Source organism: Vicia villosa, linkage group LG7 (genome assembly GCF_029867415.1).
Source record: "Vicia villosa cultivar HV-30 ecotype Madison, WI linkage group LG7, Vvil1.0, whole genome shotgun sequence".
In the NCBI taxonomy this organism is placed as follows: domain Eukaryota; kingdom Viridiplantae; phylum Streptophyta; class Magnoliopsida; order Fabales; family Fabaceae; genus Vicia; species Vicia villosa.
The window spans coordinates 62388995-62461083 of NC_081186.1; the positions used below are offsets into that span (position 1 = coordinate 62388995).

The following is a 72089-nucleotide window of genomic DNA, read 5'->3' on the forward strand; positions in this document are numbered from 1 at the left end:
GTTTTGGTGTGGGAGATAATTTTTTTAAATTGTTATAGAAGATGAAATGAAAGGAATCTTTGATTCTCTCTTGGATCTTTATGGATGTAAGGGAAAATGGACAAATTTCATTTCAGTCCAAAAGAAATTATATTACTGTAATTATTTTTGGATTGCATATCATTATATTATTTTAATATTTAGTTTTTAAATTTCTTATAATATAATTAGGAGATTCTCAAAAAATATATTAATATTAAAAAAAATTAATGTATACTAAATTTAAAAAAATTAAGATAGAATTAAACATTAAAAAATAATTAAAAATGTATTTTTAAAGTTAATGTAGTAAAATGTGGAAAGTATTTTATTTTTGGAAAGTTTAAAACAATTTCTTTTTATTTCTAAAAATTATTGAAATATTTAACTTTTTAAAAAATATATAATTATGAGATTCTCAAAATATTTTTCTTATAATATAATTATGAGATTCTCAAAATATATATTAATATTAAATAAAATTAATGTATACTAAATCTAAAAAGAATTAAGATAGAATTAAACATTTAAAAATAATTAAAAAAATATTTTTAAATTTAATGTAGTAAAATGTGGGAAACTTAAAACAAAACAAAAAATTATTTCTAAAAATTATTGAAATATTTAACTTTTTTATAAAAATATAATTTAAATTTAAAAATAATTATTTTTTAATATATACATTTTTTTAAATTTGTATTTATTTTTTTTTAAAATGTATCCTACAGAATATCTGCAACAAATGCTATAAATAAATCAATAATATTTGCAAATTTTTTTAATAATTTTAATTTTTTTTTAAAAAGCATACATGTTCACTGGAGTTTATTATAACTTATGTGAAATGCTTATTTTTCCAACTGGTCAATAAACATATCAATTTCAATCTGATTAAAAATTATTAGTATGACAAATTGAGTTATGTAAGAAGAAAAACTTACACTAATCACTATTTTTCGAGCTTTCTATAATATATTATCCATATCTCGCTCTTTGACTGTTAGAATTTAGTTTAATATTTGTAATTTTTCAATCAACACTTCAATTTTTACTAGTTCACTGCGCAAAGTATTAATAACTTTGCAGAATGAACTAGTAAAAAAGGAAGTGTTGATTGAAGAACTACATGCATTAAACCAAATTCTAACAGTCAAAGAGCGAGATGCGGATAACAGGATGAAGAAAGCTCATAAAACATTGATTAATGTAATTTATTTTCTAACATGCATAACTTAATTTTTCATATTTTAATTTTTTTAATTCAATTCCAAAGGTTATATATTCAATGAGGGGTTGGTAAAACACTCAAACCACATAGAATATAACAAACTCATGTTGTAGAACATGTTAGCTGAACAAAATGATAGTTGCAATGTACAAGTAATAACATTAATAATATCATTAATAATAATATAATTTAAACACTTAACTTATCTAAAAAAACAACAACTTAAACCTATAATCTCATTTTAACAACAAGAAAAGAATAAACCTATGTTGGACGAAATGTTTGACATAGCTTTTGAATAAGAAAAACAAGAAAATACGATGAAAATTTTGAACAACAACATGATATCATAACTCTTAAAATATTACACGTACATACCTTTCCTTGAAAAGATTCGTGGAAAATGGAAACAAAGATATGAGCTAGCTACTTGTTTCGTGACACCTTTCCTTGATTCATAATAGTTTGAGAAGTTATGTTGGAGTTTTGTAAAGTTAGGATGAAGTTTTGAGAGATTGTGATAAGGCGAGAAAAGTTAGGGTTTCACTTACAACACAATATGTTCTAAAGTGAATTAATTTAGCTTATATAGATAATATATTTCACAATGGTTGTTAAAAACAACTGTGGTGATTTGTCCTGATATTTCACCATGGTTGTTAATTTGGATTGTGATTTAAAGTCTTTAATTTTCATTTAAAAATAGAAATTAAGGGAACACAACCTTTTACTAATGAAAGAAACATGAAATTGCAAGTGTTGGGTTTCGAAACGTGTCATTTTCAACATATCACAACGGTTGTTAATTTTAACCATGGCGAAAAATGTTTAATTTTTTATTTAAAAATAAAAAATGAAAGGTGTCTAATATATATATATATATATATATATATATATATATATATATATATATTACCTCGATTGGTTATGTGGCCATAGTAAGAAATGGTTACAAAATATGTTTTTTTTGTAATAGTGATAATTTTTTTTAGATAACAATTTACACGTGTTGCATAAAAAAAATGTTGTCAGAAACATACACACATAATTATGTATCATAATTAAGCATTAATTTAATATTCACAGCATACCCACATACATCTAGCATACACATATAATTGTACACTATAATTTGACATACATTGAACATTTAACACACACACACATATATTTATCATACATACGTAATTTTACACCAAAATTTGCATTGAAAATACATACTGTCAGTGTCATCGATTTAACGCCGAATAAATTTCCAAATTAAACACAACAATAGATCTTATTTCTATTTTATCATTTCAGTAAATATCTTTTTGTGGAAAGATTTGACAAAATGGAACTTAATTGATAGTGACTGAACTAGATATTCATTAATTCATTCATAAGGGTTTAAATCAAAATTACGGAAATAGAAATCTAGATAGGCAAAAAACATTTGAGATCATATGGGGCTATGTAAGAGTTAGAATTATAGAAAACTTATCGTTAAAAATGAACGTCATTGTCTATTTGATTCACTTGAGCTTATAACAAAGCTAAACAAAACAAAGTAAGATATTTTCAGAGAGATGGAAGAGACATAACATTTGTCCTATGTAATAGACGAATGAAAATACGCATATGTTTTTACCATTCAAAATAATTCAAAAGAAAAAAATAGTTGATTTGTAGTATGATATATATAACAAAAGGATTGTAAACAAAACAAAACAGTCAAATAATAAATTAATTATTCACTTACCTTCGAATGAACTGTTGTAGCTTCAATGGATGATCATTGTAGCTTCTTCAATGGACGTCACTTCTTCAGTTTTGTGAACGAGAGGTGCTTTTTCAATTTTTCATTCTCTTCACTTGAGTTAGGGTTTCTAATTTTTTTTAGGGGCTCAGATTTTGAAACAAGTCCCTCTAATTTTCAAGGATACTTTATTGATTCAATTTTTATTTTTGTTTTACATGAATAATTTTGAATAATATAAATAAATCACTCCAACTTCTAAAAAATTTAATTATAAATTTTTACAATGAATTAATATTTGATTTTTTAAAGATTTTATAGTATAATTATAGTATTTCTGCTAAATCTAAATATAATATCTCTATTGTACCAAAATTGATATAGTAATATACATTGTACAATCATACAATACATTAATTTGAATGAACTTAGTTCACAAAAATAAAACCTTAGTTTCGGTCTAATCAAATATTTATTTTAACTTATTTTAATCATACAATTCTTAGTTCATAATAAAAACTAAATGAATATAGAGTCCGTTCATATTAAAACAGTATACAAATTTGATTTAATATCAAAATTTTTAAAATAAATTATTTTAACTTTTTTATAATTTAAATTATAATAAATAATGTAAAATTAGATTATATTGTGATTTATATAAAATTGTGATTATTTATATTATTGTTTGAAGTATTCTGAATTAAAAAATAATCTAATAAAAAATGTGATTTATTTTAAAATCGAATTATTCAACAAAAATGTGATTTATTTTATAATTTAAAAAATAAAAAAATGCTATTGTTCCAATTACTCCAAATTAAATGATAGATTAACGTTTATATCAATCTATATCAAATTATCTCATTCAATTTAATATTAGTATTCATATATGAATTATGCGCAAACTAGTATTCATATATTATTCACATGCAAACATCATGGGTGACAATACATGTCAGATTCGTAGAGTATGTTGTTGAAGTGGTAAAGCGGCAAGCAATAAAAGTTTTGAAAATATTTATCCGAAAAATTTACCATCTCCACAGGGATCAGTGCATTGAACTACTGTTCAACAGTTTCCAAAGTTATGAGTTTGGATTGAGTTGTTTAAAGCATAAAAACAGAAAAGTAAATATTAACACAAAAATAACTTATTTTTCAGAGAGAAGAGACTTATCAAACATTACATATAATCTACTTCTCACAAACTTAAACTTATCGACCAGTTATACTCAACCTACAATACTCGTCAATGTCATCACGTATCAACCAAAATACCTACACTATAATCTCAACGACGATCTCTCAACCAACCTCAACAACACAGAAGACAACTATGTCGTTCGCATCAACGATCTCTCAGCTGACACAAACAACACAAAGGCATTAAGCATAGATACCCCAAATGAATGTCAAATCTAAATCTATCTCTAGAATCCAGAAATTAACAGATAATCATTCTAGATAAGGATTCAAGTAGTATATGTCTATAGCAACCCAAAGCCAAAGACCATAGCAAAAATCTAAGACAACAATCAACATAGATTTATAAAGCAGATTTTATATAACGCCATGGGCGACAAATATACACGAGTTCAAAGTAAATACTTATACAAAATCCAACTAAGAGAGAATACACAAAGAGGAAGACAAATGAACAAAAAATCTCTCAATTTGTCAGTTCCGATCGATGATCAATCTACCCCGGATCATCCGTATGCAAGTTGCGAAGTTGTTTTCTAAGCTAATCTAACTAAAAAAAATACTTGGCGATGGAGTGGGAGCAAAAAATCCTCAAACTATAACCTAAAGAAAATGTCTTTTTACCCACCTTTAAATGTATTTCTGTCAGAACCAATTCGCTTGGTGACTCAAAACAACATATTTTTCACACTTCATGGTCCTTCTGGCTCGCCCGGAGAGCCCATATTTGCTCGGCGAATCACACCAGAAGCCAACATCCAAAACTCAACATTTTTCGGTCATAACTTGAGAACTGTATCTCCGATTTGCGCCCAGTTCGAAGCGTTGGAAAGCTTATTCAATGCTCTTTCTAAAAATGACAAAATATCAACGAAATTGATAATTTTTTACTCTTTGATTTTGAGCCTTATTCATTGATGAGTTGCTCAAAATCGCGCGTTTGAAGCGATGTCTTCGACACTTTATTGCTCATGCTCCAAATATGCATCAATGCCTACAAAATGAATATAAAACTATCAAACAATACATAAATGAATCAAAAACTCGATTAAACACAAAGTATACATATTTAAGTAATATACACTAAAACGCGTATAAATTAAGGAAAAAGAGAAGATAAGTGCCGCAAAATTATATACAAAAAGTAACTACAATTTGGCACTTATCAAACTCTACCCAACTTAAACTTGTTTGTCCCTAAACAAGAATCAACTAACTCAAGGAAAAAAACACAAAAATCCAAAAATCATGAATCAACAAGTCTTGAAAAACGAACAAATGTATGACTCAAATGGAAAATAGTACACACAAAGAAATATACTTACCACTAACTACGACGATAACATACACATGACACAAATACTAAATACAAAGAATATACCAAACATTCTAAAACAACACTAGTTCAGACATGAATCACACCTAGCACACATTCATCAATAGATGAAAAACACACAAAAGTGGGGTAATTTTCACTCATCCAACAATCTTACAAACAAAAGACTAAATTATACCGTCATCCAAAAATCGTATTGGAAATACAAAAGAAAGAATCACAATGGCTTTTCAAGGTTGTAGCGTGGTCGGGTGAATGAACAAGGGATAATTCCTAAGGCTAATCAAAACAAAAACTTGTCTAAACCTAAGGGAGCGATCAATTCACCAAAGGTTCAAACACCAAATTTCAATCAAACTTCTTTCGAATCCCAAATTTCACACCAAAGCACATACTTATTCGCACAATTATTTGAACTCTTTTTTGTTTTTGTTTTTCAAAGCATTTTTCTTTTTTTCCCTTTCTCTTTTTCTTTTCTTTTCTTTTTCTTTTCTCTTTCAACATAGCAAACCACAAGTGCACTATCATTTTTCTCCCCAACTTGAATTCAACTGTATCATTATGTGAATACTCCCTACTTTCTAAGGCAAGGTAAAAATTCATACAAAAACACAAAGTTAAGGGTTAAAGAAAAAATCAACAATCAAAATCCATAAAAAGTGAAATAAATACTTATAGACAAGTATCAAATTCAAAGAATATGGACAATGACAAAAGGCTCAAAGGGGTTACGAATGATCACACATTCACGAGGCGAAATAACTATTTGGATAGGTAGTTGTGCTCAAAATGAAACAAAAATGCCTTCATCCTTTTCATGCTTTCATATAGTCAACACAAACAAAATATTAGCATAATAAAATCCAATTAGAACAAGAATTTTGGTCTCTAGCATATGTCAACCATGGAAGCTACCTCACAAAAAGGGTAAGAACTAAAGTGATTCACAAACGAACAAGTATATGAAAGAATGAATGGCATAGAAATTGTAAAAAGCCTAAGTATCATGAATATGCTAAAGTCAAGAAAGCGATAAACACATACCTTGAACGTGTACAAAATTTTAACAAAATCATTACCATTAACTCGCAAGTTGAAACGATCATACTCGGAAAATCATCTCCAATTCCATATGTTACTCAAAACGAGCTTATTGACAAACTCACAAAGTATTAATATAAACAAATTAAAAGACCGGATGAAATTGTCTAAAAAAATTTAAAAGTGAAGATTTGAAGTTTAAGAATTGGTCTAATCTAAATGTGTTTAGACAATTGCATCACACTACCTAAACTAAAAAAAACTAAAAAGAATAGATATGTTTGTTTAACGTCGTAAGCTCGACACCTCTTATTTAAGAGTGTTTCTCCGAGTTACTTCCGCCCGATTATTCCTAACCACACATAAGCAAACATGAAAAGAAACAAACAATGATATAACAAATACGCATCAATGCTCCAAATACGCATCAATGCCTCCAAAATAAATAGAAAACTATCAAATGATACATAAATGAATAAAAAACTCGATTAAACACAAAGCATACATTATTATGTAATATACATTAAAACACGTATAAATTGAGGAAAAAGAGAAGATAAGTGTCGTAAAACTATATACAAAATAGCTACGATTTGGCATTTATCATCTATTCATTTTTTTTGTTGAATAGACTAAAGTTTTAAAGCTGCACTCTCTAACTTGCCCGCTCCGCTCCATTTTTTCAGGCTTTTGTGGCCGCATGCATTACCATAAAGTTTTGAAATTTTTAGGTTAAAAATGTGCATTATCCGCAAACCCTTCCAACCTCGCCGTCATTTTTTTATTGGACAGACCAAAGTTTTAGGCTTGCTCCCTCAACAATGTTCATCCCACCTTGTCCTATTTTTTGCGGGCTTTTACAGGTGTGGGTATTAATAAAATATTTTAAAATTTTAAGGCTAAAATAAGTGCAGTATCCGCAAGCCCGTCCCCCGCCTTCATTTTTTCGTAGGACGGACTAAAATTTTAGACCGTTCCCCTAACCATGCCTGCCCTGTCTGACTCTATTTTTTTGCGAACTTTTACAAGACAAGATTAATTAAAGTGAACATACCCCGTTACCATTCATTAAAAAAAAACTCATTAATATAATTCAATTTGATATAGATACATTCTTAGTTTCAGTCAAATCAAACCTTTATTTTTTTTACCTTTTTTTAATCACACAATACATCAAATGAAATGAACTTAGTTCATAAGAATATAATCTTAGTTTTAGTCAATTCAAACGTTTATTTTAACATTTTCTTAACCATACAATACATCAAATTGAGTGAACTTAGTAAATCATAAAAAAAATTAAATGAATGTAGTCTATTACGGATGTTCATGGACACTCATCCAACTCAACCCAACCCTTATTTTCACCTAACCCAATTATGTACGGGTCCAACCCGAACATACCCCTTTAAACCCATTAATATTTAGTTTGGGTAAGGGGTTTAAAATTTTAAAACCGTGAATCCAACTCGTTGACATGTCATATTATTTTTATTTCATTTTATTTTATAAACTATCTAGGATAAACCTTACAATGCATATATATTATTTAATATAATTACAATTTTTATTAATCATAAAAACTTAAATTTGAGAGATCAAATTCCTTTATTCAAAGAGAGAGATATCTCACCCTTTAAATTATAATTTTGCACCATTTTTATTTGCTTTTGGGCTTGATTTAAATTGTGAAAGAGTTATTAAGTATTAAACGATTATTTGATTCAAATTAAATACTAAATTTTATGATATTTTTAATGTTTTTTTAAAATATATGTGTTAATTGAATTGATATTTTGTTTAGAATTTAAAAATTATATTTAGTGGATGATCCGTGAACTTAACCCAATTCAATTCATTGATAAGCGAGTTAGTTTGTTTCGAGTTTAGTCTAAACGGATTGAACACACAATTCAAACCAAATACTAATGGGTTTAGTCTGAAATAGAAAACAAAATAAAAACTTGATCAATTCGGTAAATAATGATAGTGGAGTAATGCAGACCAGCACACATTGCAATCTAAAATTCAAAAACTTATATTAATGTCCGCGTCCATAAAAATCTAAAAAAAACGAAGCAGGAAGAAATAAAAATAAATATATTAAAGAATGCAACACTAAAAACTTTAATCTACTTTGTAAAAAAATTAAGGTAAAATTGACATGTTCAATGATTTTAAACCCATTTTGTTACCATTGGTCAAACCATTCCATTCCATTTTATTATTATATTGATTTATTAAACCCAAAAAATATTTATTAATATAGTAATTCTTCTTTATTGTTAAAAAAAATTAGCTGTGGCTCAATTCCATTTCCAAGCCTTCGGTGCGGCTCATCTAAGCCAAATACTGACAACTAGCAAGCAAGTAGGTGAAGTACACCAAATCAAATTTTAATTTTTGTAGTACTAAAATAACACCCAACACATTCAACGTAATAAATAAATATAATCAATGAATCTACTAATTCAAAATTAAAAAAACAATGAATTTGACTTACTTACCATATATAAGCCACACACACTCCCCAAAATACCCTCACAAAAATCATTCATATTTACCAAAACACCCTCCTCCAACTACCACCACCACAACAACCCAAAACCTTTCACAAACATAACCTTCATTTTCTTCCTATAAAACCCTCTTCATTCTCCTCCACCTTCTTCAGTTCACGCCTCTCTCTCAAAAGCGTGACATTCAAATCCAAAACAAAAACAAAAAAACATCATAACATTAACAAAAACAAAATGTCTCTCTCTTCAACTTCCAACTCTCTCATTCCCACCAAATCACTAATCCCCCACACATCCGCCGCTTCCTCATTTCCCATCGGGCTCAAGCCCAAGCCCACTCTCAAGCCCAACCACTCTCTCTCAATCCTCGCCGTCCACGCCGCCGAGCCTGCCAAAAACCCCGTCGTAACCGAAAAACAACCCAAACCCCAAGCAACCACCATTCCCCGGAACGTGAACTCCGGGAAATGGACAATCGAGAGCTGGAAATCCAAGAAGGCTCTTCAGCTTCCTGATTACCCTAACCAGGAAGAGCTTCAAGCGGTGCTCAAGACTCTCGATGATTTCCCTCCGATTGTGTTTGCTGGTGAAGCGAGAACTTTGGAGGAGCATTTGGGAGAAGCTGCTATGGGGAACGCGTTTCTTCTTCAAGGTGGTGATTGTGCTGAGAGCTTCAAGGAGTTTAATGCTAACAACATTCGGGATACTTTTAGGATCATTCTTCAGATGAGCGTTGTTATGATGTTCGGTGGCCAAGTTCCGGTCATTAAGGTAAATGTTTTGATTCAATCAGAATCAATCATATGAAATGAATGAAATGAATGAAATGAATTTAGAAGTAACTATGATTAAAGTTCAACATTTTAGTTATATGATTATTATATGATTATTATGATTATTATGATTATTATTATTATTATTATTATTATTATTATTGATGATGATGAAAAATTGACTCATATGCTATAGTTTGGTGGATTCAGATTCTAATGTGGATCTGAGACTGATGTTGTAACCTTTGGTGATGGTTTTTTTAGGTGGGGAGAATGGCGGGGCAATTTGCGAAGCCGAGATCGGATTCGTTTGAGGAGAAGGATGGAGTGAAGCTGCCTAGTTACAGAGGGGATAACATCAATGGTGATGCGTTTGATTTGAAATCGAGGACACCGGATCCACAGAGGATGATTCGGGCTTATTGTCAAGCTGCGGCTACTTTGAATCTGCTTCGTGCTTTTGCTACTGGAGGTTATGCTGCTATGCAGAGGGTTACTCAATGGAACTTGGATTTCACTGAACAAAGTGAACAAGGAGACAGGTATATTGAGATTATGAGATTTTGTCTTTTTTTAAAGCTTTTTTTCTTTCATGGAATTTGTGATCTATTTCTCAGTTTCTGGTTATGTAATTCAAGTTAGTTTTCTATTTGTTGTTGTGGGCTTGAATTTGCGAAGATTTTTCTGCTCTCATTTGTTCATAAATTGACTTTTTGAAATTATACATGCATGGTAAACTATGTAGCACGGACACTTTTGAAAAAAGGCGCACCCGCGTTAGTGCCGGACAATGACACCAACATTTGTGATTATATTCAATTTATTTATTTTTTCAAATTATTATCGGTGTCGACGTGTCAATGTCGGTGGTGTTGTATCTGGTGTCCATATTTATTGTGTCCGTGTTTCATAGATGGTAAATGATAAAGTTATTTTTTCAATTCAGTCTAAAGGAGATTAATTTGATTCTTGAATTATTATCTATTATTTAGGTTTGTTGAATAGCTAAGATTTTTTTTTTTTGGTTTCTGGTCAGTATCTCAAAGCATCAAATCACTTTTTTTTGAGAATATACCACCCAAAATATTTTTTATGGAATGGAAGAAAATAATGCTATTTTGTTTTTAAGTGGTTATTTTTTTTTGGTTTCACACATGAATGAATTAAAATTGTAAAGTGATGATTGATATAATAAATGGGGGCACATGTTTAATGGGGTTGTTGTTTTTTTCTTTCCAATGATGATGTTGACCTGTGAGTGTCAAAATTTCCTTAAAAAAGTATGTTAAATCAACTTGAGTTTCATGAAGCCGCTACTTTTTCACACTTTTTTAAAGAGTCTAGTCATGTTAATGTTGGATATATATGCGAATTGGGGTAAGCTAAACATGTTATTGGCGTTGCAGGTACCGAGAGCTTGCTAACCGTGTTGACGAGGCCCTTGGATTCATGGCTGCTGCTGGTCTCACTGTCGACCATCCAATAATGAAAACAACTGATTTCTGGACATCACACGAATGCTTGTTGTTGCCATATGAACAATCACTCACTAGGTTGGATTCAACTTCTGGGCTCCATTATGATTGCTCAGCCCATATGATTTGGGTCGGTGAAAGGACCCGACAGCTAGATGGTGCTCATGTTGAGTTTCTCAGAGGAGTTGCTAATCCCTTGGGAATTAAGGTACGGGCATTATTCTTATCATGCAACCTTGCTTTCATTTTATAATAAGAAAAAGTTAATTATGTGCTAATGTTTCACTTTATAAAAGTTTGCATTGTCACATTACTATTGGTTTATCACCTCATTATTCGGCGCGACACTTTAAAATATGTCCAAAATTTAGTGGTGGGAAATCATAAGCTTGAGCAAGAAAATTGAATCCCTTAGCCTAATCTCTTGTTAATTTTGAATTTTTGATACATTTGCAGGTAAGTGACAAGATGGATCCAAATGAGCTTGTGAAGCTGATCGAGATCTTGAACCCCCAAAACAAACCAGGGAGAATCACTGTAATCACTAGGATGGGAGCTGAAAACATGAGGGTGAAGCTTCCACATCTGATCCGGGCCGTGCGCAGAGCAGGGCAAATTGTCACATGGGTCAGCGATCCTATGCATGGAAACACCATAAAGGCTCCATGTGGTCTCAAAACTCGTCCCTTCGATGCCATCAGGGTATGTAATTCTTCTGACTCTTTCTTTTGTAGTTGGTTACATGTCGCCGTCAGCTGAAAATGAAATTGTTTTGTTCTTGTGGCCATAATCTTTGGTGGAAATAAATATCATGCCTTGTATTAAAAGTTGTACTAAAATTAAGAAATATCATTGAAAAAGATTAGTGGGGAGCAAGTAATTCTTGTTTAAATTGACAAGTATATATGAGCTGGTCCTTGATGGTGGGCTACCAAACTTGAAAGCTTATGTATAATATTTAGAACTTGGAGTGGTAGGTGAGTAAAGGGCCACTTGTTGAAGTAGGTGAAATAGTTAGGTATTCAAGAAATTATTCGTGTTATTTTGAATCTTTTACTATGTTTTCTTAAAAAGTATATTATTTTTATATGCTTTAGGACTAAATTTGAGGTATATTCAGATACTAAATTGAAGGTATATTCCTGAATTTTTTGGTGCTAAGTTGCAATTCTTGTGGGTAGGTGAGAATGGACTTTGGGGGCCCATATGGGTGTGAATGCTCATTCTTTTACCAACTTGTGGAAAGAGATATCATTTCATTGTGTTAATTTCATCACTAGATTTGAATTTTAGATTGTGATTACCAATAATGTCACTAACTTTTGTTTCACTGAATTAATCGGACAGGCTGAAGTGAGGGCATTCTTCGATGTGCACGAGCAAGAAGGAAGCCACCCAGGAGGAGTTCATCTAGAGATGACTGGTCAAAACGTGACAGAGTGCATTGGTGGGTCGAGGACAGTCACATTCGACGACCTTAGCTCACGCTACCACACACACTGCGATCCAAGACTCAATGCTTCACAATCTCTTGAGCTTGCTTTCATCATTGCGGAAAGGCTAAGAAAGAGCAGGATCAGATCACAGCCTCCTCTTATCTCTCCTCTTTCCTCTGGTGCACTCTGAAAAAGTTTGAAGAAAAACTCAAGAAAATGATACCTTTGTTCTTTTTCTTTTTTATTCTATTTTTCTATATAATTATCAAGGAGTTCTACTTTATTGTTGGGCATGATGTGGTGGACATGAAATTGGTAGCTAGTAGTTAGCTTTGTGTTGTGTATTGTGTTGTATTTGTATACTGCCTAGCAATGCTTTTGAACTTGGGAACGATTAAGAGTGCTTTTATTAATAAAGGAAACTAACAGTTTCTATTCTATTGCATTTGGCAAATTGAGTCTGATTTATTCCATTCTATTCTGAATACAAGTATTTTTTTTTTTTTGGTGGTTCATTAAAACTAATGTAAATCTTGACCAGGGCCAACCAGCTTTGGTGGTGTTTTGAGAAACTTTTTTTTGAGGTTGAATTTGTGGTTTTACCTCTAATATTAATGCCGCGCTTCAAGCCATTTCTCATGGTCTTGAAATGTTTGGAATCATGGTTTCAGAAATGTAATTTGTGAGTCTGATTCTCAAACGACTCTAAAATTTATTCAAGAGAGTGTGTCTTCTATTCATTTTTAAGCGCATGCAGTGAATTATATTCAATCTCTCATGGTTTCAGAAATGTGATTTGACTTTCATCTTCAAGCGTATACGATGAATTATATTCGATCTCTCATGGTTTCAGAAATGTGATTTGACTTTCATCTTTAAGCGTATACGGTGAATTATATTCAATCTCTCATGATTTCAGAAATGTGATTTGTGAGTCTGATTCTCAAATGACTCTAAAGTTTATTTAAGAGGGTGTGCTTTCTATTCATCTTATTCATAAAGAGGGACAGCTTGTCTTTGTTTACACCTTGCATGAAGGGAGTGCTAGTTTGAGAGTGTTTTCTATTGATCTCTTTCTTTTAATTAACATCTATTCTTTTAATTTACATCTATGTAGCAAACTCTATGAGAATTCAATTTCGAAGAGCTTGATTTTCTGTTGTTTCCCTTTTTTTTCACTGATAAAAAAGGGATTAATAAGTTCCTTGCTTGATCATTATCGAGCACAAATGTAATGAACAAGTTTCAGACTGATTGAAGAATTTTTTGTAGTTAGAAAGTATTGGTGAAAATGATATGCTACAAGAATTTTTGATAAAATTGATGATGCGAAGTTATATTTTGACTTATGAGAAGAAGTCAGTTATACTTTTTGTTGATAAATAGGAGAAGTTATTAGTTAGAATTATTAATTGAGTTTTCATTATACGTTTCTCTCTACTTATTTAATTTGAGTGAATTCCCTCTACTTATTCAATTTGAGTGAATTCCTTTAATAAAATAGATGAACCAATTTGGGTGAATTCCTTTAATAAAATAGAAGAACCAATTTGAGTGAATTAATAATTGATTAGGAAAAAGAATCGGAGAAAATTAAAATAAGTGAACCAATTTGAGTGAAATAATCTTTGATCAGGAAAAAAACCCAGAGAAAACTAGACCACGTTCTTTCCCTCTTTATATACATTTTTTTGTGTAGTTTTTCATAATGACTAATTAGTTTAAATTGACATATCTTGTAAAGTTTGACTTTGATTCTAATACTTTAAAAATAACATTAAAGCTTGCATTTCATAATCTTCAACCAAAAATTAGAGGCTTGCACTAATTTACCAGCTTAATCATTGGAGCTGGAGGAAAATGACATTTAACAAGAGAGTTTCAATTTTTAAATTTTTTTTAAATTTCTTTATGATGATTTACAAGGTTGACATATCCACCATTCTAATTAAATATGCAATTCCTTGGTTCAACAACCAAACGTTTCTAACTTAGGTATTCTTTATCCCATTTCTTCCTTCATATCTTATGCTATTCCAGTACAAAAAAAAATGATGTTTAGCTAGGTGGATTACCCTGTCACAAACCTCAAATCCAAAAACAAAATAGGTGTGTCCCTCGCGATTTTTTTACTTCTATGTCACACAAACCAAAATTATATACCACATTGCCATATTTTATGAAAAAAAATCACCATAATGCTACACTTTCTCTTAAGGTTCGTTCACCTATCGGACGAGAAAGAGAAATAAAATTTCCTCAATTGGGATTCGGCCGACCTTGTACAGATTTTTTTTTTGAAACATTAAATAATTTTTTGATTTTATAATAGATAATTTTTCTATACATTTATATAGGGTGTAAAGCACCCATAAAAATTTCAAAATACTCTTCAAAGCATATCCGAAGACACATACAAAATTTTGGGATTTTGGTTAATTCGGATGTGCATATCCGGAAAAATCTCTGACAATTTTTTTGGGATGTCTTCGAATATGCATATCCGAATTAATCAAAATTCCAAAATCTTTTGGGTGTCTTCGGATATGCACGTATTTTGGAGTTTTCCACCTTATATGGATGTATAAAAAAATCTTTATTATAAAATCAAAAAAATTATTTTATTTTTCAAAAAAAAAAAAAGAAAAAGAAAAAAAAGACCCGTGGTTATCATCACTAAATTGTTAATTTTCAAAATACTATAACAACTTAAAAGATATTTCAAAAATTTATTAAGTCCTCCAAAGCCCTCTAAAACTTTCATTCAATACAATTTTTGAATTTTTCCATTTTATGGAGTTTTTTTTGGTGTTATGAATAGAATCAAACCATCCAAAATCCTCCTACCCAAAATCCTTTTATTCTATTTATCAAATTCTTCCTATTTTTCAAAGCCTTCGCCTCCCTTCTCCTTCAAAATCGCAAAAAAGGCCATAGGCAAAATGTGGCATTGTATAATTTTTTTTTATGTGACAATGTGGTATATAATTTTGGTTTGTGTGGCATTGAAGTAAAAAAAATCCCCCTTAAATTAAAAGAGGAATTTTTGAATTTTTGCCCATCAATCATTCTTTGTGTGCAGTATGGAAAACCCCCAAGTAACTTCTGAAAAAGGCTGAAACGTGTTTACAAATTACGAGGGCTGCCCCAAGCAAATTGTTACCGTTGGGCTGTACCAAATGCACTATATTATACCCATTGGTTTCACTTTCTCAACAGACCCATTTCTCCCATCTGCTTGCTCTCTGTCTTTCTTCTCTGTTACCACTTCCTCTCTAACTTTCCCAGCAGACCCTAAGGTATCACTTTTTAATTTTATTTCTTTAACTAATTTATATATTTAGTTTGTATAAATTTATTAATAATTTTATTTTTTGTTTTTTGATTTTAGATACTATTAATACCATCTAAAGCAACTAAGAAATATGTGGTGTGTTCGTCCAAGGTACATATTTTATCTATTTTTTCTTTAAAATGTTTATTTATATTTGTTGAATTGTGGTGTTGTTTAAAAACAAATATTTCCAACAATATTATTTTTATAAAAATACTAAAACAGTATTATTTAGAAAAAAAAACAGTATAGAAAAATTTATAAAAGCAATATAAAAATAGTAAAAGAATTACAAGTATTAAATAACACAATATTATGTTTATGTTTATAAGTGAAATGTTTATGTTTATAAAAAACAGTTTTATGTTAATGTTTAAAATTTATTTAAAAAAAGTATTATGTTTATAAGTGAAATAAAAGAAAAACAGTTTAAAAGTAATATTGTTTTATTATATTGTAAAGTAATACAATGTTTAAAAAATATATTGTAGAAAAAAATAGTATACTTTTTTTAACCGTATATATTATAAAGAAAAATATATTACTTAAGTGTATTCATAAGAAAAGTATTTTTATATTCATAAGAAAATATGTCTTTAAGTGTATTTATATGTTTATATTTGTTTATATGTTTAATTAGAATAAATATATGACCAATATAAAATATATATTTATAAATGTATATTTGCTTAGAAAAATTAATATATATTTTATTAGAATAAATATTTATAAGAATAAGTGATTATTTATGTAGGAAAATATGTTTGCTAAGATTAAATGAATATTTATCTAGAAAAACTACAACTAAATAGATTTTGAATAATTTAATAAATATAAATATTTATAACTAGATATATATTTAGAATAAGTGTTAATATATAAGACATATTTTTTTTATAAAAAAAATAACTAGTATCGAATATTATCAATTCTATAGCTATATGATGTTATTGATTAAAATTTGAAAATTGTCGATAAATCACTCCCCTTTTTATTTGAAAAATTTAAACATAAACAATGTTGTACATGTGTGTAGTATGGAAGATTATCGATTCTATCGTAGTTGGATGTATGATAGAATGTTTCCTGGAAGACGTGGGCTTAAACCAAATTTTATGAAAGGAGTAGTCGATTTTCTGGAATATGCATTTGCTCAAGAATGTTGTCGAAGCGAAGGAGGGGTGAGATGTCCGTGTTTAAAGTGTGGATGCAGGAATATAATTAGTGACCCTTGCGAAGTGCAACGTCACTTGGAGAGAGTGGGATTTAGACCAAATTATTGGGTTTGGACATCGAATGGAGAAAAACTACCAGAGATTAATAAAGATACTTCTAGCAGTCAAACACACGTTGGACCAGGGTCTCCTACTAATCCTTCTTTGGATTTTCAGACTTGGTATAATGTATCACGCGGGAAACAGAAAAATGGGAAAGTTGATAGTTTTGGAGGGTACTCCAAAACTATCAGGCGACGTGATAGGTGTTTTAAAATGAGACTTGCTGATGGTGAAGGATCATCAAATCCACCTATATTAACTGCTGAAATGCTTGAAACTGTGAGAAATTTGGTGCATACCGAGGTAGCACGCGAAGTAGCGGCAAGAAATGCAGAAATTGAGGAAATGAGGAGAAAACAAATGGAGATTCAAGAAGAAATGAGGAGAAAAGAATTAGAGATGCGAGAAGAAATGAGGAGGAATACAATGGCGTATGAGGAAGCAATGCGGGTTGCAAATGAGCGGGCACAGAGATTTGAACAATTTATAGAAACACAAATGATGAACCAAAGTTTCGGTAGTAGATATGGAAGAGTTGTTGAGGAGGATGAGGAGGAGGAGGAAGAAGAGGAAGGGGAAGAGGAAGAGGAAGAGGAAGAGGAAGGAGAAGATGAAGATAAATAAAATGTTTGATGTATTAGTTTGTTTAATGTCTAATTTTTTTGGGATAATTTTCACTTTATGTATTAATTTGAATGTCAACTTTAATTATGAATGATCACTACTACAGAAAACACTTTTTACATCGGGTGAAAAGTACACTTTACATCGGTCCCAAGCGATGTAGTAAATCTAGTACATTTTACATCGGTCCAAAAACCGATGTGAAAAATCATGATACCACATCGGTTTAAATTATGTCTGATGTGAAACAAAATCCAATATTTTTTTTAAAAAAATATGTGCAATATTTTACATCGGTTTCCCGTATAGGCCGATGTAAAAAGTATGTTTTTACATCGGTTTTGTAGTTGACCCGATGTAATTGTTTCTGTAATTTTTTCATGAATATGTTGTTTTCACCTTTTCTACTGTAATTTTTTTTACCTAATTTTTCATATTGTGCCAATATCACACAGATCACACTTATGTCACTATTTTTCATCAGGTTCACATATCACACAGACCACACTTAGGTCACTATTTTCATATATTTCTAATCACTAGTGAAGGATAATTTCATTGTACCAAATTGCTAGGATGCATATATATATTCTTCCAAAATTAACAAATGATTTACAAGATCAATCTAGGATACACACAAGTGTACAAAATTATAAAGAAGTTTACACATGGTGGATTACTACAACAATAACAAAACAAGTGAAACCATACAAAATCCAACCATTTATAAGTCCTTTCCCGCCCTTGAAATAGATAAGCGCATTTGTAGCTTCGGTAGACAACACCAAAATCACATTTGCTGACAATAAACAATAACACCAATTAACATCAGTAGACAACACCAAAGTTAATAAACTAAAATCACACACACACACACACACACTCTCAGAAATAATAAAGCAAATAAAATAACAGGCAAAACAATTCTTGAACGTTAAAAAATTACACAGAAATTCATAAATTTTTATATTCAGAGGAGAGAACCAAAATAAACCACAAAAGATGGATCAATACACATTAACAGCTGAGGAATTTCTGTTATCAACCTGCAAACCCATACAGAATGATAAGATAACAACTACAAGAAAAGGAAAAACGCATAATTTGACATAAATTAAACTAATTTTCTTATCAAGAATGAATAAACATTTGGACAAAGCCTAATTCTTTAGAACAGGAGAATTTTTATCAAATTACGAACATAATTGATAAAACCCTAAATTGACGAGGGAAAAGCGAGATTCATCGGGTTAAGGTTCCAATTGCAATTGAAAAAGATGGTGAGTTGAAGGAATTAGGGTAAGTGTGAACGAAAGAGAGATCATTTACCTGAAACATGGCCGATGAGTGACTGTTGCGAGGGAAAGAGGAAAGAGAGATCCTTCTTCTACTTGTCGAACGGGACGGTAAACAGAATGCATAAACGCGACATGGCCGATGATTTTGGTGACGGCGAGTGAAAACAGTGCTTGGATGTTGAAGAGCTTGGACGGAGGTGACGGCGAGAGAAAATGGGAAAGCCAGTTTGGTGACGGCGAGAGAAAAAGGGTTTGGAGGTCATTTATGGGAAATGGGTTTGGAAATAAAATGAGTTTGGAAACGAAAGCGTTTATGTTAAAAAAGAAAATTGGCTCTCACATCTGTTGGTGACTTGGACCGATGCGAAGGCATACGTGACTGTGAAAGTTACATCAGTTGGGGACTTGGACCGATGAAGGCTTGTTATAACAAAATTTCACTTTATTTACGATACTGTCACCGTGTTATATTTTTTCATCAATATACTTTTCACATCGGGGCAAATTTAGGACCGATGTGAAATCCTTATAACAAAATTTCATTTAATTTACCAAACTGCCACCATGTTATATTTTTTCCTAAATCAAATATTTTTTATATCATTGGAAATAAATGTCTGATGTAAAATCCTTTGACAAATATTTTTCACATCATATATTTTGAAACCTGATGTAAAATCCTTTAACCAAATGTCATTTTTTTAGTAGTGGATGTAGTTTTAATTAAATTTATTTATTCAAAATTTAATATATATACAAACCAATTTAATAATTTTAATTTTATGATAATTATATATATTTTTTTAAATTTCCGTCTACAATTTGTGTGGGACTTAACCCCTAAATTTCAAAAAGAAGAAATTTGCTAGGGGCTTAACCCCTAGCTAAATTCAGACACAATCTGCACCTGCACTCTGTGCCCACTGTCTGTGCACTGTGCCTAAGACTTTAAGCTAGAGGATGGCTAAATATTAATTTGCATTTTGCGAGGGGTTTAGCCCCAAGCAAAATTAGTGAGGTGGGTGCCCCACGCAAATTATTTGATGTCGTCCATAGCTAGGGGTTTGACCCCCTCACAAATAATTACTTTGTGAGGTGTATTTTAGCATTGTGAGGGGTTTAACCCCTAGCTAATTATCCTTTTTCTTGTAGTGTTCCAACAACTTTCTAGTGTCGCATTTCAATGTCCATCTCCACCTACTTTGAACCTAGAACTTATGTTGAATTTACTTCTCTATAAAATAATGGCACATGGACTTTGTTTACTTACCACAAAGTGTTCTACCAATTGGGAGTATATGGGCAAACAAAAATCATATAGATATATTGAATTATTCAAGGCCATAATGGAATCCAAAGGCTACTATCAGATAGAAGGTTTGGACTATTTTTACATATTCTCCATTGTTTCTAAACTCATTAATGTTCGTGCAACCCTTACTTTGACTTCTATTCATAATTGGCACTTTCTTTTATTTGATGTAAATAATGTCTTTTTTCATGGAGAATCGCAAGAATATGTGTACATGCTCGGGCTTGAGGAGGTGAACACCACGAAACAAAATCAAATATGCAGATTATAAAAGTCACTTTGTGGCCTTAAACAAGCCAAAGGAAAACAATACGATAAACTTACACATATTCTTATGTAATAAGGATACACACAAGCAACAATTAATCACTCATTGATTATCAAGTTTAACTAAAAGTCATTTACTACACTGCTGGTATATGTTGACAATATCATCATTTTAAGAAATTTCATGACTGAGTTTGATCACATTAAACATGTTCTTGATTCTTCTTTTAGGATAAAGGATATAAGTGATGGGTTATCATGAGGAGAAACATCCACCTTGGGTCAAAGAATCACCCAACACACCACATATTCACCAAAAACCTTAATAGGTATATGAGTCATATCACTTATAAAGTGTTCAACCTTCATTTTTTCAAACAATGTGGGACTTATAACTCACATTTGTTTCTCAAAAATATCTTCCCTCAAGTGTGAGTCTATCCACTATGCTCCCCATATATTTCATCCTCATTCACCTCTCTCTCTCTCTCTCTCTCTAAGTCCCACATTGCTTGGAAAAATGCAGGTTGAGGACTTTATAAGTGAGAGAACCCATATAACCAATGCCTTAATATTTTAGGTGAATATGTGGTGTCTTTCTCACTTGTTTGGGTGAGTCTTTGACCCAATATGGATGCTTCCCCTTATGATGACCCATCAGTGGTATCAAAGCCGATGGTTCGAGTAAGGCACTGACTCCTTATATCGAAAGTCTTCTTGATGTCGTAAGCGTGTCAATTATGGTACAAATGTATGTGGATGAAATAGCTTATGCTTCTTGAGTGGGAGCATAATGGATAGACTCACACTTGAGGGAGATATTATTGAGATACAAGTGTGAGTTAGAAGTTCCACGACTAGAAACTTCAAAAGAACAACTGACCGATTTCTTGACCAAGTCATTATATCCAAGACTTTTTTGGCAAATGATCACTCCATTGAGTTATACATAGTCTAGTTACTGTACATGTTAGTATACCATATTTATTGTGTGTTTTGTTAGATATACTACGATATAAACTAGGATGTAATCTTACACTTGTATGGTTCAAATTATTCAATAATAATGATTTCAGTTCACTATTGTTACAATCAATATCTCTCTCTCTCTCTCTCTCTCTCTTAATATTAAATGCAAATAGTTTTTTAGATTTTATGTAAAAAAACATGTAAATTTACTAAAATATCATTATTAATATTTACTAGATCAAATACTTGCATAAAATATTTTTGAATTAAATGAAGGTGTTGTACTTAAAATTTGAAGAATAAAAAAAAGGCCTAGAGCGAGACTAGATGAAAAGTCAAAGAAATCATTGAGAGATAATTTTTGAAGCGAAAAATATGATGAACATAAAAGAAGATATACTCTAAAATTAGAGGATAGACAAATGGAGGACAAAGACACACTCGAAGTGATAAACACCATATGTGTAACACCCTAAATCTACCCTACAATTATAAGTAAAAATCAGAGTGCATTTAAATTATTCATTAAACGATGGGATGTCACATTTCAACTTAACCAAATAAACATACTTATATTGCATTTAATAAAGATACATAACATTCGTAAACATAATTTCCAACTTGAACTTAGAAACATCTTTCAATTCAACTTAAAACAAATATCAACATAGAATACAATAATTAAACAATAACGACTAATCCCCCCGAGTGCTACGTATCAGAGCAATGAACACCAACTCAACTTGTCATAAAGAAACATAAAGACTTCACATAAATAACCTCGAACATCCACAGCTAATCTTGAATACCTGCCCATTTCCCATGGTAGGGGAAATATCAGCAAAGGGGTGAGATATCTTACAATATAAAGCAATGCATGATAAATAATATAGGGGATATAGATCATACATAATTTTACCACTTCGCATCACATAACATCTTACAACAAGTTTCACCGCAAAACAACTTATCAATATAATACAACTTTCAAAACGACAACAGTGACATTAATCAATTAAGGCAACACATTCAAATTCATAATTATACTATCATCACATCACATCAAACATATCATCGTCTCAAAAATTCAAATCACATAATCAACATATGTAACAGCAACAATGTCAACAATCAATCATGACAATATATGCAATCCACAAGTAAGATTCCAACACATCACAAAAAACATCTCATCATCATAATCACAAACATTCAAAATGCAACTCAATATGCGACTTCATGTTATGCGTATGCATGTGGTACCATTTGGAGTAAACTCCTAACTTAAATATTTTCCATTGGACCAACTTAAACATTTGCCATATAGGTCAACTTAAACATTTGCCACTTGGGCCAACTTAAACATTTGCCACTTGGGCCAATTTAAACAATGCAATGAATGTGACTCAATGATGCACATCCACACTCACAACTTAACCAACATAAGCAACATAAACAACATAAACAACTTAAACGATTGCCATTTAGGCCAACTTAAACATCATAAATCCACATAAACAACATAACCAACATAACCAACATGCACAACATAACCAACATGCACAACATACCCAACTTAAAGGAATTAATCAACTTCTTTCTTATCAACACAATACATCTCAATACAACTTATCAACATTGACCATAGGGTCTTCAACAACAACGACAAATTCATCATGTTATAACAACAACAACAATTCAACATATTGCAACAACAACAACAAACATCAACATGTTACAACAACAACAATTCATCTTATTACCAACAACATTAACACATTCATCATATTCCTTACTTCAAGTAATCATCATAACACGTTATATTCAACTCCCTAATAAAGACATATTCATTGTTAATTCATCACATGGCATCATCGTCGACTCATACATATCAAATAAGCATAATTAATTGCATATAGCACACAACATCTTTATCAATTATGCATATCATCTCATACATCATTATCTCATCATAAGGAAGATACATATCATCATCTCAATAACATTGTATCGTCATTAAAAAAACATACATCAAGTTATACCGCAACATGATTATGTCAATTCATCACAAAGAGCATACTTCATATGTTAACACAACATAGTTCATCACTTAACCCTAATAAACATAATAGGAGAGTGAATTCTATGAATCATTTCATTGCGTTAGCTTTGAAACGCTTCGAACGGCGCATAAAACGGAGTTACAGATCAAAAGTTACACATATTTGAATTTTCCCAAATCTGCCTACAGTTCACGCCGCCACCCTGCAGTCGCGCCGCGAACCATAAGTCAGTAGCCCACCTTTCCAAAACTGACTCAGTTCCCGCCGCCACCACATGTTCGCGCTGCGAACGTAGTGCAGAAACATTCCCCTACACGAGCTCAACATAACACCCTTCTCATCCCAACACTCAAATCCATGTTCTAGCTCAAAATTGCACACGAAATTCACGAAATTCATCTTATTACCAACAACATCAACACATTCATCATATTCCTTACTTCAAGTAATCATCATAACACGTTATATTCAACTCCCTAATAAAGACATATTCATTGTTAATTCATCACATGGCATCATCGTCGACTCATACATATAAAATAAGCACAATTAATCGCATATAGCACACAACATCTTTATCAATTATGCATATCATCTCATACATCATTATCTCATCATAAGGAAGATACATATCATCATCTCAATAACATTGTATCGTCATTAAAAAAACATACATCAAGTTATACCGCAACATGATTATGTCAATTCATCACAAAGAGCATACTTCATATGTTAACACAACATAGTTCATCACTTAACCCTAATAAACATAATAGGAGAGTGAATTCTATGAATCATTTCATTGCGTTAGCTTTGAAACGCTTTGAACGGCGCATAAAACGGAGTTACGGATCAAAAGTTACACATATTTGAATTTTCCCAAATCTGCCTACAGTTCACGCCGCCACCCTGCAGTCGCGCCGCGAACCATAAGTCAGTAGCCCACCTTTCCAAAACTGACTCAGTTCCCGCCGCCACCACATGTTCGCGCTGCGAACGTAGTGCAGAAACATTCCCCTACACGAGCTCAACATAACACCCTTCTCATCCCAACACTCAAATCCATGTTCTAGCTCAAAATTGCACACGAAATTCACATACATATCATATATACAACTCATATGTACCACTAGCTTCACCAAAACCTCATTAATCATGCAAATTAATGAATTTCACCTAAATCCTAAAAGTTAGGTTTTCACATTCTTTCCACATAACATACTATAATTCAAAACCCACACATAGAATCATGGTAATAAACATTATAACATATCATTTCCATCAATACATACAACATTAATCGATTGATTTCACTCAAACCTAACAATTTCAACTCACACATCCATGGAGAATAACATACAATCTAACCCACCATCAACATCATCATGCCAACCCTTAGAGAGTAAGAACCTCACCCTTACCTTATCAAAAGCTTCACTTTCTTCAATGGAGTTCTTCCTCTTCGTGCCATAGCTTTCCTCTTTCTCCCCTTCTTTCTCTTCTTTCTCACAAAATGAGTTATGAGGCCAAACCTCTAAAACTCTAACTCTTACTATCCTTCTTTTCTTAATTGGGCTTAACCCACAATCCAATCTCTTTGTGTCATTTTTCTTTCACTTAGGTCCAATTCATAATATTCATCTAATTACTCAATTAAGCCAAATAACACACATAAATAAATAATCACATAACATAACGATTATTATTTCCAATAATATTCTACAACTACCATCGATCCATAACATAAATAATACCAACTCGTGATTGTATTTCTTCGATTAATCCGACCATAAACTTAACTGCTAAAATCAACATATTAATCCAATTACGCCTTTAGAATAATACCGATAAATTCTGACTTCAACTAATTCCAACGAATAAATCCTTGATCAATTTAATTAAATAATTAATTAAATTCTTGGTGTTATAAACCTCCCCCACTTAGAATATTTTCGTTCTCAAAAATCCATCCGACATAACTATCCTCAACTCTGCTTCCAACTCTCCGATCCTCAGTTGTGTTTGACAACACTTCGACTACCCAGAACAGCTCAATCTGACTTAAATTCAGCGTCAGTTATTCGACATCTCTACGACATACTCGTTGACAAATTACTAACCACCTCAGGAATCTCCCGGCTTATCAACACTTAAGGTAGTAACAACTTTAACACACTTTTACATGGAGATTCAATCTCACCTCATTAACTTAGCAACAGAGTCATCACTGCTCAACAATACCTTGACATGATTCTTAAGGTAGTAACACTCATAATTCTCATATACTTGGGTGTTCAACGCCACCCCATTATTGTATTAGCAACATTTTAACATCAAAACACATATGTGCTTTCATTCCCATAATTATACATGCCAATCTTCAACAAACACCAACAACTGTCTCTCCGCCTCATCATATCACTCTTATAACAACATCAATGTAGCCAGCATACCCAACTCAGTCATAGCACGAAGTATCACTCTTACTTATAGTAACCAATAACAATATTACGATAATAGAAACCAAATCACTATAACATCAACTTAACAAGATTACTCGACGAATACACCCAACTTCACCATCAACTAACAACTCTAATACTATCCTTATAAACTCGGCAAAAATACCATATTTCCGATACCTCGTTTTCATCTCAACAACCCACCAAATCAAAAATGCAGATCAAGACATATCATTCTCCGAGGCTTCCAATACCTAGTTCTTCACCTCTAACAAACACACACGCATAGCAACTGCGCCACCTTACAAATCCACTGCGCATCTCTGATAATCCATCTTAAGTCACTGTCCACGTTAAATCTCTCTGTCAATTACATGGTTCACAAGTCTTAATCTAGTTCAGACTTCCTTAAGCATCCATCACGAAATCGATACTCACTCGACATTCTCCATCCTTCACTTTGCGATGTTATCTCGCCTACAAACCAGCTCCATCGACTTGTTCATCACTCCTCAACTATTCATGGATACTTTTCCATTAATTCACACCAACTAGATATCTTCACGATATAACATTAATCACTTTACGCACTATCAAGCTAGCAAGATACGTCTATGCCATCCAATCACGATTTCGTCTACTATCAACAAGAGATTAAGAGTGATCAAGTCCTCAATTTGTCAATAGATAGCCGACAACCATAATGGAGTATAAACCATCATTACCAACATTAATAATGTTCTTTTCCAACTTGTACTTATATCACCAGAAGCATTATAATTCCATAATTCACTAATCTTCCAAAATCATCCGAAAAAGCTAACACTAACGTCTTGCAGCTACCTTCTTAAACACCTCTGACGATACATCAAAACAAAATTCATGTACACCATTATCAACACTTCATATTATTGAAATCATACCCCTCTCTTCGCATCTCCAACTCTTACTTGCACTTCAAAATGTTTCAACAACTTCGATAGCTTCTACCACTGTTTGAATCACTTACCAATAATCCTACAGCAAGGTCTATAACAGTACCTTACTTAATCACTGAACCAACATCGGTATCTTACGCAAGGCTACTCAACCAACAGCTTTACAGTCCATCAGTAGCGCTGGAACATCACAACTTCTAAATTCCACCTTCTAGAATTTATTCTTGTTACTTAACAGTTACCTTCAGAACACCCGTAACTTAAACCACACTTGCATATCACCAATCGCTACATTGCTCCTCATCCTTCGAGAAGTGAACATCAACAATTCCTGATCATCCTCTTCCTCAAGAGATTCCAACTTAACTAGCAACCACAATCTTAAGTTCCAAGTCACCTTCGATTCAGGAAACAACAAACTCCCTCGACACTTACACTGTCGCCAACAGCAGCATACTAACATCCTACAACTGAAACATATCCGAGAAGTATAGCTTTTCCCCCACTTAGCTTCAAACCAACTCCTGCAGACAACTGATCAGAAGAACAATAAGTACCGACAGTGTTTCACATACTCGTCGTGTACCGAGGAATAAACAACATTAGACAACATTGGCTGGACAGACCGACCTGCTATAATACCACTATGTAACACCCCAAATCCACCCCGCAATTATAAGCGAAAATCAGAGTGCATTTACAATTATTCATCAAACGATGGGATGTCACATTTCGACTTAACCAAATAAACATACTTATATTGCATTTAATAAAGATACATAGCATTCGGAAACATAACTTCCAACTTGAACTTAGAAACATCTTTCAATTCAACTTAAAAAAAATATCAACATAGAATACAACAATTAAACAATAACGACTAATCCCCCCGAGTGCTACGTATCAGAGCAATCGACACCAACTCAACTTGTCATAAAGCAACATAAAGACTTCACATAAATAACCTCGAACATCCACGGCTAATCTTGAATACCTGCCCATTTTCTATGGTAGGGGAAATATTAGCAAAAGTGTGACATATCTTACAATATAAAGGAATGCATGATAAATAATATAGGGGATATAGATCATACATAATTTCACCACTTCGCATCACATAACATCTTACAACAAGTTTCACCGCAAAATAACTTATCAATATAATACAACTTTTGAAACGGAAACAATAACATTAATCAATTAAGGCAACACATTCAAATTCACGAATATACTATCATCATGTCACATCAAACATATCATCGTCTCAACAATTCAAATCATATAATTAACATAGGTAACGACAACAATGTCAACAATCAATGATGACAATATATGCAACCCACAAGTAAGATTCCAACACATCACAACAAACATCTCATCATCATAATCACAAACATTCAAAGTGCAACTCAATATGCGACTTCATGTTATGCGTATGCATGTGGTACCATTTGGAGTAAACTTCCAACTTAAACATTTGCCATATAGGCCAACTTAAACATTTTCCACTTGGGCCAACTTAAACATTTTCCACTTGGGCCAACTTGAACATTTGCCACTTGGGCCAACTTAAATAATGCAATAAATGTGACTCAATGATGCACATCCACACTCACAACTTAAACAACATAAGCAACATAAACAACATAAACAACTTAACCAACTTAACCAACTTAAACGATTGCCTTTTAGGCCAACTTAAACATCATAAATCCACATAAACAACATAACCAACATCACCAACATGCATAACATAGCCAACTTGAACGACTTAATCAACTTCTTTCTTATCAACACAATACATCTCAATACAAATTATCAACATTGACCATAGGGTCTTCAACAACAATGATAAATTCATCATGTTATAGCAACAACAACAATTCAATATATTGCAACAACAACAACAAACATCAACATGTTACAACAACAACAACAACAATTCGTCTTATTACCAACAACATCGACACATTCATCTTATTCCATAATTCAAGAAATCATCATAACACGTTATATTCAACTCCCTAATAAAGACATATTCATTGTTAATTCATCACATGGCATCATCGTTGAGTCATACATATCAAATACGCACAATTAATCGCATATAGCATACATCTTTATCAATTATGCATATCATCTCATACATCATTATCTCATCATAAGGAAGGTACATATCATCATCTCAATAACATTGTATCGCCATAAGAAAAACATACATCAGCTTATACCGCAACATGATTATGTCAATTCATCGCTAAGAGCATACTTCATATGTTAACACAACATAGTTCACCACTTAATCCTAATAAACATAATAGTAGACTAAATCCTATGAATCATTTCATTGCATCATGTTATAGTTCATCGCGTTAGGTTTGCAACGCTCTGAATGACGCATAAAACGGAGTTACAGATCAAAAGTTACACACATTTGAATTTTCCCTAATCTACCTATAGTTCGCGCCGCCACCCTGCTGTCGCGCCGCGAACCGCAAGTCAGTAACCCACCTTTCCAAAACTGACTCAGTTTGCGCCACCACCACATGTTCGCGCCGCGAATGCAGTGCAGAAGCATTCCCCTCCACGAGCTCAGCATAACCCCCTTCTCATCCCAACACCCAAATCAATGTTCTAGCTCAAAATTGCACACGAAATTCATATACATATCATATATACAACTCATATGTACCACTAGCTTCACCAAAACCTCATTAATCATGCAAATCTATGAATTTCACCCAAATCCCAAAAGCTGGGTTTTCACATTCTTTCCACCAAACATGCTATAATTCAAAACCCACACATAGAATCATGGTAAGAAGCATTATAACATATCATTTCTATCAATACATACAACATTAACCGATTGATTTCACTCAAACCTAACAATTTCAACTAACACATCCATTGAGAATAACATACAATCTAACCCACCATAAACATCATCATGCCAACCCTTAGAGAGTAAGAACCCCACCCTTACCTTATCAAAAGCTTCACTTTCTTCAATGGAGTTCTTCCTCTTCATGCCATAACTTTCCTCTTTCTTCCCTTCTTTCTCTTCTTTCTCACAAAATGAGTTATGAGACCAAAACTCTAAAACCCTAACTCTTACTATCATTCTTTTCTTAATTGAGCTTAACCCACAATCCAATCTCTTTGTGCCATATTTCTTTCACTTAGGCTCAATTCATAATATTCCTCTAAATACTCAATTAAGCCAGATAACACACATAAATAAATAATCACATAACATAAAGATTATAATTTCCAATAATATTCCACAACTACCATCGATCCATAACATAAATTATACCAACTTGCGATTGTATTTCTCCGACTAATCCGACCATAAACTTAACTGCTCAAATCAACATATTAATCCAATTACGCCTTTAGAATAAATACCGATAAATTTCGACTTTAACTAATTCCAACGAATAAATCCTTGATCAATTTAATTAAATAATTAATTAAATTCGGGGCGTTACAATATGCCTCAAAGACTACAAGAAGTTTTGGGTAGTTAAGGTAGTTTCTTCCTAAGCTTATTCATATGCCATAAGAGCAATATTGTTTAAAAATAAATAAAGGGATTAAATCCCATATAAGAGTAGTTCATTTTTTTCAGAAATGCTAGCCACAAACATGTCAATATCCTTCATATTAGGATCCAATGCATCAGAGACGTAACAAATAAAATATGTAACTCTAATTTAGTTGTAGAATTCTAATTTTTACAGTGTAACATTAATATTTAACATTATATTCAATTTATGAAAAATCTCCCACCCATGTTGGCATATCTGTTTCCCTATAAAGCAAGGTTAGATTTTTTATATTTATATTCATGCCTAAATGTGAATAATATTGAATTTGCTAGGGTGAAAACATAAGTAGAAATTTCATGAACTTGCTAGGTTTATTTGATGAAAATTCAAATTAGGTTATATTTTGGATATTTATATCCATGCCTAATTGTGAAAAATATTAAACTAATATTTATTAACTTGAAAGAAATGAAATGTGTTAGTTTAACAAAAGTGAATGCATATATTATTGGTCAACTAGGTGTTAAGTTTGGTGATTTTTAACTTAGTTTACATGCTATCAAATTTTTATTTGCATATCATGAAAAAGAGTATAATTGAGAGACACATAAGATTCAATGGTTTAATGTATATGCTCAAATTGTTTTGATTTTCATATGTTGTTTTTGTATTGCAATATATGAAAACAACTGTAAAGAATTTGTTAGAAGAAATATTGTCGAATGAGTGATATTTTTTGGATTTTTCTGAGTATAATATTGAATTGTGATTTTCTTAGTATAATGGTAAATTTGTGATATGTGTATAAGTTCACTGGCGAAGTTTATGACACTATTGAATGGTGTTGTTTAAGTACTATCACACACTAACTAGTTTTTAGCTATTCAGTCCATGATGCTTTCAATTCCATGACAAGTTGTCACTAGTTTTTAAGCTTGTACTAACATATATGTGAAGTGAATGAAACCATGATATGTGTTTATATGAGATATGTTGCTTCTAGATAACCTATTATACTAGTTTTATACTTTTATTGATTAGAGATAAACATACATCATTTATTTACGAAGAAATAAGACTAATTTGGCATATCTTTGTGTGACTATTATATTTTCCTGATGAATGTTAACATTTCATACACTACCTAATTTGGACTATCCTTGTGTGACTATTGTATTTCAGATGGGACGAAGAAAGAAGACTAAAAAAGAAGCTCCTCACAAAGGAGACATGTTTACAAAGTAGGCGACAATTCCCATGCTTAACCACAATCAATTCCCATACAATTTTGCAGTAATTTTCACATTGCAAGGGTCGTAACCATCCAAAATCGAAAAATCATGTAGGAACAAAAGACTCTTTACTGTTGAAAGGGAAATATGATGCTTTGATTTAACTATGGATACTAGATACTAGATATTGGGCATGAGTTGCATAACCCGAAGAACAATACATCATATATATCATCAGAGAATTAGGCATTAATGCCATAAATACATTCCTTGGTAACTCATTCAAGCTTGTTGAAGATAATTTGGATCCGTTTGTTCAACACTTATTCATAACAACTTGTGATGTTGATAAAATTACAAGTGAGTATTTTCAAATAAGGAAAAACAGATGTGATGGGCGTCACCAACAATCCCATGTCATTCCTACGCCAAAACTTGACCCATGAAACAAAATTATAGGTGATTTTAATTTTGCACAACAACATACCCAAGAGCCACATATTCATTATCATAATGGATGTTTCCAAGTTGTTATGGTTCATCATCAAAGGAGGGGAAACAAATCTTTTTAAGCTAGTTTCAAATAAAATTTGTAATATCATCATGGGGATATGCTATGAGCTAACCTCTCTCTTTCTCTAAACTCATCATGAGGATATGTAAAATATTCCATGGATTGCAACATCAGAGCATGCTTTACAAACACTTGGGCGAATTGATATGTCATTCGAAGATGCATGGTTTATCTGGAAGGGGATCTACAATGGATGTAGCAGTAATGACCTATAATTCACGCATCTTAGATAATGGACCTTGTATCTAGGGGTGGAAAAGAGGACGGCCCACCCCGCTCTACCATATGCCCGCCAAAAAAAGAACGGGGCGGGCAAGTCTGCCAAATTGAGATGGGCCTAAAAACTTAGTCCGCCCCGCCAAGGTGGCGGGTTGGCGGGGTTTCCCGCTTATTTTTTTATAGTTTTTTCCATTTTTTTAAATATATTAATATACTTCTTTTACATTTTAATTAGATTTTTCACATATTTCTTAAAACAATTTTATATAAAGCATTTTTTAAAACATTTTACTTAAAAATATTGCATATATTCACAAATAAATGTATAAAGTAAAACCATCAAGAATTAGAATGAGTAGAATTAACTAAAAAAAAGCGGATTTTGACGGAGTGGCGGGCTTTGGCGGGCGGCGGATTTTGGCGGGGCGGACTTAGGTGAGCCGGGGGGCTATTATCTCAACCCAAACTGTTGTTTTTTGGTGCGTGTGCGGGTCGGCCCGGTGGACCAAGACCCGTTTTGCCACCCCTACTTGTATCTTATAGGATACATTGTGTATGACATGTTGGCCATTTCATTCGGAGGGGGTGCAACATCAAGGAGAGGATTAGAAAATGGAAGGAGAAGGATGGGAGAATTCGAAGGATGTAAATATGGAAGATGAAGGAGAAATGATTGAAAGCACACCAAAACATAATATATTTCAAAATTCCAATAATTTATTTTTTAGTCATTTAAGTTATACTTTTTCGTGTTATATTTTGTTTCGTGTCTTCTTTTAAATATGTTTACATTGTAGATTAGTTGTTGCATTTTATATTTGCTTTTATACTTTTTAGTTTATTTTCATGTTTTAATTTGGAATAAGTCTCTGATACTACGGATGACATGGTTTGATTTGATAGTCTGGTGCACAATTAGAAACTATTTAGGTTTTTGAAAATCAAGCAACTTGTATGATAGATAAATTTGTGTCAAATACTTTATTGTAAGGTTAATTTTACAGTTACCTTGAATATAAGCTTGATAATGAACCGGTTATTGTGCCAAAGGATAAATTCACATAAGTTATTAAATTTAGTATAAAAGAATCATCGTAGACCGTTCATTGATATTTGAGTTTCCATTGTTTACTATATTGAGATTCAGAGTTGTATGAACTCTGTTATTTGATTGAATGTTTGTTTAAATATAAAACATGTTTTATTTCATGGATATGATTATTTTGTTGATATTTTGAGAACTCACATGATCAAAAGACCAACATGTGAGCGAGAGATCCCTTATCTATCCTTTTAAGTAGAAAAATGGTAATTTTTGCATAAATATATAACTCAATGCCGAATAAGAAAAAAATTATTGTTCCTTGATGTTTAGGATAAGATATTATTTATTCCGATAATAGAGTAATAATTAAGTTGGGGAGATGAAAAAGGGAAAAGTTGCATTGTACAAAAAAGGTTGAGAATATTGGTGAAAAATTATGCGATAAAAGACAAAATTTCTTTTCTTGACAGTGAAAAAGAAAAAGAATGAAAAAGCAGGAAAAGTTAAGAAAGAAATTACAAATGATCTCTAGAAGAAAATAAAAATTGTGGCAAGATCGAAAGAGAAAAGAAAACAGAGTGGGAATAAATAATTTTTTTATATAATAATGCTCTCTTAACCCTAGGTTTTTACTACCTAGAATTTTTTTTAAGATTGATTACAATATAAGGAAAATATTAGTGATTCATGATTAATGGTATGTTTGTAATATATGTCCGATGAAAATCAAAATTGTCTTGTTGTGAAACTGAGCGAAACACTCACTTTGCTTGAGCGATACATGTTGTGAGGATGATGATTGATTTTTTTATTGAAGTATGCAATTTTATCATTTGATATAAAAACTCTTCCATAGGCATGCTTTGCATCCCTTATATCAATCATATTAGAATTTTCTTTGAAAAAATCATGCAAGTCTTAAAAGAATTGAGTTGAACACATATTTCTGATATGTACAAATCTAAATTGTTCAATATTGTGGGTAAATGATTATGTTTATTTTACCTCAAGAACTTTTATTTGAGGTAAAATAAAATCTTAATTTGAGGAGAGTTGGTAAGTGCATATTTTACTTGAAAATTGTTAAGAATGTAATTCTATGTGTCGAAATCATGTATGTGTCAAAATAGTTTAATTTGTGTCAAGTTGTATTAGATGTCGAAGTGTCGAAGCAAGTTGCTTCACATAGGATTTCGACTTAGACCAAAATAGGTATTTTGGGCTTTTGTATTTTTGGGCTTTGGCTTAGGGAGAAAACAACATAAAACTATAAATAGGAAGTAACCCCTATATTGCAAACACTTGTATTCACAAAATTTTGCAGTTGCAAAATAAATAAATTTTCCATAGTTTGTGGACAGAGAGAAACTCTACAGAAAATATTCTTATTCCTCCTCTTATTTTTTTTCAAACCCTTATTCACCTTTCTTCCCAAATTTTCTTTTTTCTTTCTTTCATTGTCATTGTGTAGCGTTAACGAATTACTCAAAGTTTTGAGTTTAATTCCAACATCTTGTGTCTAGAGCACTGGCTGAGTAATTCGTGGGAAGAAAATCACTATGATAATGAATCATCCGAATGAGCATTTTCCAGCGAGTCTCCCAATTCTGAAAGGGCCAGAATTATGAGAATAGGTGCAAGCAGATGAAGGCGGTTTTCTGTTATCAAGATCTTTGGGATCTTGTGAAAGAAGGAGTAACACTGCTTGCAAAAAAATGCAACAGATGGAGAAAAGGATGAAGAAAAAGAATTGAAGAAGAAGAATTATAAAGCAATCTTTGTAATTCATCAATGTGTTGATCCATATAATTTTGAGAAGCTGAGTGATGTTGAATTAGCGAAAAAAGCCTGAAAAATTTTGGAAAAGTCTTTTGGAGGCGTAGAAAAGGTGAAAGAGGTGAGGTTACAAACTCACAAAAGAACATATGAATTTCTTCAGATGGAAGAAAGTGAAAGCATAACTGCTTTCTTCACTAGGGTTATGAAACTAGTGAATCAAATCAAGGTATGTGGAGAAGTGTTGACATCAAGATCAGTTATTGCAAAGATCTTAAGGTCATTGACTCCAAAGTTCAACCATGTAGTGGTAGACATAGAAGAGTCGAAAGATTTGTTGACATTGACAAAAGAAGAGCTTCAAGGGATGCTTGAATCTCATGAACAAAGAATGGCTGAAAGAGTTGCAGGAAAATCGAAGAGTGATGTGGCTCTGTAGGCTCAGTCAGCAAAAGAAAATAAAGGAAAAGGAAATTGGAATGACAATAAAGGTAGAGGAGGCAAAAACAATTCGATTGGTTGAATCAGCAAGAGTGAAGTTGTGTTGACGACAACATACATTTTAAATAGATGTCTGACGAAGAATCTAGAAGGAATTACATCAGAAGAATGTTGGTCTGGTGTGACGCCTAGCTTGAGTCATATGAAGGTATTTAGATCTATAGCACCTAAACATGTGCCAGATCAGTTGAGAAGAAAACTTGATGAAAATTCGATTCAAATGATCCTAATCGGATATCATTCGACTAGAGGATACAAGTTATTCGACCCAGTGAACAAGCAAGTTGTGATCAGAAGGGACGTGATCATAAATGAACTTAAAGAATGGGATTAGACTGAGAATGTTAAGAAGGATTCAATGATTTTCTTTTGTGAAGAACCAGCAACTGAAGTCAAAAGAGAAGAAGTTCGACAAGAAGAAGTTAGAGGTAATGCAGGTCCAAAAAGACCTCAAAGAACTAGACACATGCTGCAAGAATGTGTGATTACATCAGACGAGCTCTTCTCTGCAGCAACCATTGATAAGTTCTCACTCATAAACACATATACTAAATTCAAGCATCTTTGGGGCATTTCAACAAACACCATGAATGCAACCTTAAAACAACCTAAACAAAAGAACAAAAGACATCATACCAAGGAAGAAAATAATATAATATTACCTAAAACCGAGAAAATGTAACACAAACCAAATATCTTAGACCTTTATCTTCTAATGGTGGAGGCTATCATGGAGGTCGTTTCTCATGTCTGATCCGCTTTGGGCCATTAGTTGGTGATGCTGGTTTTGGAGTTGCGAGCACTTGGTGGTTGTTGTCAGAAGGTAGGGAAACTATGATGAAGGTTGGAGGTAGAAAAGAGGGGTTGAGTATATATAGGTGTTTTTTGTGGAGGTGACAGATGGGGTTAGGGTGGGTTAGGTTTCAGTGGATGTAGGATGATGAGGACATCAGAATAGGGACGAAGGTGGTGGCAGATGAGGCATTTTTGGAAACAAAATAGAAGGGGAACAAATCTAGGGTTTCACTGGTTGAAAGGGGAGAAGACAAATTAGAACAAACAATCACCACAAAGATGAAGAAAAAACCAAAATAAGATGGAAGGAGAACCACCACAAAGAGGGAGGAGAAGCCCCAAATTATATGGGAAGCCCATAACCACCACTACCCCTCTTTGAGGGTGGGAGGAAGAAGAAAAGTTTTCGATTAACAGTTTTGAGGCAGAAGCAACTCATAAAAAACAAAGGAAATATGCTATTCAATTAATTCTTTGATTAACGACTGTAAGCCGGTTGAATTACATTTCTTAGCACTAATGAAAGCTCAATACACTAATCGGCCAACTCTTTGATTATTGGATAGTGGCCGGAACTAAAATATATAAACAAGTCTTGATGCATCAATTTTGAGGATATCTTATTTTTAATTTGATTTTATTTAATTTAGCTTCAAATAGTAAATTGACATTATTTCAATAAACATGTTTACAATTATTTTAAATTTATTTTCACACCACCTCATATATTGACATATACATAAATTATTTTTGTAAGTTCAATATTTATTAATAATTTTAGGTAGAAATTTTAAAAATCTCCATAAGCACTACATAAACCAAACTAAATTCATAATAAAATATATAAGACCAATTCATTAGTTCAACGTAAGCCGAATATAACCATATGTGTATTATTTAATATATTATATTTCTATTGAAGAGAAAGTTATGAGTAATGATTAAATCCTAAAGGATGCCCACAAGTAATCAAGGTGAACTGAATTAGATAAACTACTCGTGTACAAGTCCCACCGTTCAAATAGAAAAAGTTGCATCCAACATTTGAATATCACAAAAAAATATTAAAACACAAGAAGTTGAACTAACTAAAACTTGCAAAATCTCTTTTAGTTAGTTCTCCAAACCACCCTAACATGCTGGACCAATAACATCATGTTTCTCTTTTCTATATAAAACCAAACACTATACCTTTGCTTCTCATAAAACCTCAAACCAAATACTCTTTCTACAAATATACACCTCAATTAGCTCTTGCAATTCATCAAACCATGGCCTCAATGAAAACCTTCATCACATCTCTACTTCTTGTTGTTACCTTGGGAGGTATGAACATGAGTCTAGGAGCTCGCAATCTCTTGCAAACAACCTCTCCAAATTTTCCAAGTATTCCCAATTTGCCAAAGCCAACATTGTCACCTTTGCCTTCAATTCCAACAACATTACCACCTTTGCCTTCCATGCCAACACTGCCTCAAGGCAATGTTCCTCCATTGCCTACCACCACCATCCCTTCTATGCCTAAACTCACTATTCCACCACTTTCTAGCATTCCTATGAATCCCACACTCCCATCACTCAACCTTCCTCCACTCTCATCCACTTCACTTCCAAACCTTCCTACAATCTCAACCATTATCTCCTCCATCCCATTCTTCTCTCCCCCACCTTCAACCTCTTCCCCTTAAACACTCTTTCCTGTTATTGTGTAAGAAAGTATTGTTGGAGACCATGATGATAGTATCATTGTTATATGGTGTGTGAAGTCTATGTAATTTTTATTTCTATTTATAAATTTAGCATTATTTTTATATTCATTTTATCTTATAGATATTGAATTATTACACATTTAAATACATCTTTGTTGTCTTTCTTCTTCCTTTGAAGTCTTAATCTTATAATATCAAAGGATATAACTATCCTCTCATTATCTTTACATAAAGGTGAGAATCAGAGAAAGTGGAACAATAAGAGAAAGTGGAATAATAAGAGAAACTTTCTTTACAATTTAAGAATATTTAGAATAAAATATAATAGTAACGTGTTCAAAAATCAAATATATTGCACTGTTTTTATAAGATTAATAAATTAATAAATTGATCTCTTTTTCTTTAAAGAGACACCCTTATTTTTCCAACTATCTTATTATTTATTATTACATGAAGACGTCTTCGACATCCTAGAATTTAATTGCGTATCAATATTTTTATTTAATAAAGTAATAATATTTAATATTATCTTTTATTTTAATATTATTTTATTTTTTAAAAAATTAAAAATTTAAATTTATATATACTAAAATATCAGTACTCAACCATAAATATCAAATAATTTATCGTGGTATATTTTTATTTAATAAAGTAATAATATTTAATAGTATCTTTTATTTTAATATTATTTTATTTTTAAAAAAATTAAAAATTAAAAATATCTATACTAAAGTATTAGTACTCAACCATAAATATCAAATAATTTATCTTAGTATTATTTTTATTTTTTTCCAATATTTTTTTTAAAAAAAATAAATTTTGTTCATTTTATTTCACGCTCACCTTAATTTTATTTTCTTAATTTTTGGCATTTATCTTTAATAAATTTTAAATTCATTTATCTTTCAAATTAACAAATATTTCAACTCTCTAAATTGTTCGTTCTTTTTGTATTTGAATTATAAGTTATAAAGATGATAATAATATGTCGTGATGATAGCAAGCTGATGTGAGTCGTGATAATGTTTTTCACTTTTTTATATAGGCTAGAAAGCAGGGTGCTTTTAGCAATGGAATAATGTATTTGATATGGTTCCGATATAGGTCCATTAATGGGTTAGGTTCGATTGGGCCTCAGCCTGGTTTAAAATTTATCTAATCGTAAAAGAAATTTCTCTTCCCACCCTTACTATATGAGGCGCATCTTTGAAAATTTAAAAATACTTCTGGATAAATTTGAAGATATATCTCCGAACGCATCAAATATTATTTTTCATCAAATTTTAGTTCAAAGATGCATCTATGAACAAACACAATGGTGAATTCGCATATACATCTCTGAAGTCACCTATTTCATTTAGAAGTTTTTTACCATTCAATGATATATTTGGAGATGTATCTCCGAAAAGATGCAGCGAAAATTTGAGTATATAACCAATCATCTTCACTATTCAAAAACCACATAACACCTTCATAACCAAAAAAACCCTTGAGAAAAACTCACTATCAATCAACTTTTCGATTCAAAATGAGATTTTGTGCATTCTAACACATCAAAAGGAGCATCATAAGCTGTAATTTCAGGTAAATATCCCTCATTTCATTCCTCATTACTTATATTGATCCTTAGTTTGGACTGAAAGAAAGAACACAATACTTCGGAAATGTATTTCCGAAATGTTCTCACCTACATTTATTCAGAAATGTATTTCCAAACTCGCCTGTTACTATTTTTTTAAAATTGTGTTGTTTTGCATCTTATTTCCGAAATATGCTTCAATGGGTCCGCATGGTAGCCATGAATTTAGGGTTGACATTGTAATTAGAAGGTCCGAAAATGGCTCTAATAGAAGACAAGCATTTGTAACCATGACATGCGAGAGACGTGGTACATATGTTCCCCTGATTCGAAAGTTAAAACATGATGACACCGGAACGAGAAAGTGTGGTTGTTTGTTTAAATTGCGCGGATATTGTAATGTCAATGGGATGTGGAAATTTAATGTGTTTTCTGGAATACATAACCATGAATTGCAAAAAAAGCTAGCTGATCATCCCATCGTATGTCGTCTTAAACTAGAGGAGAAGGAAATTGTTTCAAACATGTCTTTAATCAGAGTGGCACCGAAAAACATACTTGCAAATTTGAAACAGAAACACCCAGAAAGTGTTTCAAATATCAAGCAGTATAGAACCGGCGTCCTAAAAACAACATGGAAATAAGGTGTCCGAGATCCGAAATGCAACAACTTTTGAAACTTTTAGATGAAAAGTCACTATTCGCGATATTTTATGGACTCATCCCAAATGTATCAAGTTATTCAACACATTTCCTAATGTCCTCATTGTTGATGCAACGTACAGGACCAACAAGTATAGATTTCTGCTTCTTTAAATGGTTGATGTTACTTCTACGGAAAAGATTTTTTCAGTGCGATTTACATTTTTGAAATCCGAAAAAAAGGTTGCAAGACTTTGTTGAAGGATCAAAAAAATATGTCGAAAGTAATCGTCACCGATCGAGACACCACACTAATGAATTAGGTTGCAAAGGTGTTTCCTACATCATACACATTACTTTATCGATATCACATTACAAAAAAATGAGGATTCAGCTAAAACCCTCATTATTGATGCAACATACAAGACCAATAAGTATAGGTTTCCGCTTCTTAAAATGGTGGGTATTACTTCTACGGAAAAGACTTTTTCAGTGGGATTTGCGTTTTTGGAATATGAAAAAGAGGTCAATGTTACATGAGCCTTGGAAGTGTGCAAGACTTTGTTGAAGGATCAAGAAAACTTGTCGAAAGTAATCGTCAGCAATCGAGACACCACACTAATGAATTCAAATGCAAAGGTGTTTCCTACATCATACGCATTACTTTATCGATATCACATTACAAAAAACATGAGGAGTCAGCTAAAACCCGTGGTAGGCACCAAAGAAATCAAGGGTGAAGATGGAAAAGCGTTCAAAGCAAGTGTGGTGGTGGAAAATATAATGGATGCATGGACTGGTATACTAAATTCATCCACGGAAGAGTTGTATGTTGCCTCCGTAATGCAATTTAGGAGCATGTGTGTCTGATATCCAAATTTCTTGAAATAAGTTGAGAGTACTATCATGGACCAGGTAAAGGAGAAGATTGTGTGTGCATGGACCGATCAGGTTAGACACCTCGGGACTACAACAACTAACAGAGTTGAATCAACGCATTCGACATTGAAGAAATGATAGGGTGATGGTAAGGGTGATTTCTGTAGAGATTGGGACAGTGTGAATCAAATGCTCAAAAACCACCACTCAGAAATGCAAACAACTTTTGCTCGAAGAATAACTGTGCCAGAACATAAATTCAAAGATAACATTCTATATTCATAATTGGTTGGATGCGTATCTCGGTCGCCATTGAATTTCATATTTCATGAAGCGAAGCTAGCTGAACAAATAAGTACGCATTCGGAAAAGTGTGGATGCACAGTTAAGAATACTTATGACATTCCATGTGCTTGTCTCATTGCAAAAAAAAATAAAGATTAATTCTCCAATACGTATGGACGAAGTGTACAGTCACTTGAAAAGACTACGGTTTAATGATGACGGTGTGAAGAAGGATCGTAAATTTGGTATAAGCATCCATACCAAGTGGGAAATAATCCAAGATAGATTTGCAAAGACAGATAACACCATGAAGTTTCACATTAAAGAGCAGTTAAGGAAGATTGCATATCCGAAAACCACATATTTGAAACCTCAAACATAACCGGTTAAAACCAAAGGTGACCAAAAAAAGGTAAAACCGACTTAAGATGACAATTCAACAGAGCGGTCTCCATCATACTTTGAACATGCTGATTAGTATTTCCCGGATTCTTCAACTCCAAAAAAGTGTTTAAAAGGGTTCTTGCATTAGCAAACCACCACCACCGCCTACACCACCTCCACCACCACGGATGCTCGGGATTGAATTCATTCATGAAATGCCACTTTTTATGCAGAAAAACATTGAGCGGATTGTGAATATCAAGGGTGATGGTAATTGTGGTTATCAGGGTGTACTCGAATTGCTTGGTAAATTAAAGGAGGATCCTTCACTTGTCTGCGTCGCACTTTTGAAAGAGCTGACGACGCATATGGAATTTTACACGAGGTAACATGGTTCCAATTTATTTTTGATTCAATTGAAGGTGCAATTGTTCCTTGACAAAGTGGTAAGACACCATTTTCAAAATGGATGCGCTTCCCTAAAATGGGCCTCCTTATAGCAAGTGCGTATGACAGAGTGTGTATCAATTTGATAAGACATGGATTATCGGAGACATTTCTCCATTACACAGTGGGCCACCTAAAAATGGTGTCGGACGCATCATGTGCATAGGGTTTCTTTCAAAGGATCTACATTTTGTTCAGGTTTATTTGAAACCTAGGTGTCCAATTCCAGCTAAATCGATCAAGTGGACGACGCATTCAACAATTGAGGCGAAAACTTGGTCGGATCAATTTACGGAGATGTTGATAGAGTTCACCAAGTTGATGAAGCTTGAAAGAGAATCAAATAAGGAAGCATCGTAGGCGGAACCAACTGTAGATTTATGTGATATTGGATCTTTTGATGCATTCTAGATTTTAATCGATCCACTTTTTTGTATGTATTAATTTTGATACGATTTAATGCATATTAATTTTATGGTTTGCTTTTGATTTACAATGCATATGCATGTTTACAAAGATTCTGTTTTTTTCTTGTTCAATGAAGTTTTCAGAAATGTGAGTCTAAAGTCACCCTTTTGAAAATTAAACTTCTGGTTTATTCGGATATGTGACTCCGAACTCATCTTTTTTGTAATTTTCGGATATGTATTTCTGAATTCTTACTTGCTACATGATAAGAATTTTGTGGTTCAAAGTTACCTAATACTTGTATAAATAGGGTGTGTCTTAACCCTTATTTGCTATACCAAAACACTAAAACTTGAGAGTATGACTTCATATCCCCACCTTACATTTTCCAATAATTAAATACATATATTTTGGATAAAAACATCTCTTTTTTAATTTATTCAATTGTTAAATTGTTAAATTGTCCCGTTAAGGTAATAAAATTGTTAAATTGTTCTGTTAAGGTAAGTCAATCAAAATGTAAATGAACATGAGAACACTACACTTAAAGATGAAATTTTGGCAATTATACTACTAGGCTAAAAAAAATGTTAAATTGAATTTACGTTAAAATAAATATTAAAGTGCTAAACTTTTATTCAATTAGGGTCCGTTTGGTTCAATCGAGAGGAGGAGAGGGGAGGGAATTTTATCAAGGAGAGGGGATGAGAGGGGAAGGGAGGGGAGGGATTTTAATTACATTTATGTTTGGTTCAAAATATGAAGGTGGAGGGGAGAGGAGGAATTTTATTAACAAATATGTTTGGTTCACAAGGGGAAGGGAGGTATTTTAAAACTAATTTACATTTTTAATCTTGTAATTTTACTATAAGATTCACGATATTTACTATTTATAAGTATTCAATTCGATAACATCAAAAAAATTTATTAAAACATAACAGTTATAAGATATAGTTTAAAAAAATTATCGAATACAATAAAATCTAACAAAAATATTTGAAACAAAAATATTACAATAGTTAAAAAATAACAGAAAAATATATAAAATAAAATTAAAAAATTTAATTATAATTATAACAAGGGTAAATATGTAAATATAATTATTATTAATATGAATCACCTCCCCTCCCCTCCGAATCCCTCCAAATATGGGGAAGCAAAAAGTGACTCAGGAGGGAATTTGGTCCCCTCCATCTACCTCCCCTCACCCTTTTAAAATTTAAACCAAACACATAAACTATTAAAAATCCCCTCCCCTCCCCTCCATTTACCTCCAACCAAACAGACCCTTAAGTTGTCTATTAAACAAGAACATCTCATTAGTTCAACGTAAGCCGAATGTAATCTACATAGGTATATTCGAGAAAGTAATTTACATATGAGAAATGCTATTCTACACCCATCACTTACACCAATACTTACACCAAACACTATTAATCGTATTTATACAGTGAACAGTGTTTTTTAAAATAAAATAATAATATTTATTTTTTATTTTTAAAATTACGGACGACACTGTTCATGTACGGACGTGCATTAACCAACTTCATTACTGCATTAATCAAGTTTTTACACTGCATTAACCAAGTTTGATGACTGTTAAAAATTAGTTTTAATACCTGGATATTGCATTAACCAACTTCATTACTGCATTAACCAAGTTTTTACACTGCATTAACCAAGTTTGGTGACTGCTAAAAATTATTTTTAATACCTGGATGTTGCATTAACCAACTTCATTACTGCATTAACCAAGTTTTTATATTGCATTAACCAAATTTGAGTAATGCTATTCTTACACCCATAACTAGTACTTTACAATAGTCATCAAATTTGATTAATGCAATATAAAAACTTGGTTAATACCATAATGATGTTGGTTAATGCAATATCCAGGTATTAAAAATAATTTTTAGCAGTCATCAAACTTGGTTAATCAATGTAAAACTTGGTTAATGCAGTAATGAAGTTGGTTAATGCACATCCGTACATGAACAATGTCGTCCTTAGTTTTAAAAATAAAAATAAAAATAATTATTTTATTTTAAAAAACACGGCTCACCATATAAATACAATGAACAATGTTTGATGTAAGTATTGGTGTAAGTGTTGGGTGTAAGAATAGCATTACTCTTTACATATATGTATATCAGATATATTATACTTAAACTATATTTTACACCTAACCTAATTTACTGTTCATAGATGTGAACAGTTAAATGAAAAGTGAATAATGACTAAATGTTTCTTTCCTAGCCTCTGCTAGGGTTTGCTTTTTCTAGCCTCTGCTAGGGTTTGTATTTTTTCTTCTCTTTTGAGGAGTGTGATCCCTGTTGTCTCAAGTGTCTCTTTGGCTATTCAGGTCTGAAATCTTTACGTTTGGTTCCTATGGCGGATGTCAATATAGAAGGGTTGTCATTAGGAGAAGATAGGGAGGAGGAAGGCTTTTGTTTCGATTTAGATGAGGAAGGTGATGAAGTAGGAGATCTGAGTTGGTGCTTAGTGGGGCGGTTTCTATGCGATCGGCCTATCCATTTGAATTCTATGAGGTCGAAGGTAGCAGATATATGGAGTCCAGTTAAAGGAGTTTCAATCAAGAAGGCGGATGAAGGTTTATTTATCTTCAACTTTGATCATGTTCTGGATATGGAGGCGGTTCTCACGGGTGGGGCATGGACGTTTGATAACAACCTTCTTATAGTTGAAAGGGTGAAGATTGGAGTGCAGATAGAGAATATCCCACTCTTTCATGTGACTTTTTGGATTCAAGTTCATAACCTGCCGGCGGGAATGATGTTGGAGAAAGTTGGGAAAGCCTTGGGAAATTTTGCTGGGAGCTTTGTAGAATATGACAGAAATAATAATACCAGTTTTTGGAGGAAATACATGAGGCTTCGGGTAAGGATCGATGTTCGTCAGTCGTTAAAGAAAGGGACAAAAGTAAAAAATAAGGGAGGGGAGTGGTGCAACGTTTTGTTTAAATATGAGCGGCTTGGAATGTTTTGCTTTGTATGCGGTATCTTAGGGCATACTGAAGCTAAATGTGAAGTCAAATTTTCTATGACAAGTGATGATGGCAAGAGAGAATGGTCATCAGATTTAAGGGCGGACAACAAGAGAAGTGGAAGTAATGCAGGCTCCAAATGGTTGAAAGATGATTCAGCCGGTATAGGAAAGTCGATTGATGGTGAGAGTAGGAGTGAGGAATCTGTTGAACCAACGGAGACGGCGGCGGCATGAAGTTCCGGTACCGGAGATGATGGAGCAGTGAGGGTGCACAATGGCAGTGACAATGAATCAGACTCAGATTTGGAAGGAGTTAATGCATTCAATGCTAATAAACATCACTCATTACCAGACAATACAATTACGTTACAAAATAATTATGGAAAGGCTATTTATGATAATCCTTTATTCCCTTCCAAACATATTCATAATAGTCAATCAAGCCCCATTATGGAGATTGTATCTGCAGGCGAAAAAGCTACCAAATTTAACCTTAATAGAACCGACACAGCTATTAATTCTATCCATAACTTTCATCCAAATTCCAAGTTGGGGTTTGCCATTGTTTTGGATAAGTTATGTCATAATACTCATCATAACCAAACAAGTTACGTAGCGGATTTTGGTACAGCTTCAAATAATTCGAGCCAAGCGGTCCACAAAGAAACTTTTTCTATTATGCATGGCCCACATGTTCCCAACATGCAACAACCTTTTGCCTTCAATGCAACATCTCCTATTGGCACAGTAGAACAAAGTCCTACAGCCAATCACAATATATTTCCTTTGCATGACAAACAGTCTTCAATGCCTATCAAACTCGACTCAGCAAATGTCCCTTAACAAACTAATTCTTCTCGAGCTACTGTTACTATTAAACCTCCTAAAACACAACATAAACCCAAAGTGGTCCGCAACAGTCCAAATACCAGTCACCGATCCAACACACAAAAGCTTTCAGGTACAATACCCAAACATCCTGCTCAGCCAGCCTTGGAGTCTAATAATGGAAGTCATGGTATGGATATGCAAGTGGAAAATAAGAGAAGAAAAGAAGATGGAAAGGAAGGATCCATAAGTGAAGAAGATAAGCAGCAACATTTTTTATCGGCAAGTCCTGGCAGCCAGAACTGCCGGGAATTATGATCGTCTTAAGCTGGAATTGTCGAGGTCTGAGAAACCTGAGTGCAATTACAAACCTGCGTAGTCTTGCTCAACGGCACCGCCTGGATATTATGTTCTTGTTTGAGACTCTTGTTACCTCGAGAAGGATGGAAATGATTCGTTTAAGTCTTAAATATGACTCTTACCTTACTATTGATGTGGAGGGAAGAAGTGGTGGTTTGGCGGTTTTATGGCGGAATAGCAGCAAATGTACTGTGATTAATTACTCTCGGAATTTTGTTAACCTTTTGGTCGAGAGCGAAACAACAGGAAGTTGGAGATTAACTTGTTATTATGGTTACCCGAAACGTAGTCGGCGTCAACAAGCTTGGGACATGTTGAGATCGCTGCGTGATATGTCAAACTTGCCTTGGTGTATTATCGGTGATTTTAACGACTTTTTATCGCAAGAGGACAAAAGAGGTATCAATCCCCACCCCAATTGGCTGTGTACTGGTTTTCGAATAGTGGAAGAATGCCAACTATCAGATATTCGAATGGAGGGTTATCAATTCACTTGGGCGAAAAGTCGAGGCTCACCATATATGATAGAAGAACGCCTTGATAGAGCCATGGAAAATGCTAAATGGATGGAGATGTACCAGATTGTTACGCTACTCAACAGCATAGCGTCACATTCCGATCATAATCCCATTGTGTTAAATTGTGATCCGATCCATCGGCGGGATTGTAATACGGTGAACTGACTTTTTAATCGAAATGTCGCGGTAAGCAAGATTCGCCACCGACTTTTATTTTATCCAAATTAAATCAGAAAGGCTAAAAGAACAGGAAAAACCTTTTAAATAAAAAACAGGGTCCGGGGGGTAATTATGCAAAGGGAAGGTGTAAGGCACCCTTTGCATCCATGGTTTTCCATGGGCTCTTAATTGCTTTGCTCTTTTTTGTTCAGAAATGTAGAAGAAGTGAATGTGGACTTTAGCTCGTAAATGAGCGTAGCCAATTTGAAGGCTTATGAGAAAGAATATGAAAAAAAGTTTTTAACCAGAGCAAGGCAATTAGGGGCAATTACCTTAATAATGCAGAAAATCAGTTCTTTTAGCCTTTCAGGGTGAAAGGGTCTATCCATGCCATAAGAGGGCAGGAAGCCTTTCATTTGGAGGTTGAAGGGTCATCGAGAATTCGTTCGCCATAAGACTGTCCCATGCCATAGGGAGGCAGGTAGTCTAAAGGAAGAACCAGAATAGCCTTTCGTAGGCAGCCAGAGGATACCTCAGCCTTTCGTAGGCAACTTCCGAGGGTCGAGATCATGTTTAGCGTATCGAAGGCAGCATCATTGGGGACTTACGATCTTAATCGAGGCAACGTGGCTGAGGTATCCTCGTATTCGAGGGACATGGCTATTCTGCAAAAACACAAGGCGACAAAGGCAACAGGCAACAAGGCAACAAGAGGGGTTACCAAAAAGGTGCGTGGGTGCAACAATCACGTGCTCAGATTCAGAATAAATTATCTTGTAAAATTAGTGATTCTAATTCAATTCAGGGTTATCACTCCCTAGGATTACTAACCACAACAGTTAATATTAACAGTAATAATAGCAATATGGGGAAGGGGAAAAAGAAACCAGCGGATCCCTAATAGGGTTTGGCATAAGTAATAATAACAGATAAATCAGGGTATTAGGGTTACCGACTATTTGAGCTTTGGCGGTTGGCAAACCCTGAAAATTAGGAAAAGAAAATAAAATAGGGTGAGTGCATTATCAGTTCAGAAATCAGGTACGGTTAACCCTAATCAATAAAAATAAAGGATAAAGGACACTTAGCTTCGATTGGTGAAGGTTGACGGGCAAAGGTTTGCCTTGAGCATTGACTCTGATCATCTGAGAATTGATAGAAAATAGAATAGGAAGAAGTAAGTGTAGAAGGAATTCATTGACGACGGGAATCAAACCCTAAAAATAAATAAAAGGTAAAAGAAAATTTAAATAAGAAAGAGATCAGGACTTAGCTTATGGCTTGACGTGGCGCGTAGTCGGAAGGCAATTGAAAAGCCAACCCTGAAAAAAGGCACAACAAAAGAAATATTTTCAGTGTAGGTGTGATCTTCGTAAACCCTGATTTAGGGTATAAGTTAACCATGGTTAATCGAATAAATAAAACCAATTTAATTAATTATTGGTTTTCAACCTAATTAATTAAATCGGTAAAAAATATAAGGTGTCGATTAGATTTTCTAAATTTAACAATATTGATAATTAATTAAATAATTTAAAACAATTTAGCTTAATTTAAATATTCACACTCATCTAATTATTAATAACAATTAAACTAAATATTTTTTATTTTAAATAGTTTTTATGAAAAAAAGAAAATTAGAAATAAATTTTATATAAAAAAAAGAAACTTTAAAAGAGTTTTAAAACAAATATCAATCATATAACAAAAATAAAAATAAAAAAAACAAATTATATAATTAAAATTAAAAGAAATTAGAATGACTCAGCTTTTGATCAGATGTGGGATGGCTGAAGACGTTCATGGTGTTCCAGCGCTTCTTTGCCCGTTAGATCTGGAGAGAGAACAATCTGATGGCTGATTGTTGAGGGTACACCACGGTCACGTGTGAGGCTAGTTGCGCTGGATCATAAGAGGTAAAATCCTGAAAAATTAACAAAAATACTATGCAAGAGACAAGAGTCGAACTCATGTCCTTGCGAATGGGGATACTATGGGGACGCTTTCTCCGCTGGGGCAAGATTGACACGCTGTTAGTGGATTGGCATCGATTTAATATATAAAATAAAAGAACATGATTAAATTCCAAAGATGCTGCACGCGCATATTCGTCTTCTTCGTTTAAAAAAAATTTCCCCCCAAGGGCTTTACCTACAGACCATAACCATTGCTATAGCTTCTTGCTACAGTTTTTCTTTTGTAGCCATATACCTGCAATTTCTAAACTCGACTATACGCCACATAAATCAATTACGAGGCTGCAAACCAACTAAAATCGGCCTTCTGAACATGATGGAACCAGTGACTAGGCCTAATTTTACATACTTTGGGAAACCCCAATTTTAAACCTTCATAACCGTAAACGCGTAGGTGATGATTCTGGGCGTTCTGGGCTTCGATTCTGATTGGGAGATGATCAACAACAATCCAGGAACCTTCAAATCGCTTTTATATCCGCTGCAACCAATAGAATGATTTTGACTTTTTGCTTGAAATTTTGGCCTTGGTTCAGGTACTTGACTGCAGAAAACCTTGTAAAAAAACGAACCCCTTGCTTCTGAATATGTTGGTGCATTTATAGGGATGCTTTAGGTTAATAGTTTTGAAGGAAATCCTCTTAAATCTTGTTTTTGCTTGTTATGGAGATTTGATTGAAATATGTCTCATAATCTTTCTATTTTTTGTCCAAAATTTGATCCATTCATTCCATATCAAATATGCACGAAATTGGTCAAAAAAATATGGTATTTACTTAATTGAATTTGACTGGAAATCAAATCCACATTAAATCTCTTCCATATTTCTTTGAATATTTGATTTATATCACTTTTAAATGCATAAAAATTAATATAAAAATCAAATAAAATTCAAAAATTCGTGGCATTTGGTTTTTGAATATTGGATATTATGAGGATGAAGATTGGGCCAAGAAAGATGGGATCCCTTTGCAAGAAAAATCATTTTAAGGCCTTTTACTTCACATTTTTCCCTTTGAAATTGCCCAACTTTGACAAGGCATATCTCCCTCAATTTTTAAGATATGAAGGAGTTCTAGGACTTTTTGGAAACCTCAAGATGTCCTCTACAAGCCACTTTGGAAGCTTTTTTCCATTTAAGGATTTTATCCTGATGATATGGGCTTAGACAAAAAACTGCTTTTGGTTGACTTTCAAAAAGGACCTATAATCTTTTGATCCATATCTCTCAAATGAAGCATTTTTAGACTTGACATGTGAGAGACAAAATTGTAGAGAGTTCAATTTCCTTCAAGATAAGCTTTGGTTGGGAAATTTCTGATGTTCCATGTAGGAGTTATGGCTGGTCAAAGTTCAGTTGACTTTCTCCTATGAAAACCCTAATTCAAAAACTTTTGGAATTGTTGATTTCTGGTCTTTCCTTGATGAAACATGATCAATTCTTGATCAAATGGTGAATGATACTTCAAAATGAGGATGTTGACAAAAAATATGGAGTTTTGACTGTACTTTGACCACAGTTGACTTTTAAGTCAACTCAGTCGACTGTTGACTTCTTGAACAATTGAGTGATCAATCTTTTGAATCAAGACCTGAATTTTGTCGTGGAGATAGTTTGAAACATCATAAGCCATATGAGATGTCTTGGAGCCTTTGTTTCATTGATTTTTCCTCAGAATAACAAAACCCTAATTCTCTGAGTTTAATTTAGGAGAGTGTGTCTTGGATCTTTGTACTTTGATTTGAATTTGAATAGGAGAAATAACATGGGCAAATTTTGGGGTATGACAGGAATTATCGACACTCTTTTAAATTTGAGAATCACTGGTTATTAGAGGAGGACATCAAAGATACAGTGGATACCGGTTGGAATATAAATAGTAATAGTGAGCTGGTTGTGCGTATCGGAGGTTATGCGGAGGAGCTGCAACGATGGAGTAGAAGGAAAAGGGCACGATTCAAGGAAGAGATTCATGACTGTGAAGTAGAGATGGAGTATTATCGCAGGTTGAATGACCACGAGAGCATGGAAAAACTGTTAGATATCGAGAGTAAGCATAATAGGCTACTTGTTCGTGAGGAAGCATATTGGAAGCAGCGTGCAAAAATGCACTGGCTCAAGGATGGCGATTTAAACACCAAATTATTTCACATGACAGCTACGGCGAGACGGAATTTCAAAAAGATTCTGATGTTAGTGGATGATTATGGGAGGGAGATTAGGGACCCGAATGGATTAAGAGTTGTTGCCACAGATTATTTCCAGAAGCTCTTCCAAAAACAGCAAGGGGATTATGAACCTGTGTTATAGTATGTTCAACCCAGAATTACTACTGAAGACAATGTTAAGCTCATAGCTCCTATTACAAAAGAAGAATTATTTGAAGCTTTACGCCACATGCATCCGAATAAAGCCCCGGGACCTGACTGAAGGATAGAAAAACACTTAGAAAGGGGGGGTTTGAATAAGTGTAGTCTAAAAACTTGAACGATAAAAACAAATTGCACAGTTATTTTTATCCTGGTTCGTTGTTAACTAAACTACTCCAGTCCACCCCCTTGGAGTGATTTACCTCACCTGAGGATTTAATCCACTAATCTCAACAGATTACAATGGTTTTCCACTTAGCCCGCGACTAAGTCTTCTAGAGTATCCTGATCACAACCTGATCACTATAGGAACAATTGCTTAGACACAAGCTAAGACTTTCTAGAGTATCCTGACCACCACGTGATCACTCTAGTTACAACTGCTTAGACACAAGCTAAGACTTCCTAGAGTATCCTGATCACACTTGATCACTCTAGTTACTTACAAATTAATGTAATCAATTCTAAGAGTATTACAATGCTTCTGAAAAGCTATAATCACAACAGTGATATTTCTCTTAAAGTTTAAGCTTAATCTCACTAATATATTACAACAGAAATGTAGTGAGCTTTGATGAAGATGAAGTTTGTGAGCTTTGATTTGAACAGCGTTTCAGCAAGTTAGTATTCACAGAATTCTTCAGAATCGGTAGAGTTGGTAACCTTGCTTCTCATCAGAACTTCATATTTATAGGCACTTGAGAAGATGACCGTTGGGAGCATTTAATGCTTTGCGTATTCCGTACAGCATTGCATTTAATGTTTCACTCTTTTGTCAACTACCTCGAGCCTTGTTTACGCTGTGTCTACTGACGTTGCCTTTAATAGCTTCTAACGTTCCTTTTGTCAGTCAGCGTAGCCTGCCATCTTGTACTTGCTTCTGATCTGATGTTTGTGTATACAACGTTTGAATATCATCAGAGTCAAACAGCTTGGTGCAGAGCATCTTCTTGTCTTCTGACCTTGAAGTGCTTCTGAGCGTGATACCATGAGAACTTCAGTGCTTCTGCTTCTGAACTCAAGTTCTTCTGATGCTTCCATAGACCCATGTTCTGATTCTGCTTTGACCATCTTCTGATGTCTTGCCAGACCATGTTCTGATGTTGCATGCTGAACCTTCTGAGTCAAAGCTTCTGAGCGCTGAATTTGTGCAGACTCTTTATATATTTCCTGAAAGGGAAATTGCAATGTATTAGAGTACCACATTATCTCATCCAAAATTCATATCCTTGTTATCATCAAAACTAAGAATATTGATCAGAACAAATCTTGTTCTAACAATCTCCCCCTTTTTGATGATGACAAAAACATATATAAATGATATGAATTTGCGATCAGAAAGAGCAGACGGCTAAAGACAATTACACAGCTAAAGCATAAGCATGTGAATATGTCTCCCCCTGAGATTTATAATCTCCCCCTGAGATAGATAATCTCCCCCTGAAATAAATACTAGAAGAATTTTAATAATAAAAGACTTCCCTGAGTATTTCAGTAGAGACGTTCACATATGCTTGATCTTCAGAACATTCATGACTTCTGATTCTTGCTTCCATAGGACAGCTTCAGAACTTGAATTCCTTTGATCTTCAGAACATTCACAGCTTCTGATTCTTGCTTCCATCGGACAACTTCAGAACTTGAATTCCTTTGATCTTCAGAACATTCACAGCTTCTGATTCTTGCTTCCATCGGACAGCTCCAGAACTTGAATTTCTTTGATCTTCAGAACATTCACAGCTTCTGATTCTTGCTTCCATCTGGACAGCTTCAGAGCTTGAATTTCGTTTTACATCACTTCATGCTAGATTGTATCAAAACATTATTGAATGTACCAGAGCATCATCAGAGCATCTCTACATCCTGAAATGTTACAGAACAACGCTAAACGACAAAAGTCAGCATGAATGAGTCAGAACACATAATATGTATCAGAGCCACATAATATGTATCAGAACAAATGGACATAATGTTTCAGAGCATATTCTATCATCAGAATATCTGAACATTTCAGAATATCTGAACATTCTTCCTTCTTGCTTCTGATCTTGAAGCTTTCTAGCACTCAGCTTGCTTCAAGAATCCAAGAGCTTGATTCTTTAGAATTGCTTCTCATGTTGAGCTTTAAAGAGAATCTTCAATTCCTGCAAAACACTTAAACAACACAGAACTTACAAGTTCTTGTTAGAAATGTGGGGCCTTTTTACTCGGTAACTGATAATATTAATCAGATCATTTATCACATTTTCTCCCCCTTTTTGTCATAACATCAAAAAACATAAAAGATTCAGATGAAAAACAAAAGGAAACAGATGGAAGAAAAAGATAATTTTCATTTAGGCTCAAGAAGACAGAACAGAAGTACAAGAGGATAAGCAAGAGAAGATGCACAAAACAGATGCAGCAAAGCAAAAAACAGAGAAAAACAAAACAACTAAGACTCAATCTAAGATGACCCTAGCTTCGACAAGATCTTGGCCAGCATATCTTGAACCCCATTGTTGTGCTCATTCTGCCTCTTTTGAATAACTTCCAGAGTCCTTGCAAGACGGGAAGGTTCATCAGAAGAAGCTTCACAGCTTCTATCCACAGGGATGGCATTGTGATCTGTAGCTTCCATTGATAGATCATTTGCAGGGTTTTCCTTAACAGGAACTGTTTCAGCAACATGATCTTCTACATCTGCCTCTTGCATAGAAGCATCTTCATATTCTGCAGCCGGAATCTCAGAATCTCCATTCTCAAGTGCCTGAAGAATGGCAGCTAGATTCCTAGGGGCAGAAGGACCTTCAACTTCTGGTGGGTCAACAACTTCTGGAATGACCAAGCTTGGGTCTTTCTTAGAAGGGTTTTACCTCAGAAAGTCAAAGAGAGTCTTGAAGTCTCCGAGCAGAACAGGATATTGAGGTCTCCAGACCACAATTTCCCTGCAAGGGTTAGCTTCCATTGCAGCAGCAAGTCTTGCTTCATCCAATTCATCCACAAACTGCTTCTCCTTAACAGCAACACAATTTCTGAGAGGATGGTAGTATATACCATTATCACCCTCCATAAGGTAACCAGGGTAACCAGGGACAGCAGCCACTAGTCTCTTCTGTACTCCCATTGCTCCTACTTGAAAATTCTGGCGAAAGCTTCTCCAAAGATTTCTTGTAGAAACATCATCCAGGCCATTTAGGAAGGCATCCTTCAGAAGGTCTAGACTGCTAATCACCTCATGTATGAACAGTTCCAAGTAGGCATAGGGTTCAGGTTCAGGTGGATTGAAGGTGAATTTGTAGTCAGGGTAGAGAAGGCAGTAGGGTTTGGATTTCTGATAGGTAAGGGATGGGATAGAGAAGGTGAAGGTGCAGTGGTTGAGGAAGAGGGAATATCAGTGAAAGAGGTTGATGAGGAAGGTATATCTGTAGGTGTGGAAAGGATGGTAGTTAAGGGGGTAGGGTTGAGAACTTGAGAAGATGATGGTGTTTGCAAGCTATTAGGTAAAGGTGATATGGGAGTAGGAGTTTGTGCAGGAGGAGGTGATTGAGGAATATTTGTAGGGATAAGGATATTTTGAGGTTCAGAAGGGGAAGGTTGGATAGGTGGAGGTTTGTACACTTGCCTGGAGAAGTTACCTGTTATGATTGCCTCAAAGGAATCAACCTTAAGAGGGTCATAAGTGACCTTCTGTCTTGTTTCTCTCTTGACAGCTTCTTCTGCAGCCTTTCTCTTTAGCCTTTTCTCTCGCTTCTTCTTATCCTCCTTCTTGAGGTCAGCTTGAGAAGGAAGCACTCTTCCACGAATCCATGCAGGATCAATAGACGATGAATTTCTCATAGAAGCCTCCAAATAGAATTTAACAGCCTTGACCAGTTCAGCTTGAAACAAGGTTGAGAAGCCTTCAACAGGAATTCTTCTGAGAGGACCATCAGAGAAACCAGAAGGAACGGAAACTATCTCCGGGACCAGTTCCATTCTCACCAAGTCAAGACCATTGAAGATAACACCTTGGATGACTCTAAAGAAGTCAGACGGCCCACAAGTCTTCAGAGAATTCATCAGATCACTTTCAATCAGAATGTCTGAGATCATTCTGCTGAAAGGAATAGTATTCCTTTGAAGTTGAGGATACTTCACACGCTCTTCATCCCTTGATTCTTCAACAGCCAACTTCAGATTTTCAAAGAGAATGTTGGAGATGTTGAGTTCAATCCTTTGCCCGATGCAGAAGAGAGTGTACTTCTGGTCAAGATTGATGAAGGTGGAGGAGAATGACTTTCTTCTATGGTGAAGAGATCCCATAATGATCGCAGCCCAAACCTGATAGAAAGGCTTTAAAGTACCAGTAAAGTTAGCCTCAAGCCCGTTGACACAAGAGATTTGTCTCTCAATCTGAGACCAATTAACCCTTCCAGCAATAGGACCAGTAACACCCTCTTTATCTTCAAGATTGTACAGCTTTCTGATTAAGTCTTCAGTTATTACAACTTCATGCCCTAGCACGAAGGAGAGAATAGTGGTTGGAGTAACGGTTGCATGTGCCCAGAAATCTTTCACAAGGGCCGGATAGATTGGTCCAACCAATCTCTTCGAGTAGTTCGACCATCCTTGTTCCATAGTCTTAGCATCAAATCTGAAACCATATGCACCCAAGTTTTCAAAGTCCACCGGAGACTCACACAGCACATCCATTTCTGATGGAGGAATGGAGCAAATTTTCAGTGGAGTAACCTCTTGTCTGTTGAATGCTTGTTGAGAGGAACTTGAAGATGGATTCATGGTGAATGCTAGGTTGAATATGAATAAACTAGGGTTTATGCGAAATGCAGATAATGAGAGGGAGAGAGCGAACAAAGATGACAATGAGTGCAAAGAGAGAGAGAGAGAAATAAAAAGAGGGAAATGAAGATGAAGCGAATTATTTAAACGATTTGAAAGAAGAAATTAAAAAAAAAACTGTTTTGAAAGAAATAGATTACAAGAAAAAGACATCATTATGCATTTAATGAGAAATGACATTAGGAGAGAGAATGTGGTAAAAGAAATGATTTAAAACAGTTACCTAGGTCGGCGTCTTTTCAACTGCACGCTTGTACTGACCGTACAGACACGCGTTCATTTTCAGAAACTCATAGATGACAGCTGTGTTCTTTTGAAAAAACTGTACATCTTCTGATTCTGATCACTACTTCTGACAGTCATCCTTTAGAAAGGATCTTGTTCTGATAGGATCATCTTTCTTCCCAAGGATCACATCTTCTGAATGAGCTGATGCAAGTCTAGATGATCTTCTGACTATTGGCTCTTCAGAAATCCTAAGATTCTCTAAAGATGCAGCAACTTGATCTTTTGATCCATTGCTTCTGAGACTACCAGCTTCTGCAGCTTTGCTTCTTGGTTCTACAGCTTCTGATATATCAATATCTATATCTGCAAAATTCTCAAACTGCTTTGGTTTTTCAAGACCAAGCTTATCATCAAACCTGATATTGATTGATTCTTCTACAATCAATGTTTCAGTATTGTATACTCTGTAGCCTTTAGAGCGTTCAGAATATCCAAGAAGGAAACACTTTTGTGCTTTAGAATCAAACTTACCAAGATGATCTTTAGTATTCAGAATGAATCACACACATCCAAAAGGATGAAAATATGAAATGTTGGGCTTTCTGTTCTTCCACAATTCATAAGGAGTCTTATTTAGAATAGGTCTGATAGAGATTCTATTCTGAATGTAACATGCAGTGTTTATTGCTTCTGCCCAGAAATGCTTAGCCATATTGGTTTCATTGATCATGGTTCTGGCCATTTCTTGTAGAGTCATATTCTTTCGCTCTACAACTCCATTTTGCTGTGGAGTTCTAGGACAAGAGAAATCATGGGCAATGCCATTTTCTTTGAAGAATTCCTCAAAGAATCTGTTCTCAAATTCTCCACCATGATCACTTCTGACCTTTATGATCTTGCACTCCTTCTCAGATTGGATCTGACTGCAGAATTCAAAGAACACTGAATGAGACTCATCCTTGTGTTTTAAGAACTTTACCCATGTCCAACGGCTATAATCATCTACGATGACTAATCCATATTTCTTCCCTCTGACAGATGTTGTTTTGACTGGGCCAAACAGATCAATGTGCAAGAGTTCTAACGGCCTTGAGGTAGACACAACATTCTTAGACTTGAATGCAGGTTTGGAGAACTTGCCCTTCTGACATGCTTCACAAAGAGCACCTGATTTGTATTTCAGATTTGGGAGTCCTCTGACCAGATTTAGTTTGTTAATCTGAGAAATCTTTCTCAAACTAGCATGTCCTAATATTCTGTGCCAGACCCATTGCTCCTCAGAAACAGACATAAGACAAGTCACCTTCTGCTTCTCAAGATCAGAAAGATCAATCTTATAAATGTTGTTCTTTCTCTTGCCTGTAAATAGGATTGAGCCATCCTTCTGACTTACAGCTTTGCAAGACTTTTGATTGAAGATTATATCATAACCATTGTCACTTAATTGACTTATGGACAATAAGTTATGCGTTAATCCTTCTACAAGAAGTACATTAGTTATGGAAGGAGAGTTACCAAGACTTATGGTTCCAGAGCCAATGATTTTGCCCTTCTGATCTCCTCCAAACTTGACTTCTCCACCTGGTTTAAGCACCAGGTCTTGGAATGTAGACCTTCTTCCCGTCATGTGTCGCGAACACCCAGAGTCCAGGTACCATGTCATGTTGTGCTTTGTCTTCTTTGCAGCCAAGGATATCTGCAACAGAAATTATCTTCTCCTTAGGTACCCACAAGTTCTTGGGTCCTTTCTTGTTAGTTCTCCTCAAGTTCTGATTGAACTTGGGTTTAGCATAATATTTAACAGGAGGAACAGCATGATATTCTTTAGGTTTGTCAGCATGATATTTCTTAAGATGTGTCACATGCTTCTTGGTGTGAACAGTGTTAAAGCTCTGTGCATGTGAAGTGAGCCTAATATCATGTGCATGGCCATATTTGAACTGATCATACAATGGTTTGTATGTGATCTTCAGATCATCAATAGGTTCAAATTTGTGTGAGGTATCACCCTCATAGCCAAAGCCAAACCTTCTGTTTCCAGAAACACCATATATCATAGAAGCAAGATGACTTCTGCCAATACTTCTAGATAAGAACTTTCTGAAGCTCGAGTCATATTCTTTCAGAATATGATTGAGACTAGGAATGGATTTTTCTGTTTCAGAAGGAGATCCACTATCTTTGGATAGATTTAAAACTTTTTCCTTCAGTTCAGAATTTTCCACTTCCAGCTTCTTAGTTTCAAATTCAAACTGCTTCTTCAGCTTTTTGTATTTGATACTAAGATGAGCCTTGAGTTCCAGAAGTTCTGTTAAACTGGAAACTAACTCTTCTCTAGATAGTTCAGAAAATACCTCTTCAGAATCTGATTCTGATGTAGATTCTGATCCATCATCTTCTGTAGCCATCAGCGCGAAGTTGGCTTGCTCTCCTTCAGAGTCTAATTCTGATTCTGATTCAGAATCATCCCATGTTGCCATAAGACTTTTCTTCTTATGAAACTTCTTCTTGGGATTCTCCTTCTGAAGTTTTGGACATTCATTCTTGAAGTGTCCAGGCTCATTGCACTCATAGCAGACAACCTTCTTCTTGTCAGATCTTCTGTCACCAGAAGATTCTCCTCGTTCAAATCTCTTTGAACTTCTGAAGCCTCTGAACTTCCTTTGCTTGCTCTTCCATAGTTGGTTTACCCTTCTGGAGATCATGGACAGTTCATCTTCTTCTTCTGATTCTTCAGAATCTTCTTCTTTAGCCTGAAAAGCGTTAGTGCATTTTTTAACATTAGATTTTAATGCAATAGACTTACCTTTCTTCTGAGGCTCGTTTGCGTCCAGCTCTATTTCATGGCTTCTCAAGGCACTGATAAGCTCTTCCAAAGAAACTTCATTCAGATTCTTTGCAATCTTGAATGTTGTTACCATTGGACCCCATCTTCTGGGTAAGCTTCTGATAATCTTCTTTACATGATCAGCCTTGGTGTAGCCTTTATCCAGAACTCTTAATCCAGCAGTTAGCGTTTGAAATCTTGAGAACATCTTCTCAATGTTTTCATCATCCTCCATCTTGAAGGCTTCATACTTCTGGATTAGCGCAAGAGCTTTGGTTTCCTTAACTTGAGCATTTCCCTCATGGGTCATTTTCAATGACTCATATATATCATGGGTCGTTTCCCTGTTAGATATCTTCTCATACTCAGCATGAGAGATAGCATTCAGCAAAACAGTCCTACATTTATGATGATTCTTGAAAAGCTTCTTCTGATCATCATCCATTTCTTGCCTTATAAGCCTTACGCCACTGGCTTTCACTGGATGTTTGTAACCATCCATTAGAAGATCCCATAGTTCACCATCTAGACCAAGAAAGTAACTTTCCAGTTTATCTTTCCAGTATTCAAAGTTTTCACCATCAAATACTGGTGGTCTAGTATAACCATTGTTACCATTGTATTGCTCAGCAGAGCCAGATGTAGATGCAGGTGGGTTTGTTGGAATTACACCAGCCATCTTTTACTGAAGCGTTTTTCTCTTCCTGAATCTTTTCTAAACACGGTTAAGTGCTTGCACCTTAGAACCGGCGCTCTGATGCCAATTGAAGGATAGAAAAACACTTAGAAAGGGGGGTTTGAATAAGTGTAGTCTAAAAACTTGAACGATAAAAACAAATTGCACAGTTATTTTTATCCTGGTTCGTTGTTAACTAAACTACTCCAGTCCACCCCCTTGGAGTGATTTACCTCACCTGAGGATTTAATCCACTAATCTCAACAGATTACAATGGTTTTCCACTTAGCCCGCGACTAAGTCTTCTAGAGTATCCTGATCACAACCTGATCACTCTAGGAACAATTGCTTAGACACAAGCTAAGACTTTCTAGAGTATCCTGACCACCACGTGATCACTCTAGTTACAACTGCTTAAACACAAGCTAAGACTTCCTAGAGTATCCTGATCACACTTGATCACTCTAGTTACTTACAAATTAATGTAATCAATTCTAAGAGTATTACAATGCTTCTGAAAAGCTATAATCACAACAGTGATATTTCTCTTAAAGTTTAAGCTTAATCTCACTAATATATTACAACAACAATGTAGTGAGCTTTGATGAAGATGAAGTTTGTGAGCCTTGATTTGAACAGCGTTTCAGCAAGTTAGTATTCACAGAATTCTTCAGAATCGGTAGAGTTGGTAACCTTGCTTCTCATCAGAACTTCATATTTATAGGCACTTGAGAAGATGACCGTTGGGAGCATTTAATGCTTTGCATATTCCGTATAGCATTGCATTTAATGTTTCACTCTTTTGTCAACTACCTCGAGCCTTGTTTACGCTGTGTCTACTGACATTGCCTTTAATAGTTTCTAACGTTGCTTTTGTCAGTCAGCGTAGCCTGCCATCTTGTACTTGCTTCTGATCTGATGTTTGTGTATACAACGTTTGAATATCATCAGAGTCAAACAGCTTGGTGCAGAGCATCTTCTTGTCTTCTGACCTTGAAGTGCTTCTGAGCGTGATACCATGAGAACTTCAGTGCTTCTGCTTCTGAACTCAAGTTCTTCTGATGCTTCCATAGACCCATGTTCGGATTCTGCTTTGACCATCTTCTGATGTCTTGCCAGACCATGTTCTGATGTTGCATGCTGAACCTTCTGAGTCAAAGCTTCTGAGCGCTGAATTTGTGCATACTCTTTATATATTTCCTGAAATGGAAATTGCAATGTATTAGAGTACCACATTATCTCATCCAAAATTCATATCCTTGTTATCATCAAGACTAAGAATATTGATCAGAACAAATCTTGTTCTAACACTGACGACTTTAATCCGGCATTCTATCAACATTTTTGGGATATTTGCAGCGATGACATTTATGTAGCAGTTTCGCATTGGTTGGCAATAGGCTTTTTTCCTAGCAACCTCAATGATACGAATATATGCCTTATACCAAAATGTGATAGCCCGACGAGTATGAAGGATTTACGCCCCATCTCACTTTGTAACGTGGTGTATAAAAATGCTTCAAAGATGTTGGCTAACAGATTGAAAGGCTGTTTATCTAAATGCATTTCAGAAGAACAATCTGCTTTTGTGGAGGGGAGATCCATCATTGATAACTCGTTGATCGCCTTTGAAGTCATTCACAAGTTGAAGCGTAGAACTCGTGGCAATATCGCGGAGTTAGCTTTAAAAATTGATATTAGCAAAGCTTATGATCGGGTGGAATGGGTTTTCCTGAGAAGTGTTTTGTACAAAATGGGATTTGAGGACAAGTGGGTGCAATGGATGATGATGTGTGTGACTTCGGTGAACTACTCTGTCATGGTTGATTCAGATCATGTAGGACCTATTCAGCCAGAGAGGGGCTTGAGGCAAGGAGATCCACTCTCTCCGTACCTATTCATTATCATAGCAAAAGGCCTTTCATCGCTTATTAAAAAAGCTGTGGATAGAGGAGACATTCATGGGATTCGTATTTGTAGAGGGGCACCAATGGTGTCCCATCTACTTTTTGTTGACGATTGTTTTCTTTTTTGCAGGGCCAATCTTTTTGAAGTGCGAAACCTCATGAATATTCTGAAGGTGTATGCAGAGGCGTCTGGACAAGAGATTAATATGAATAAGTCGGAGGTTTTTTCCAGTCGCAACATTAGCCATCATGCTATGGAAGATCTTTCCCGAATCATGGGTGTGCGACATGCGCTGGGCACAGGTACTTATTTGGGGTTGCCTTCTATGATTGGTAAAATCATGAAGTCTACTTTTGCTTTCATCAAAGATAGGATCTGGAAACGTATTAATTCTTGGAGAGGCCGCCCTATGTCGAGGGCAGGTAAGGAGGTAATGATCAAATCAGTTCTGCAAGCCATTCCGGCGTATGTTATGAGTGTGTTTATTCTCCCGGACACATTGGTGACTGATATAGAGAGGATGTTGAATGCGTTCTGGTGGGGTGGAGGTAGTAACAACAAAGGGATTAGGTGGTTAGCTTGGGAAAGTCTTACTTATCCCAAGAGTGATGGAGGATTGGGTTTTCGAGACTTCAAGGCTTTTAATATGGCTATGGCAGCAAAACAAGGGTGGAATCTCTTGAATAATCAGAATACCTTAGTAGAAAGAGTATTTAAAGCTAAGTACTATCCTAATTCATCTTTTATGGCGACAAAGTTAGGCAACAATCCAAGCTTCGTGTGGAGAAGTATCTGGAAATCTAAAGATGTCTTAGCATTAGGGTGTAGGTGGAGGATTGGGGATGGGAGTCAAGTTCAGGTTATGAGGGACCCTTGGTTGAGAAGCGAGGGTGGTAGCTGGATGGAGGCCCCCCAAGAGTACCACATGTATACTTTGGCGGTCAAGGATCTCATGCTCCCTAATGTCAAGGAGTGGGACCTTGTTAAAATTGGTAATCTCTTCTCTCCTGATATTACTAATAAAATTTTACAGGTACCACTCTTGGATGATATTATTGAGGATGGTGTTGTTTGGAAGGCGGAACAACATGGGACCTATACTGTTAAAACATGTTATAAGTTGTGGTTGCAGGATCGCTGTAACTTTAAGGGTAGTGGAGCAGAAGGAGATTGGAGGTCTTTATGGAGGATCCACGCGCCTCCTAAATCCAAGCATCTTCTTTGTAGGATTTGTCGGGGTTGTCTTCCTACTAGAAGTAGGCCGAGACAACATTATGTTCCTTGTCCTAATATTTGTCAATTATGTGAGGAAGAAGTGGAATACGAGCGTCATATTTTCTTTGATTGTGCTCTTATATGTCATTGTTGGTCTGTAGCAGGTCTTGAAGATTCGATTAGATCGAGACTTGCTTTGATGAATGATGCGAAAATGGTGATTCATGATATTTGTAGCAAAGAAGATATGAGGGTTGCAGGTAGAGTGGCAGTTACGCTATGGGTGATTTGGAATAATAGAAACAATTGGATATGGAATAATGAGAAGAAAGATGCTAACCAATTGGGAATGCAAGGGTACCACATATGGAAGGATTGGTTTATGGCTCAAGAACTCCATGATTCGGAGGATATTACCGAACAACGGACAAATCATGTTCATTCGTGGCAGCCCCCGATGAGTGGATGGGTTAAATGTAATATGGATGCGGGGTTTAATACGCAATTGGGAACGACTAACAGAGGTTGGTGCTTTCGAGATAGTTCCGGTAATTTTATGGTGGCGGGCACCTCATGGGACGTTGGGATTTTTACTACTATTAAAGCCGAGGTGTTGGCCTTGAAGGAAGCGATTCAGGTAGCTATTGGGATGCAATTAGATTGTATTATTTCTGAGAGCGACTCGCAATTGGTTGTGCACGCCGTTAACGCGGGTTTTGCGGGTAACTCTGAATTTAGTATGATCATTAATAGTATTAAGCATCTTCTTGTTTCTCACCATAACTTTGAGGTTAAGTTTGTAAAACGTCAAGCGAATTTGGTGGCTCATAGCTTAGCTAGGGCGGCCAATTCTTGGTCTCGACGTATGGTTCTCCATATGATTCCTCCTTGTATTGAACTTTGTTTGAATAATGATATGAATTAAGTTTGTTTGTGTAAAAAAAATGAAAAGTGAATAATAACATGAATAGTAACGTGAACAATGATCGTGAATAATAATATAAATAGTGTATGAATAATAGTTACACGAAATTGGTTAATTGAATGTAAAAAGTTGGTTAATATAGTTTTTTATTTGATTAATAATATTTCAAATATTAAAATTAATTTTTTAATAGTAAAATAAAGTTGATTAATGATGTATAAAATATTGGTTAATGAAGCGATAAAGTTGGTTAATAAACGTCCATATATTAAAAATAATTTAGTAGTAAAATAAAGTTGATTAATGAAATGGAAAATTTTGGTTAATGTAGTCATGAAATTGGTTAATAAGCACTCAGATGTTAAAAATAATTTTTAGTAGTAAAATAAAATTGATTAATGAAATATAAAATATTAGTTAATAAAATGATGAAGTTGGTTAATGGCACCTCTTTATATTAATTTTTCTTTAATCCAAAAAAAATATAAAAAAAAATATTATTTTCTAATAAAAACATTGTTCAGCATATTGGTGAACAATAAATACACTGTAATGTTTTGGGTGTAGAATAGTATTTTTTTTTTTTAATATACATATTAGAGAAAGTTATATGAATAAAACAAAAACAATCCTAAAGGATGCCCACAAGCAATCCAGGTGAACTGAATTAGATAACCTACTCTTGTATAGGCCCCCCTTTTCAAACTTCATTTCTTCTCAGCTGCCAAATCTCCAAAAACAATACTAGTACTTTAGATTTAACATTTTTCATACAAAATAGAAAGAGTTGGCATACCCAACATTTGAATATTACCAAAATATTCAAACACAAGAAGTTGAACTAAGTAAAACTTGCAAAATCTCTTTTAGTTAGTTCTCCAAACTACCCTACATGCTGAACCAATAAAACTCTCTCATATGTCTCTCATATAGTACTATATAAGACCAAACACTATCCCTGTGTTTCTCATAAAATCTCAAATCAAACACTCTTTCTACAAATATACACCTCAATTAGCTCTTGCAATTCATCAAGCTATGGCATCAATGAAAATCTTCACCATATCTTTACTTCTTGTTGTTACCTTTTCAAGCATGAGTCTAGAAGCTCGCAATCTTTTGCAAACAACCACTCAACCAAATTTTCCAAGCATTCCCAATTTGCCAAAACCAACATTGTCACCTTTGTCTTCAATTCCAACAACATTGTCACCTTTGCCTTCAATTCCAATGTTACCTCAAGGCAATGTTCCTCCATTGCCTACCATTCCTTCTCTTCCTAAGCTCACAATGCCACCACTTCCTAGCATTCCTACCAATCCAACTCTCCCATCTCTCAACCTTCCTCCACTTTCATCAACTTCACTTTCAAATCTTCCTACTATCTCAACCATTATTTCATCCATCCCATTCTTCTCTCCACCACCTTCAACCTCTTCCCCTTAAAATATTTGGAGGCCACCATGATAGTATCATTGTTGTATGGTGTGTGAAATCTATGTAATTTTCATTTCTATTTATGAACTAGTAACAAACCCGTGCATTCGCACGGGTTCTCGTACGGGACGCACATTTGTTTCATATATACATTTTTTTAATAGAAAAATGTCTGGTACCGGTGAAAAATAATAATTAAATGTATAGAAAAATGTCTGGTACCCGTAAAAAACTAATAATTAAATGTATAGAAAAATATCTGGTACCCGTGAAAAAATAATAATTGAATGTACAAAAAAATATCTGGTACCTGTAAAAAAATAATAATTAAATGTATAGAAAAATATCTGGTACCCGTGAAAAAAATAATAATTGAATGTATAGAAAAATATCTGATACCCGTAAAATTTGGGGTTAAATACTGTTCACCCCCTGCCAAATTAGCGAGATTCGGTTTTCCCCCTTATTAAAAAAAAATTTAGCCTTTGCCCCTTAACAAATAAAGATTCTCCAGAGGGAAACCTTATTGAGGGAGATTCCATCAGACATGCCTACGTGTAATGGATCTTCTTGCTTATGTGGCTGGTTGTGACACAGTGGCAAGGTCTCCTAATATTTCTTCATCCTTATATACATAATCCCCCTTGCAATTTTAGGGTTTAACATTGTTAGAAACTTGAAATAGGGAAGAAGAAGCGTGCGTGTAAGAATAATGTTCCGCCACCGTCAAAGGCCAACAAACCGCCGTCACAGTCCAAGCAAAGGAAGAAAAAGGAGCAGGAGGCGGTAAAGTCCAAGACGGAGAAGCAATTGAGGCATGCAAACAAGAACGAAGAAGGAGGAACCTCCGTGCGTGATGAGGAGGTATGTGTAGCTAGTCTTTCGTTTTTTCAGTTAAGATTAGGGTAAATGCTGGGTTTTTGTAATGTATGATTATTCTGATTTCAGTTTAACGATAAGTTCAGTGCTGTACTCCAATATGGTGGGGAGTTTGTGTTTCTGAACGACGGTCGTACGATTTATAGAGGTGGTATGTCGTCGTTAGTTTCGGAACTCCGTTTAGAAGAGTTTACCTTGGATAGTATTGTTAGAACAAGATTTGTTCTTATCAATTATCTTAGTTTTGATGATAACAATAATATGAATTTTGCTTAAGATAATATGGTACTCTAATCCAATGCAATTTCCCTTTCAGGAAATATATATAAAGAGTACGCATAATTCAGCGCTCAGAAGTTGTGTCTCAAATGGTTCAGCATGCAACATCAGAACATGGTCTGGCAAGACATCAGAAGATGGTCGAAGCAGAATCAGAACATGGGTCTATGGAAGCATCAGAAGAACATGAGATCAGAAGCACTGAAGATCAGAAGATGGTATCACGCAACAGAAGCACTTCAAGATCAGAAGATCAGAAGATGCTATGCACCAAGCTGTTTTGACTCTGATGATATTCAAACGTCGTATTCACAAACATCAGATCAGAAGGAAGTACAGGTGGCAGACTACGCTGACTGACAAAAGGAACGTTAAAGCTACTAAAGGCAACGTCAGTAGACACAGCGTGAACAAGGCTCGAGGTAGTTGACAAAAGCGTATAACATTAAATGCAATGCTGTACGGAACACGCAAAGCATTAAATGCACTCAACGGTCATCTTCTCAACGCCTATAAATATGAAGTTCTGATGAGAAGCAAGGTTACCAATTCTTACCAATTCTTAACAACTCTGAACGAAAATAAACTTGCTGAAACGCTATTCAATCAAAGCTCAGAATCTTCATCAACTCACTACATTGCTGTTGTAATATATTAGTGAGATTAAGCTTAAACGATTAAGAGAAATATCACAGTTGTGATTATCGCTTTTAAGAAGCATTTGTAATACTCTTAGAATTACATTAAGTTGTAAGGAACTAGAGTGATCGTGTTGATCAGAATACTCTAGGAAAGTCTTAGGAGTGAACTAAGCAGATTGTAACTAGAGTGATCGTGTTGATCAGTAGACTCTAGAAAAGTCTTAGAGGGTATCTAAGCAGTTGTTCCTGGAGTGATCAAGTTGTGATCAGAAGACTCTGGAAGACTTAGTTGCGGACTAAGTGGAAAACCATTGTAATCCGTGCGATTAGTGGATTAAATCCTCAGGTTGAGGTAAATCATCTCTGCGGGGGTGGACTGGAGTAGCTTCGTTAACAGCGAACCAGGATAAAAATAATTGTGCAATTTATTTTTATCGTCCAAGATTTAAAGTCACACTTATTCAATCCCCCCCTTTCTAAGTGTTTTTCTATCCTTCAATTGGCATCAGAGCGCCGGTTCTAAGGTGCAAGCACTTAACCGTGTTTAGAAAAGATTCAGGAAGAGAAAAACGCTTCAGTAAAAGATGGTTGATGAAAGTGAAAAGACTACACCTACACCTGCATCTACATCTGGCTCTGCTGAGCAATACAACGGTAACAATGGTTATACTAGACCGCCGGTATTTGATGGTGAAAACTTTGAATACTGGAAAGATAAACTAGAAAGTTACTTTCTGGGTCTAGATGGTGATCTATGGGATCTTCTGATGGATGGTTACAAACATCCAGTAAATGCCAGTGGCGCAAAGCTGTCAAGGCAAGAAATGAATGATGATCAAAAGAAGCTTTTCAGGAATCATCATAAATGCAGAACTGTTTTGCTGAATGCTATCTCTCATGCTGAGTATGAGAAGATATCTAACAGGGAAACGGCCTATGACATATATGAGTCCTTGAAAATGACTCATGAGGGAAATGCTCAAGTCAAGGAGACTAAAGCTCTAGCTTTAATCCAGAAGTATGAAGCCTTCAAGATGGAGGATGATGAAGACATTGAAAAGATGTTTTCAAGATTTCAAACTCTTACTGCTGGATTGAGAGTTCTTGACAAGGGATACACCAAGGCTGATCACGTAAAGAAGATCATCAGAAGCTTACCCAGAAGATGGGGTCCTATGGTGACTGCATTCAAGATTGCAAAGAATCTGAATGAAGTTTCTCTGGAAGAGCTTATCAGCGCCTTGAGAAGTCATGAAATAGAGCTGGATGCAAATGAGCCTCAAAAGAAAGGTAAATCTATTGCATTAAAATCTAATATCAAGAAATGCACTAACGCTTTTCAGGCCAAAGAAGAAGATCCTGAAGAATCAGAATCTGAAGAAGAAGATGAACTGTCCATGATCTCCAGAAGGCTAAATCAACTCTGGAAGACCAAGCAAAGGAAGTTCAGAGGCTTCAGAAGTTCAAGGAAATTTGAACGTGGAGAATCTTCTGATGAAAGAAGATTTGACAAGAAGAAGGTCATGTGCTATGAATGCAATGAGCCTGGACACTACAAGAATGAATGTCCAAATCTTCAGAAGGAAAGTCCCAAGAAAAAGTTTCATAAGAAGAAAGGTCTTATGGCAACCTGGGATGAGTCAGAAGATGATTCAGAAGATGAACAGGCCAACTGTGCGCTGATGGCGACAGAAGATGACGGATCAGAATCTACATCAGAATCAGATTCTGAAGAGGTATTTTCTGAACTTACTAGAGATGAGTTAGTTTCCGGATTAACTGAACTTCTGGAATCCAAGTCTCAGATTTGTATTAAATACAAAAAGCTGAAAAAGCTATTTGAATTTGAAACAAAGAGGCTTGAATTGGAAAATTCTGAATTGAAAGATAAACTTTTAAAATTATCCAATGATGTTGGATCTCCTTCTAATTCAGAAAAATCCACTCCTAGTCTAAACCATATTCTGAAAGAATATGATTTAAGTTTCAGGAAGTTCTTATCTAGGAGTATTGGCAGAAGTCAGCTAGCTTCTATGATATATGCCGTATCTGGAAACAAAAGAGTTGGCATTGGTTATGAGGGAGAAACCCCATACAAACTTGAACCTGTTAATGAAATGAAACTCACATACAAGCCATTGTATGATCAGTTCAAGTATGGCCACTCTCATGATATTAGGCACACTTCACATGCACAAAGTTTTCACATAATACACACCAAGAAGCATGTGACACAACCTAGGAAATATCATGAAACTCATATTAAAAATTATCATGCTGTTCCTCCTATTGCTTATAATGTCAAACCCAAGTTCAATCAGAACTTGAGAAAATCTAACAAGAAAGGACCCAAGAAAATGTGGGTACCTAAGGATAAGATTATTCCTATTGCAGATATCCTTGGCTGCAAGAAGGACAAGGCACAACATGTCATGGTACCTGGACTCTGGATGCTCACGACACATGACAGGAAGAAGGTCTATGTTCCAAGACCTGGTGCTTAAGTCTGGAGGAGAAGTCAAGTTTGGAGGAGATCAGAAGGGCAAGATAATTGGCTCTGGAACTATAAAGTCTGGTAACTCTCCTTCCATTTCTAATGTACTTCTTGTAGAAGGATTAACTCATAACCTCTTATCTATCAGTCAATTAAGTGACAATGGTTATGATATAATCTTCAATCAAAAGTCTTGCAAGGCTGTAAATCAGAAGGATGGCTCAATCCTATTTACAGGCAAGAGGAAGAACAACATTTATAAGACAGATCTGCAAGATCTTATGAGTCAGAAGGTGACTTGTCTTATGTCTGTTTCTGAAGAGCAGTGGGTCTGGCACAGGAGATTAGGTCATGCTAGTTTGAGAAAGATCTCTCAGATTAACAAACTGAATCTTGTCAGAGGACTCCCTAATCTGAAATTCCAATCAGATGCTCTTTGTGAAGCATGTCAGAAGGGCAAGTTCTCCAAACCTGCATTCAAGTCTAAGAATGTTGTTTCTACCTCAAGGCCATTAGAACTCTTGCACATTGATCTGTTTGGACCAGTCAAAACAGCATCTGTCAGAGGAAAGAAATATGGATTAGTCATCGTAGATGATTATAGTCGCTGGACGTGGGTAAAATTCTTGAAACACAAGGATGAGACTCATTCAGTGTTCTTTGATTTCTGCATTCAGATTCAATCTGAAAAAGAGTGTAAAATCATAAAGGTCAGAAGTGATCATGGTGGTGAATTTGAGAACAAATCCTTTGAAGAATTCTTCAAAGAAAATGGTATTGCCCATGATTTCTCTTGTCCTAGAACTCCACAGCAAAATGGGGTTGTAGAACGAAAGAATAGGACTCTGCAAGAAATGGCCAGAACCATGATCAATGAAACCAATATGGCTAAGCATTTCTGGGCAGAAGCAATAAACACTGCATGCTATATTCAGAATAGAATCTCTATCAGACCTATTCTAAATAAGACTCCCTATGAATTGTGGAAGAATAGAAAGCCCAACATTTCATATTTCCATCCTTTTGGATGTGTATGCTTTATTCTGAACACTAAAGATCATCTTGGTAAGTTTGATTCCAAAGCACAAAAATGTTTCCTTCTTGGATATTCTGAACGCTCAAAAGGCTACAGAGTATACAATACTGAAACATTGGTTGTAGAAGAATCAATCAATATCAGGTTTGATGATAAGCTTGGT

The 72089-nt window shown here is 34.5% G+C and overlaps 5 protein-coding genes across 5 annotated transcripts in view; all 5 read left to right on the forward strand.

Moving 5' to 3' along the window:
- Window positions 1–9205: 9205 nt before the first annotated feature.
- LOC131620638 (phospho-2-dehydro-3-deoxyheptonate aldolase 1, chloroplastic-like) lies at window positions 9206–13215 on the forward strand. Its single transcript, XM_058891771.1, has 5 exons — window positions 9206–9857; window positions 10124–10401; window positions 11266–11542; window positions 11791–12036; window positions 12682–13215. The coding sequence occupies exons 1-5, from the start codon at window positions 9321–9323 to the stop codon at window positions 12958–12960; spliced, it is 1617 nt and encodes a 538-aa protein (XP_058747754.1). The 5' UTR covers window positions 9206–9320; the 3' UTR covers window positions 12961–13215.
- A 25014-nt stretch (window positions 13216–38229) lies between these two features.
- Window positions 38230–38880, forward strand: LOC131617295 (protein PELPK1-like). The gene has a single exon (XM_058888614.1). It carries the CDS (start codon window positions 38282–38284, stop codon window positions 38696–38698), a length of 417 nt encoding a protein of 138 aa, XP_058744597.1. The 5' UTR covers window positions 38230–38281; the 3' UTR covers window positions 38699–38880.
- A 6851-nt stretch (window positions 38881–45731) lies between these two features.
- Window positions 45732–46583, forward strand: LOC131619178 (uncharacterized protein At4g02000-like). Its single transcript, XM_058890305.1, has one exon. The coding sequence runs from the start codon at window positions 45732–45734 to the stop codon at window positions 46581–46583; it is 852 nt and encodes a 283-aa protein (XP_058746288.1).
- Window positions 46584–66198: 19615 nt separating this feature from the next.
- Window positions 66199–66606, forward strand: LOC131619179 (protein PELPK1-like). Its single transcript, XM_058890306.1, has one exon. The coding sequence runs from the start codon at window positions 66199–66201 to the stop codon at window positions 66604–66606; it is 408 nt and encodes a 135-aa protein (XP_058746289.1).
- Window positions 66607–66621: 15 nt separating this feature from the next.
- The window catches only part of LOC131619180 (uncharacterized), a 10779-nt gene continuing 5311 nt past the window's right edge, over window positions 66622–72089 (forward strand). Inside the window, exons 1-3 of the mRNA XM_058890307.1 lie at window positions 66622–67201; window positions 67283–67461; window positions 67546–67683. Coding sequence (XP_058746290.1) covers window positions 67174–67201; window positions 67283–67461; window positions 67546–67683 — 345 coding nt within the window. The 5' untranslated portion in view covers window positions 66622–67173. The remainder of the gene's footprint in view (window positions 67202–67282; window positions 67462–67545; window positions 67684–72089) is intronic.

What these genes read in the sequence shown, in the direction of transcription:
- LOC131620638 (XM_058891771.1), top strand. Translation starts at nt 9,321, where the DNA reads ATGTCTCTCTCTTCAACTTCCAACTCTCTCATTCCCACCAAATCACTA. An exon ending in GCCAAGTTCCGGTCATTAAG is followed by an intron (nt 9,858 to 10,123) that starts GTAAATGTTTTG and finishes TGGTTTTTTTAG; the next exon opens with GTGGGGAGAATGGCGGGGCA. An exon ending in CTAATCCCTTGGGAATTAAG is followed by an intron (nt 11,543 to 11,790) that starts GTACGGGCATTA and finishes ATACATTTGCAG; the next exon opens with GTAAGTGACAAGATGGATCC.
- LOC131619179 (XM_058890306.1), top strand. Translation starts at nt 66,199, where the DNA reads ATGGCATCAATGAAAATCTTCACCATATCTTTACTTCTTGTTGTTACC.
- LOC131619178 (XM_058890305.1), top strand. Translation starts at nt 45,732, where the DNA reads ATGGCGGATGTCAATATAGAAGGGTTGTCATTAGGAGAAGATAGGGAG.
- LOC131617295 (XM_058888614.1), top strand. Translation starts at nt 38,282, where the DNA reads ATGGCCTCAATGAAAACCTTCATCACATCTCTACTTCTTGTTGTTACC.